Raw genomic sequence first — 72,089 nt, 5'->3', positions numbered from 1 at the left:
TCAAAGTGTTTGTAATGCGTGATGCACACTGTAATGTTTGCAATACATTTCATACCAGCAATCGTCTGCTTGGCCTTTATAAACAGAACTGCTGTTAAACCATGACCTGTTTCACACTGGCTTTGTCTACAACCGTGAATTAAAAAGTGTCAGGAAATGTTGTTGGAGGCTGGAACTTGATTTTCTTTTTAACCCATTGGATTTCTAGAATCCTCCTCAGCCAACTAGCTCACTTAACAAGCACGAGCTGGGACTCACCTTGGGCCAAGGACCAAACCCAATCACAGTTTGAAAGTGGCCACCTTGTTTTAAATGGTAGGAGAGTAATAGTATAGACATGGCTTGTTCTATGCCTGGCAATCTCAGTGCCAGAAAATGTGCCCTAACAGAAAAATGCAGATGTAGCCACTGACTGTGAAGATATAGATGGAAGGAGATCGGGATAATAAATAAAAGACCTGGATTAGAATGAGTGGTGTGGCTGAGATGTCAAATGTCCTGTTGTTTCAACAGTGACCCCTGCTTAACCACCAATCAGGCATTTTTCATGAGCTATGTGATTTCCTATCTTTTCATGTTGAGCACCCTCACCAGGAGGTGTCAGCCGCCCACAATACTGCTGTTGACTATACGCGACATCTCCTCATCCTCTTACTTCTGCTCTTCTCACAGGGATTCCTAGGGCTTTGAGATTTTGAACAGGAAATATCTCCAGCTGAGAATCACTGTAGCTCCTAGGGCAAAGAGCAGAGGGCCTTGTTTACTATTTTTCATGTTTTTGAGCCATAGAGTGACAAGGCCAGACAGGGAACTTTAAGAAAAGAAATGAAAGAGAAAGTCATGAGTCCCTTGAAAAAGCCTGTCAATGAAAATCTAGCTCTAACATATATTCTCTCCTCCCTTGTCTTTCTGCATTTCCTTGTGTCCCATGGAGACAACTTACCTATGTGTCCTGTGCAGTGTTGGGTGGTACTTCAGGGAGATGAAATTACTGATTTAATGTCACTAGTTTGCAAAACAATGAGAGATTTGCACTTACTGAGATTGGAAAGCTACCATTGGGGTTTGCATTTCCCATTTTTCTCCTGGTTAATGTGTATTCAGACACTTCAATCCCTCAAAGACTACTGAGATTCTTCTTCTGGTATTTTGTATGTCTCAGCAGTGTGCGTGAGGCCTCCAAAATGCACAGTAAATCAGCACCATCCCTGAAGCACTTGCAACTACTGAAGGAGACGCTGCAAGGCTGCAATGTATTTATTGGTCTAATTTAAATCTCGCTAGACTATAGACAATCAGTTTTACCCTTCACACACCATCAGTTTGCTACTATCTCTTTACACAAACCTTTGCAGCATCTCCAGGATTATAGAAGACAATTGGAGATGTGCTGAAGGTTCTATGTACTCCCTCATGCCCAGCACACTGTCCATCCTTCGTATTTGGATAATAGTTTAACAGGTGAAGCTGTTCAGAATCTTTGAACCTTCAGATCAAACACCATGTATGTAAAACCGGGCCTTAATGCAGGGTTTCAGATCTCAAATCATAGCACTTGCAGTGCATCACTGAAATGAGCATCTCTCCCTGTATTTCTCAGCTGTTGGAATTGCATATAAATAAACAATGAAAAAGCATCTCATTATTATTAATAATAAGAATATGGAAAATGTGTCACTGAGTCTTCACTGAGAGAGCTGCATCTACCAAAATGTGACCCTTACTGTTATCAGATGTTGTCTTGCAGTGGATATATTTCTTCTGCACTCTCCTGGCTGCCAATTATCAATGTTGACCAAAGACCCTGCAAACTTGGATATTTCATCCCAAACTTTTTTGATACCTTACAAAAAATATTAATTGATTACAACCCAGTGTGCTGGCCAGACCTAGGAAATCTCTCTGTAAGAGCTTGGTCTCATTAAGAGCTATTGAATACTCTCAAATTACAAATAATGAATCATGCTCCATCCCAAAGGGCTACATTATACTGATGGATGATGTGATCCCATCCAATATTGGACCAAGCCCTAAAGCTTTTATCTGCTTTTACTCAGGCTCTCATTGAAGTAGTTCTGTCAAAATTTGAGGTTATTAGTGGTGAATTATTTTTTATATCAGTCTTATTTTGATTAAAGTAATAAAAGACAGGTAGGAACTGTATTAAACTTCACCGAATTTGGAAATTGAAGTTCAGGTGGTTGTGAAGTATGATTTGGTGTTTGCAAATCTATCTAGAGAGTCTTGAGGCTCATTATGAGTGTGCCTGAAGTTCCCAAGGCCATTAATGCTTTTTTTTTTTTATCTCACAAGTCAGTTTGGTGTTGGAACAGCCCACCCAGCTCACAGAGCCTAAGTTGAAAGAAGAAACCCACTGAGGATCAAAAATGGTCTGGTAACAAAAACACTTTCCCTGACATCCCAGTCAACAACCACTTTTGGTAGGGCATGAAGACTGATGGCCTATTGGTTACGATCCGGGAGATGTGGCGTTTGGGGAGGCAGTGGCAATAGGACCTGGGGCTTTCCCAAGGGGAAGATGTGACCGATGAACTGATGGCTGGTGTCTTACCACTGTGCAAGCAAATCTCATGCTTCTATTTATCAATTAGTCACCAAGAAATTGTCTTTTTGAGAGACAGTTTCTCCTGCTGATTCTCTGCTTACATTTGTTTGTTTGTTTTGTCCCTCAAAAGCTGCTGAGATTCGAGAACTTAATTTGAGCTCCGGGTCAAGCAGGAGCACAGCCCATGAGAGTGTGGAGAAGATGCTGGGGGAGTGGAAAGGACAGATTAGAGAAAAGAAATTCTCTTCTTTGCTGAAACAGGCAATCATTAAGTTCCCAAAGAAATTTTTGGCCTGAAGGATGCACTGTTTCCCACTGAAAAGAAGGTGTTGGAAGACAGTGATGGATTCTACCCAAAGATAATCAATATGCAGATGGAGACATCTATTCACATGCACTCTGTTTATCCTTCTATCTGCTCAGGCACTTTCTAAAGTTCATTCAAGTCAGCAAAGAAATTCTGCAGCTTTCTAAACACAAACAAGGTCCTCTGTTCCACCCCTGCTGTGTCTGGCAAATTCTCTGTGCTAATCTCAGTGCTGAAGTGGTTAGCCAGGAATAATAGCCTTGATACCACCTCTTAATGCTGTGAATACATTGCTGGGTTCCTATCAGCTTGGGGAAGGAAACAAAAGCTGGTTGGAGTTTTCCTTCGGCCTCCCCATGATGTTGAGTATCCCTGGGTTGCTACAGCAATAAATTTGTTACATGTTTCTCTAATGATGTTGGCTAAATATTTCAATGTACTTTTGTTTAATCACTGTTTTGTACCTCGAAGAAACCCTCTGCAGCTGCTCTTGTGGACTGTAACTGCTTGGTGAACCATGCTGTGCGATAATTTCCCTTCTGTTGATGAAGGAAACCTGTCTCTCAAGAAGAAAAATGCTTCACACAGGACACTGCAAGGCTTCTGCGTGCTGATGCTGTTGTGCTCTGCATGGGAACGTGTAAATACTCACTGAAGTGGGGATAGCAAAGAACAGGCTTTATAGCCTGCTGGGTGGCCCACACAGCTACAAAATATGTTCTCCATCTATACTTGGTATAAACATACCATGCAAAAAAGAACAATGTCAGTGTTAAGATAGGGAAGGACTACTCCAGCACGGGATAGGCACTCTACCACTATTTAGAAGACCTGAGTGAAGATCCAGTCTCTGCTTTAATGCTGATCCTGGAGTTTGAACAAAGACAGTTTACTGAAGAAACTCAGTAAGCGTGGTCTTTCCTTTCCTTTCCTTTCCTTTCCTTTCCTTTCCTTTCCTTTCCTTTCCTTTCCTTTCCTTTCCTTTCCTTTCCTTTCCTTTCCTTTCCTTTCCTTTCCTTTCCTTTCCTTTCCTTTCCTTTCCTTTCCTTTCCTTTCCTTTCCTTTCCTTTCCTTTCCTTTCCTTTCCTTTCTTTTCCTTTCCTTTCCTTTCCTTTCCTTTCCTTTCCTTTCCTTTCCTTTCCTTTCCTTTCCTTTCCTTTCCTTTCCTTTCCTTTCCTTTCCTTTCCTTTCCTTTCCTTTCCTTTCCTTTCCTTTCCTTTCCTTTCCTTTCCTTTCCTTTCCTTTCCTTTCCTTTCCTTTCCTTTCCTTTCCTTTCCTTTCCTTTCCTTTCCTTTCCTTTTTATAGATTGTTTTAAGCAAGCATTCTACAGAAAAGTGTATTGCTTGGTATCAAACCAAACTGCAAACTTTATAAGTATTTTTGTTTAAAGAAAACAACACCACCTAACTTTGATTTTATCTGAGCTAAGACCTATTGGATGGGGGGAAAGGAAAAGTTCCTTCAGCCTTGCTTGTTATTGAAGCAAAATGGCTTTCTGAGAGTTAGAGAGGCTTCAAAGTTCACTGAAAGCACAGAAGGGGTTTGAAGGCAAATTTTCCAACCCCAGCATGACTGTTCTCCTTTCTGCACAAGACTGGCGTAGAGTACCTAGGGATCACAGTACATCAGTGAGTAATACACAGTACTTATTTCTGAAAAATACAGATCTTTCCAGTTCCAAGGTTCCCGTGCATCATACCTGCAAGTGTGAATGAATTCTTCTGAGATCTGTCACCTGGAAGTGGCTCTGACTAATCCTCCCACAGCACAGTCACTGTTTGCGTAAGGGAGCTCGCCAAGATACACTTCTCCCCTCCCTGCGTGTACCTTCATTTTTGGGGTGAGCTCTTCATGAGGTTTTACACCTCTAGATACCAGTGGCTGGGTCCTTTCAGGCTCCAAGAGATGCTGGACAAAAAATGTGCATGGGTACCGATTAGTCCTCAATCCACTGTAAGGATGTTCTTTTTTTCTCCCTCTGGTTTTCAAAGGCACTTTTGGGAGTGACAACAACAAATCAGTTGGGGCGATGGAAGTGATACCTGTAAGGGGGAGAAAGAACAGCAGCTTCCAGCTGCACAGGTATTAAAATCAAGGAAGTCTCCAAAACCAAACAGAAAAACATACCCCACCAGCTTCAGCTTGCTGCCTGATTTTGCTGCAGAAGAAATTGCTGCCTGACATTTCTAATTAACACACAACAGTGAGGGGTGGGGGGCTTCTGCTGACTGTGGCATGGATGGGTGCCCGTGAGAAAGATGAGCAAGCAGAATTTTGCAGGCTCCTTCTGTCTTGCTTGGTCTCTGATGAAAGCTTGGCATCATCATAGCGTCCCTGTCTTTACATGGTGGGGGTAGCTTATGTTTATTTATAGTCCATATACATATACATATCTGTACATATGTAAATACCTCCTGAAAGAAGGCAAAAGGAAATAGCATTGGATGTAAAGAAGGCATAGATACAATGATCAGTGGGGGCACTGAATTTCCATGTTACCTATAGTGTAACTTCTCTTTACGTTGCCTTTCTTTCACTTCGTTTCTGTCATATAACGTGAGAGATTCCAGTTTCTAAGGATATCCCAATGAGTATCTTTATAAAAATATCAGGCCTTTTAGAGGAGTGCTGCACTGACTACATGGGACACTCATCATCCAGCAGAGCAACAGCTGCATTGCTGAGCTGAATGTGCACAAAAATGGGTCTGGAGTGGGATGCAGCAGACTTGGAACAGGGCTTGGTTCCCAGGTGTAGTGGCATGTGGAGGCTAAAGCCACATTTTCGTGGCCATATTGTGCTGCAGGGATGTCCCAGTCAGACCAGTTGGCTTTGCCACCACAGCACTGGCAACTGAGATGAAGACCAGACTGCTCTCTGAACCAGTTCTGCTGGATCGTGGTATTTTAAACAAACATATGAGCAAGCTTGGCTAAAATCCACTGAAGTCATTGAGAACAATTGTTTTCCAGTGACTACCAGGGCCATGGGACTAGACCAGTGTAAATACACAAATTATGCAAGTATTCATATTGTATGGGTAGAGTGTGCCAGTTCACATTGCTTCACTGGAACTCTGGTTCATTTATTTCCTTAAAATGGGATGCTGAAAAGTAGAAAAGAATATAAACAAAAAAATAACACAGCTACTATAAAGGGAACTTTCAGTACTTTAAAATGTGAAATCCTATCTGTTTTTATGCACGGGTATAAGTAAGTGAGCTTGATTTATGCTTCATGTTTGGATTTTTCTCTTCTCTTTGAACTTTATCCTGTGGTCAGTGTTAATTACTGAGTCTTTGGGCCTGACTGTCAAATTCACGTACATTTTCTATAGAAAACTAGAAGCACACTTCAGAAAGCTCCTGCTTCGGAGCTGCCTCCTTCTCAATTCAATGTTAATCCTGCTGTAAGATTCCATTAAGCTTCAGAAAATACCTTCTTTCACTCTGTTTCTCTTCAGCTCCCAATTGGCTGTGAAAGAGCAAAAGAAATGATCACAAGCTTTTTGTTAGTCATGAGAAAAGTTATTTTATAAATTCAACCCAAACTGATGAATTTGATGCACAAGGGAAATTATTTCTCCTTTGAATATTGTTGCAGTCATTCTTTTCTTATTTCCATCTGATTTCTCAGTTGTAAAGGTTGAGTTCTGCTCTTTCAGCTGAACCTTATGAGGGATAAAATAATATGCAAGGACAGCTCAGATGCTAAGATATTCAAACTACAAAGTTATTCAGGCAGAAAAATACATAACCAATACAGACTAGTTCAATTGATTAAAAAGTCCAAGTTAGCAGCATTGCACATGCACACACGCACACATAAAAGAACATCAGAAAATCAATGCTGTATTTATTGACTTTTCCTTCTGTTATTACTGTTGCTTGCTAATTCCACCATGATTTTTCTGTCTTCCCTTATCATTCTATAGCTTCTTCTAATAACTCTTCTAGAGCATCTACTCTTTTGCTGCTTGTTTCTCGCTGTCTGGTCATCATGCCCCATCAACGGCTGGCCTCTGGAAAGCAGAAGGTCAGAGGAAGAAGCACCCAGGCACAGCTGGGCCTTCTTGACAACAAACTGCATTTTAAGATTAAGCTCTATGAAAAGCATCAAATCCAATTCTTTAATCTCAATTTCACTTCCTAAAAGTCCTTTATTTGCCTTAAACATGCAACGTATGCCCCCCCCCCCGCTTTTTTTTTCATAATGGTGATTTATAATTCAAGCAACTTTTTCAGTTCCAAGAATGAAGCACGTACATCTGATTTCCTTTCTCTAACACAAGTGCTCAGAAATAGATACATTAAAGAATATCCAACTAAATCAGCAGCCCAATTTATGTACTTTTTCTCAGAGGAGAAGATAAGGGAGAAAAGCACTGTGAGAAACACTGCGTTTTTAATGCAAAAGAGTGTATTCAGGGCACTAAATACCATGGTACCTAGCATGTTCTATTATCTATATACACATAGGTAGAAGGCAGATAACCCAAAGCAATACATTCTCCTGGAATACTGATAGATGTTATTATTCTGACTTTCCAGCTGGAGAAAATATTAGGCAGCTACATATGGAAGCTGTAATAAGTACAGGACTTGAATAATTTTGCCTGAGCAATAACATATTGATTTTAGCTCTCAGTCCTTTCTAACCAGTGACTAATCTTGCTTTTTCTGTGAGTGAATTTATAGCCATCGGTGAAAAAATCAGATGCTGATAATTCTGTTTTCTTAAATTGCAGTATTAAAAACATGATTATTAAATAATATAATTTGTTTTGAAAACTACCTACCCACTACTTTTCTTTGGTGGTCTGTCATATGAACCCCTGAGCATAAGCAGTGTTAATCCTGAGGTTCTATCACAGATAATCCCTTAAGAAGTTTTCTGCATTGTGCTATTTAATTAACAGTAACATCTAATATATTATTATCGTACTTGCTGGTATTTTGTTGAGAATTAAAAACTTGTAAAACAAGGACAGGCCCGCATGGACAGCCAATGACAGGAAGAAGTACAGATTCTCAAAGCCTTGCAAAACACATATCTTTGGGTGATTCTAGACTCTCTTTCTCCAGTCTCTTTTCACCTTTCTGCACATCTCAGATTCTGCAGCTGCATGGCCTCCTTGAAAATCAATCAGCCCCAAAGGTTACATGGTTTGTTTTCAAAAGCCTAGAAATAAAAGTAAAAAGGAAAGTATGTTGCTAGAAATTCACCACCATAAGGAACCAAACAATTAAGACAACACAAACAACAGGAAAATAGACATATGGAGAAGGGTGGAAAATTAACAAAGGTTAGCGAGCCTTCTAAGACAGCCTGGAGATGAGGTTTCCTGAGCTTTGGATTCATTAGCGTGACCTTTTAGTCTGTGCCGTGCCTGCCTTTTTCCAGTCCCTGGTCCTGATGCTTGGAGAAGGGCAGCAGCAGGTTCAAGCGCTCTTCTTTTTAGCACCAGTGATTGCCACTGGATAATCACAATCCGCTGCATCACTGGGGGAAGGGAAGGTCAAGCCACCAAGGACCTGAAATCCACAGTGACCTGTGACAATGTGGAGAGGGTATGGTTCTTTGCACAGCAAGTGAAATATGGATGAAGCATGTGGAAGACATGCACTTTCTGTCTCTCTTAAACTCCTTCTTTTTTTTTTTTTTTTTTTTTCCCCCCCCAAGATATCCACATATTCATTTTACATCCCCACTTTGCAAGGGAAGCTCATGTTGTGTGGAAGCGCAAGACTCTTTTTATCACCTCATCTCAGCCTAAAATCAATAGCAAAACAAGGTCAAATGAAATGTACCACGAAAGTGCTGCTTTTCCTCTCTTAACCATAGAACAGATCTGAGATGATGCAGTGAGATGCAGGTATGTGTCCTCTGGGTAGCTGGAATGAATCCTGCCCTAAATGTCTGAGTGCTTCTAGCCACAGTGAATCCCTTATCCTGGTTAGGGCATTCAGTACTACCACATTTCAGTAACTGACTTGATCTGGGGTCTGCTCTCTCTTAGGTCCAGGTTGAATGAGTGAGGATACAATTAGGTAGCACAACTGTGCAGGCCAAGTAGAGGATTCAGGCCAATGAGATATTATTTAAGTAGAATTTAGATAACTTAATCCAAATTTGGATATCCAAATTATCCTATTTGGATAATAATCCAAAATTATCTGACAGGTGGTAACACCATAGACACCTCACTTCTTATCTCTTAGCTGTGTCCCGTAGCTTAGATCTTGCATCTCTCTGCATGTTCTGAATCGGCCTGGGACAGAAGAAAATAGGGACCATGTCTTCATGAGCAAATTCACTACTCACATAATCGGGAAGCCCATGGCTTTGTCTTGTGATGGCTCCAATTCACCCTGAAGTTAAATAGCCTAGGCAACAGCAAAACACCAACACATCCAGAGGGACCATCTTCATAGAAATGAGAAAAGTCATCAAGAGCTTTTTATACCTGTATTAGCGAATTAACCCTTACCTGACAATATTCCTGAGCACTGAAGTTACGTTTTTGACACAGCTAAATTGTAGAAAAGTTGCTTGGCACTGAGTTTCGGTCTGAATCAGCACTCTCTCCAACAAATCTTAGACTTGGTTAGGGAGTTAAAATGGGACAAGGACCATCTCAGTAAGCAGCATGGATGCCAGTCTGCTTAGTAGCATTAATAGTATGGAATAAGGCCTGCCCATGCGAGTTGGATTCAGTGCCATTTTTTTCATTTATTAGCATATGCATACACTTGGATTTTGCACAACAAATTCCTCCTTCCCCATGTAAAGTTTTCATGATACAACGAAGATCTAACTTTTCTTTTTCTTCCCCAACTCGTTAGTGAGACAGGCTTGAGTCTGCCAGCGTCTGTTTGGAGAGGTGGTTCTGGTATGAGGCAGACCAAGAGCTTGCCTCATTAGTCTTTCAGCACGCATGCACCCTAATGTATTAACCCCATTAAAGAGCTATGCTTAGCTCAACTCCTGGCTTGTTAAGCGCTCTGACTGAGTCACATTTTAGAGGAACAAGATCCTGTAAATTGACACTGTTGTCATCAGCCGAATGGCTTTTCTGAAGGTCTGCAGATCTTCTTGCTGTAGGATCAGGAGTGCAGGAATAGCTGGACTGGACTACATCTAACAAATTTCTGTCCAGGAATGGGTTTGGGCCTATTTTACAGTAGCAAGCTCTGTCTTTTCCCATATTTCAGCCTTATGCTTTTCCAATGTCTGTTTAAAATCTTAACTGTCTTCAGCACTGACTTCCTTAGCTGTTATAAAAAGCTTAACTCATGCCTACTGGACAATATGGATATTCTGATGCTAAAATCAAAGTTCCATGAATTTCTAACAAATATTAAGAAGTCAAAATGGAAAGAGATGGAAATAAAGGATTTTAAGAACAAAGGTCTTTATAGTCCCAAGATACTGGGTTTATATATTACTGAAAGAAGCTCAGAAGTTTTAGATATTTATTTCTTCGAGCCTAGGGGGGCAAAGAGAAGGAAGATGTCCTCATCTTTGTCCACAGGGAGGAAGAGAAGGAAAAAAAAGAACTTTTCTGAATTTCTGGTGTTAGAAAGAGCTCAGGTGCCAGTGTCTCAAACTTTGCCAAGGCGGAGGGCTGATGCAGAGAATGAGCAAAGACACAAAGCACTCCAGAGATGCTTAAGGCAAAAGAGGCCTGCTTGTAGACTGACAGAGAACAACTGCACATATTATGCTTTTACAGAAATCTCTTCTAATTCTAGGATGTAGAAATGCGAGGCATTTTATACTTTAAGAGTCTTGGCTTTCCATACAGCTTCCCCGGCACATACTGGTTCAGGAGTGATGTTTTTCTGAGCTGGTAAATGCTCATGGCACCTCTGTCTCCCTGTGGTCTTTTCCTCTAATGTTTGTTTGTCTGTTTATGTGAAATGTATCTTCCCTAGATGCACCACTTCTCAGAATTTATTAATCACCACCAAGGAACACGAGAAGCAGGATTTCATCGAGTAACGTACTAGACTAAAAGAAATCTTTCTCGTGTATGTTCTTCAAAACATCTCACTTTTTGAGAACCAGTGTTGCATAGTTTAAAATAAAAGAAAGGAAAAATATTGATCTAAAATTTCTCAATTGGCCCATGGAGGACACAGAAACCTCTATCAAAGCTATAATATATGATGGTGTCCCCAGGGAAAACCATTCCCGCTGTACTCCTGTGAGACTGTTTATCTCCATTATTTACAGAGTGACTGAGCTGCATGAAGGCCTTTAACAACCTGATTTACCTTTCAAAACAGCCCTGCTTTGAGAATGGGATTGGACCAGAGGCCTTCTCTTAGCCACCCTGTGCCTACATACATTGGCCATACCAAAAATGCCTTCACTTATATTGATTTGAGATCTAGATCCAATCAGGGTGCTTTAGCCCTGAATCCAATCCCATCTTCCAATGCTTTTTTTTAGCTGTGTGTCTCCTCTCCCCTGGTTCATCTTCACAAGTGCTGGGAACCAATTCCAGTATGTAGGGGAGGATGGTTCAGCTGTTCTGCACACGCTGTGTTGCCCATCCCCTTGGTGCGAGATTGAGTTTTCCTGCTGTTCTCAACTAAAGATCAGCTGGGCAGAGCAGCAGTGGGAAAAATAATAGATTTCTATTCCTACTACAGCACTTTATGAGACAAAACTCAGCAGAAAGCAAACTCTGTTTTGTCCATTTCAAAGGGAGCTGGCTGTATTTGGGGTGATATGTCCATCAGTAACTTCTTTTTATGTTTTTCCTTCTGCTTATATCAATGGGGAATGCTAAATTCCCTTTATATATATATATATATATATTATTTTTTTAATGACTCATCCTCTGTAGGTGTGAAAAGGAGCGTTATGCATTGCCGGGAGATATAATTTGTGACTCACGTAACCGTGGGCTCTGTGCTTTGGAGCGATAATTAAAAGGAGGGGGTTGGAGCAGCCTGGGGGCTAGGTAACTATGAGGTTGGAATAAAGAGCCTTATCCTTCCGTTCAGCAGCTGACTGATAGAGTGAAACAAGCCTGATATATGTAAGGAGGCTGGCTGAATTAAAGGTAAGCTTTGAATTTTTAAGCTTAGCCTGCTTCTCACTGGGTTTGCTGCATTCTACCAGGATGCCCAATTACACACACACTAATTAACTCGGCAAGTTCAGAAATCACTAGAGCTACTGGAAGAGTCTGAAGTGGGAGAAAGGGAGCAGGTTTCCAGGAAAATTCTTTCAGCCATTCTCCAGACCTGAAATCAAGCCAGGGGCTGACTTGAACAGAGGATTCCCATTCAAAAACAAACAAACAAACAAACAAACAAATAAATAAAAATCCCACACCAAAAAACACAGTTGATGGAGAGAATATCAATTATTTTACTTTTCTTTATGCATCAGGTGTTCAAGCTCTCTCCTGAAACAGGATCCTGGCAATACAGGGAATCTTTTCTCTTTTCTGAGTGATCCTTTTCTTAGTAAAATAAAGATCTGATAAAATCATAGTAAATATTCACAGAGACTGAGTTTCAGATCATGCAGAAAGTGCAGAAATGCCTCCAAGCCTCATTGGCTCTTGTTAATTGCCTTTTCTATGGAAGAATGACAAAAGTAAAAGGAAGAATCTCAGTCTCTTGCAGCTGGGTTCAATATTGTCTTTTACATCATCCACCTCTTTGCCAAGTCTGCTTTTCAATGGTATGTGCTGAGGATTTTCACTAATTACTCACCTACAGTGAAATTACCATTAGTAAGGGAAACATCACCCAGTTTGGATGCTTACTTGGCACCTGAAAAAGCTGGGATATTTCCTTGCTCTGGAAACTGATGTCCTGGCAATCCTAAACACTACTAAATGTGAAAGTCAAGTTACCTAATCTAAGGATTAGTTGGGATTATGTCTACAGATAATGATTCTCATCCCACCTATTTTTCTAGGCTTTCTCTGTAGATAGATCATGGAAAAGGTTAGGCCCTTCTAGGACACGATTCTTCTGGTATAAAACGTAACCTTGTTAAGCATAATGTGGTGATGTTACTGTATTGCTTCAGGTCCACAATCCGAGTTCTCATGCAGTGGATGCACACTCATCCTCAACCTCATCTCTTCACTTGTAATGAAAGTCCACCACAACGGAAATAAAGGCATCCTACCACAAACCAATGTCATATGTCAAAGTTATATCAGAGAGTACATAAAGCCTGCTGGGCAGTTCGACATGGATGCTACATGGAAATTGCTGATATGCATTGAGATCCAGTCTTCATTGTTGAAAGCTCTAGGCTAGGGAGAAAAAATATTTCCTGCTTTAGAGCACTCTACAGGGTGAAAAGGGCCTAAAGAAAGAATGTAAACGCAGTCAGACTTCTGTTTTCCAGTTTCACCCTTCCATTTCTTGTTACAAACATTTGGATCATCTAAATATTATTTCTCTTCCTTTCATCACTGCATACCTCAGCAATGACAACTCAAGTGGAAAACTTCCATTTCAAAACCACAAACATTCCCCTCCTGCATGTTAAATATTGCCTTACCAGAAGAGAGTTTTTGCTACATGAGAAAAACATACTTCTAAAGCAGATTTTAATTTCAAACCAGAACAGTTTTGGTCTCCCACTGTGCATTATAGTGGCGACGGACTCTCAAGGTACAGTGTAGTTTGGGAGCTTTCAGTTTTTCGTTAAAAGTCTTACAGCTTTTATGGAATTTGGGGGTTTCTGGAGTTCAAAGAATGTAACCTTTAGTGGAAGAAAATCTGTTAATCCCCTTTGCCTGCAGTCTAGATTGGGATTACTCTTGGTAATTCACGTTCCCTTCTCGTTCTTTGTTCATACAGTGTTGGACAGAGCTCTTCTCTCACCTTTTATGGAGCAAGCGTTAAGTAAATCTATAAAACAGAAGAACTAAAACCAGCCAAATGAGTTGTTTCCTTTAATCAGATACGAATTTTCCTGGCTCTCTAGTGATTCTGTTTAAAAAATAGCATAAAATACAATGACTTTCAGCCCAAGCAAATGCACTCTCAGTCAGTAAGTATATCCCAAAGGAGAGTAAATACTTATCTGATCAGAGCACTCAACAATTGCTTCAGCTCAGAAAAATGTTTCAAGCTCATTTTACTATTGTGGTGTACTGAAAAATGTATTAAAGCTTCAAATTAATGCTTGGCTTGGTCTTTAAACAAGCCTGAGATGCTCAGATCATATACCATGATGACAAGCATGGTTTAAAAAACCTAGAAAGATATGAGATAGGTGGGTAGAACCTTCTAATGTTGCTTGAATGTGGCTCCTCATCACCTTCTCTGTAAAATGCTCAAGAGGGAAGAGTGGATTTCTGTTCAGTTTAATAGATCCTGCTCCAGCAAGACTTTCTGATGCTGCTCAGGTTATTACATAGATACTCAGGATATGAACGGTACGTGTTGGTATACCCACATCAAGGTATGCTGGTCCTTTCGTCTATGATATGCCTGATGGCATGTGTGTGTGCACATGTACACATACAATTTAACAAATAATTTACATTCCATCAGTTCATCCAGCTACAAAACTCTTCAGCAGATTTCAGTGTTGGTGAAAGGGAACCGTACAATGTAATTTTTTCTCTGTATGTTCAGGGCGTTGGGGAGGGCATCCAAGAATAGTCATTCATTATGGATTAATAACTTTGGTTGCCTGAAATGCAGGCTTCTGTCCCCAAGCAAGTCATCCCATCTGGAGTTCCTGCTGCCTTTGTAGTCAATGGAGTTTAGGGCAGGAAAATTCTTACAATAAAATCTATGAAAGAATTTTCACTAAAGGCAAGAGAAAACTCAGGCACATCATGGAGCAAAAAGTGCACAGTGGGGAAATCTGAGGAATTTGGTTTAATTTTTAGCCAGGTGCAGGAGGGTGAGGGCACTAGGACTGGGAGACCCAGGATGTGTTAGGAAATTAAACTTGTTTAAGGAGCATTCACTGGGATGCATGCTACCTGGCACACAGAGGCATTATTTCCTATTGTTCTGCTCCCCTATTTTCCCCAAAAAAGGTCTTATTAATACAACTCACTGGGACTGATCTTTGACCTGTACTATATCCTGGCCCACTACTGAGACGTTCAGAGGAGAATAAGCTTTTGGCATGGGTTACTGAAGCTGTTGAACAGCGAAACAAAACTGAAACATTTGCTTCTGCCTCTGTATCAAAGATTCAGCTTTAATGCAAGAGCAAAAAAAGTCCACTCTCCCACAGTGACTACAATTATATTTTCATTTGTCCTGACTTGGATGTGACCTGCTCTTGCTTAATGTGAAGTTAGTGTGGTGAAAAATCGATAAAGCTGTATGGGAGCAGGTTTTGCTTTTTTTATTTTTATTTTTTATTATTATTATTTTTTTTAACCAGGGAATTCATTAACTCCTACTCCTAACACTGCTGCCTTCCACCTGAAATACCTCTAATCCACCATCCCTCCTGATAGCTTTTCTCATAATAACTGTGTGCTGTTTGCTCTGTGGCTCTTTGATCAGCAGCTGTTTTTGAGGGGTCCTTTAATTCTATGATCCTTTTCATTTCAAGCCATTTTTAATGGTGATTCTTTCTGGCACACAATCTCTCTCGTCCAGCATCCTCTGTCTAACACAGTGCTTCAGAGGAAGGTGGAAGGAGTCCATCTTAGGGGATAAACTGTCTTGAGATGAAGTTTTTTCTATATACCTGTATTTACAATCTGCATTAATATCACAAACCTGAAACTCCTTACGAGTTGTATAGATACTCTTTAAGGCTGTCTGCAGTATTCCTGGCTGAACTAGTGAATTGATTTAATGTCCAGATGTGGTTTTGTTTAAGTTTCTGATGCCAAGCAAGCCTGCTGCACTGATTTCCACAGCAATTTTTTTTGGTCACAACCATTAATGGAGAGAGAGACTAGCATCTTGTTAGAAACCACAGGAGAAGATAGTCTAGGAGGAAAAACAGGTAACAAATTTCAATCAAAAATGAATAGATGTTTTGGAAGAGGAGAGGAGAATTTCCTGAGAAATTCTCACTAAGTTCTTAGTTACCTTTTTTTAAATCTGTGCCTCATTTTCCCTGTCCATAAAAGACAATGAACTGCACAAGATTTTTAAAAGTTTTGAGATGTGGATATAAAAAAATCTCATTAAAAATATGGACAGCACACTAACTAGTGCTGCCATGAAATAAAACCATACCATGTACTGTTAATAAGCAGAACTGAAAATGGAAGTCTCAGAATTCTGAGAAAATTTGCCAAAAGAGAGACTGCTTTAGAAATCCAATTTTGTAAAATTGTATTTTAATATCTATTTCTGTTTTAATCTGTAGCAAAACCTGATTTTAAAACATTGACATTTTTAGCTAAACAGAATTTTGATGTTTCAAACAAGCCTAATAATAACAGTCATCTTACTCTGAGTGGGGACACGAGGATAAATACTCAAATAAATAGAAAGCTCTGTGTCATTCCAGTGAAAGGGGCCAGAAATAAATAATATTTAAAACAAACAGACTTTTATAACAGTGTGATGTGGCTGAATTTAGCTCTTCTCATGCTCCCAATGCACAGAGGCCCAGATTCAACCCACCTGATTTTAAGCAGTGAAATGAAGTAGCTACATTATGGCCTTATTCAGCTTCTATCAATGAATGATGAGTGTCTTCCAGGGACAATTCAACTCATTGGTGGCCTGACTTGCCATCTGGAGGGCCCTGTTTCTCATTACTTATTTCAGCAGGACTAGGGAAAATGCTGGTGATAAAAGCCTACATTTAGCCAGGATGGGTGTAAATTTCTGTGTGGTTAAAAACATCAGACAGACAAGAATCTACTGCTTTCTAACTTAGAAATGATACAGGTCTTTTGTCGGTAGCCACACAGATTTCTTATGGGATGAAGTTGGTCTTGGTAATAGTTTGCCTTGGCTTCCTAGCAGATGGGTCATTAATGTGATTGATACTGATATCTCATCATCAGAGCTAACTTAGCTGGGCTGTTAAAATAATTGCTGGTCAGGATGAGCCAGAAACAATTAGCAAGAGACACTGATTGTGTCAGAGGGGATTTATCCTTCTGTTGGCTCAAAAGATGTCATGGCTTTCAACTCTTCTGGCACCTTGGCTGAATGGCAGCCAAGCTGAAGCTGGGCAAAGAACTTAAAGGCAATTCAGCATAATAATAAAGTCAAATGAGCAAGCTGGTTAAATCTGTCTATATTTGTTTTGTTAATATTACCCATCACTAAACAGGGCTGGGGAATTCTTAAGAAACCACTGGTAAACAGAGCAGTGAGATGAAGAGGGAATTGTTTGGGAATATTTAGGTAATGTCTGGGAAGAGTGGCATGTTGACACTGCCTCCTCAAAGTGTAATCCGATAAGTTTATGGGCAGCAAGTGGAATAAAAATTGCAATTTGTTCTTCCATAAAACCTAGGGTGCTACCAGAAAAAGAGGGATTTCTTTGAGGATCTTTTCTAAGACAGTGCTAGGTCTGACACTGCAGTATTGTTGTTTTTGGTAATGAAAGGATTTATTTATTTATTTATTTATTTATTTATTTTTTCCCAGCTGGATACAATTTTGGAACCCTGACCAACATCAGGTATTACAGGACCACGTTATACTTCCTCCACTACATTAGGTGTTTTAGTCCTGAGACAGCTGTTAAACTCAGTGTGGGGCTATTACTCTTTGCCTGTATTTGAATTCTGCTGCACTTTGCAGTAAAGCCAGGAAGAATTGTTACTCTGACCTCTGGAGCAAGTTCATCTGCCACTAGAGGTGGATGGTCTTTCCTGCACAAAGGCTGTCCCATAAGGAGATTTGAGTACCTGGTCCTGAACTTCTTGGTGCGCTGCATCTGGTGCCCTGCTGGCAAGGCCCACTATGCCTCCACATCACTTTTCAAATAAGCTTTAACATAAACAGTGTTTGCTCCTGTTTCTCCAAATGGAAAGCTGTTCTAATCAGCTGCAGTCTCCTTAAAATTTCTCTCCTGCATTTATGCATAGCTAATTTAGATCCATTTGTTCTTTTGCCAGTAACGTCCTTTAGTTCAAATAGTTCTTTTCATCCCTTGGCACTCCACTCCCCTGTGTATTTATAGGCAGTGGTCAATTCATGCCCAGCCATTGCTTTGTTCAGCTGCATGAACTCGGCTCACCTAGTCACCTCATTAAATCGGGGAGGTTCTGCTTTCCCTGCAAATCCCCAGAGTCTTTGTTGTACAAGACTGTGGTGGAATTTGTTCTTTGTGAATGTGGGTGATGGGAAATGAACATGATGGTCCACTTTAGGTTGCACTTAAGACTTGGATAAGTCTTATAGCTGCCTTTCAGTACCTAAAGGGGGCTACAGGAAAGCTGGGGAGGGGCTCTGTCAGGGAGTGTAGTGATAGGACAAGGGGGAATGGATTTAAACTTAAAGAAGGTAAGTTTAGATTAGATATAAGGAGTAAATTCTTTACTCTGAGGGTGGTGAGGCACTGGCACAGGCTGCCCAGAGAAGCTGTGGGTGCCCCATCCCTGGAGGTGTTCAAGGCCAGGCTGGATGGGGCTTTGGGCAGCCTGGTCTGGTGGGAGGTGTCCCTGCCCATGGCAGGGGGATGGGACTGGATGATCTTGAAGATCCTTTCCAACCCAAACCATTTGATGATTCTACACCCCGATCTGATTCCTTTGCTCTCACAAGGCTTAATGTAGCAGACAAGCAATGTCTTTCACATTCATCACATGCAAACCCTGGGGAGGGGTTGGAGAAGGATTTTGAAGACCAAGCAGTGGGTGGGAAGGAGGGGGTTGCAATAAAGACAATGCTGTTTAAGATGCTATTTATTCTTTTCACCTAGAAGAAGATACCAGCATTTGGTTAGATGATTCATGTTATTGACTCTATCAATACATGAAGTCAGTTTTTGTTGACTGAAAAGGGATTTGGGGGCGATTAGCTCTGGTGTGATCTGGTGTTGCAGATACCAACTGCTAAATGAGAGAGATCTCACCCCACTGAGTTTGATTAACATCCTCAGAAATGTCTTCTTCATCACTTCCATCTGATTAGCTTCTCTCCCTAGAGCACATGTTCTTGCTACTGGTCCTTGCAGTTGATGTTGCTAAATTTTGTCTGATTTTGAATACCGTTATCCTCAAGGTCATTTGTTTCTCTCTCTGTGATGGCTTGATCCTTATTGGTAGGGAAAATGCCTTCTAAATTTGTGCATTGAACTGAAGACTATCCTGATTTTTGCGTCATTGTGATTAATGAAAAAAAGAAAAAAAAAATAAAGAAAAAGTAAATTCAATCCCAGGACTGATCTTTGGGTGAATTCACTAATGACTCTTTTCCAGCCTGATGCTTCCCTGACAGTTCTATTTTTCTTTCATTCTTCCTTCCCCCCCCACCTTACTCTACTTGTATTAGTCTTGATCTTCTAGATAAAAATGGGTAAGAGCAACAAAGTGGAACATTTCCCTTTCTTAGTGGCAATACTTGTTCACACCATTTTAAATTGCTTGGGGAGTTACACTGAAAAACTCAGACAAAGTTTACACTGCAGTTGTGACATCCCAGAGCAGGTTTTGCTCTCCGTGTCTCTGTTCCCTTTCCTCCCTTTTTAAAAATTTATTTATATATATATACGTATATGTATATATATAATTCATTTTTTAATTCACTTCCTCACTGTCGCAATGAAATCCAGAAGGGACAGTGCAAGGTCCTGGCATGGACCACTTTGACCTGTCACAGTCTGGAGAACAGATGAAGTGAGAATGATCACAGAATAACAGATTATCAGAGGCTGGAAGAGAACTCAGGAGGTCTGCTTCAACCACCTGCTCAAAACAAAGCTGATCTTGAAATTAATTTTAGCTTCAAAGTCACATCAGGTTGCTCAAATGACCTGTCAAGTTTTAGTTATCTCCAGGAATGGGGATCTCATGGCTACTCTGGGCAATTTCTTCAATGTTTGCCCATACTTAATTTTATTCCCCTTAATATCAGAGCAGAATTTTCCTTGTTTGTCCCTTTGCGCTGTACTACCAAGAAGACAGCTATAGTCAGTGAACGATATTTTCTTCTAAGCTCATGATGTATTAATACACTTTATGTATTAGTCTGGAATGGTAGGGACGGATCCTTATAGAGGGAGAGCTTTTATAGAACTGCAGGCCAAGCACATAGTTTGAACATTATTCATGAGCTTCTTGGTCTGAATAAAAGCTTCATGTTCCTCATAAGGTCCTGGTGTTGCTTGAATGCTTCAGTTGCATTGCTTTAGATCTGAAGCATCATAGTTCCCATCTGCAGCTTGCCCGATCCAATGTTGTCTGCAGTTGATAGGAGAATTTGTGCTGTGGTCAGCAAATAGGGCTTTAGCCTTGTTTATTCACACTCATCTTCTTAGGGAAAGATGAGGTAAGGCCAACTAAAAAAAGGATTATTTCTGAGAGACACACAGCTTAGAGATGAAGGTTCTAGAGAAGGTGTGTGTTAGAGCAGAAACTTTCCTGCAGAGTATAATTTAATAAGAATTATTAAAATCTCCTTTTAAAAATGCTGAAATAAAGCACATATATTTTTTCTACCTTCTGCTTTTTCTTTCTTTCTTTCTTTCTTTCTTTCTTTCTTTCTTTCTTTCTTTCTTTTTCTTTTTCTTTCTTTCTTTCTTTTTCTTTCTTTCTTTCTTTCTTTCTTTCTTTCTTTCTTTCTTTCTTTCTTTTTTCCTTTCTTTTTTCCTTTCTTTTTGTTTTCTTTCTTTTATTCCTAGTTAAAAGAATGCCAAGGGAAAATTGGGAAGTGGGGGGGAAAGCACTGTTTTGTGCTTGTGTTTTCTTGATCTTATGGAGCACCTTTACTCTTCCAGCTCGAGGCCAAAGTCCAAACTAGGCAATTGGGAAAAAAATGAAAAAGGAGAGGAGATGCTTCAAAAGGAGTGGACACAGGCTTTCATCTAATATATGGGAAAAAGTCTTTCTTTTCTTTTTTTGTTTTGTTTATTTCTGTGCTGCTTTTTTAATTAAAATACCAATTGATTTTCCATTGTCAAGAATAACTAGGTTCCAATCAGCTGAGTCTGGAATATTAAGTAGACTTATTTTTTGTTATATGGAACCCATAACAATGTTAATATTAAAAAGTCATCAGTCTCACTGAGAGGCATAATGAGCATGAAATGAACACTTTTTTTTAGCCACCTCCTTTTGTAGATCCAATTTAAATTACAAACGTTCTCGATAAAAATTGCGTAGACTAATTCAGATATCACAGGCAATTATTTCCAGTTTGGTCAGGAAAAAAATAATCCAAAAGGCAAAAAAAATAAAAAAATCTGGAGGACAGTTTCAAACCAAGTACAATGGGTCTGAACCATTTCCCATTCTCATGGGTCCATCCTGAGGGGCAATTTCAAAAAGCTAAGTACTCCTCCCTTTGAAATGGCTTCTTTCAATGCTAAGCAGGTCCAGACTGGATCATCTTTATCATTTCCTTCTGTATATATGTATTTTCTGGAACAAGACAGCCTTGTTTCAAGTGAATTAAATCCATTTCAGAGACTCATTTGTCATATGACTTGTTTTCTCTAGAACAATAGCATCCACAAAATGTGTTAATTAAAAATGGCTTTCTGTTTTAAATTAACATCCCGACTCTTATCTAAATGAACTGTGATGTGTAGATTCTATGAGTTGTAAATGAACTTTGCTGTTTGTTTGCTAGTGTAAACAGATGCATTTCATACGAGAGAGATGGGTTTTCAAAAACCCATAGCAACAGGGTTACTTGAGGTCTGGTACACTGCACGTCGTATTGTCTCCACGCAGAGATGAAATAGTACTACTTGTCATGTGGATATGGTTATACATCTAGAAAAGTACTTATATCCATACAGATAATGCCTGAAAAGCGGGGGGAAAATTGGAACAAGTGGCTAATAAACCAGTCTGAATGTTTTCCTAGATGCTCTCTGTAGTATGCATTTTGCATTAGAGAATGCCAAAATGTAGTAATTATACCTATAATTAAAGTAGGTCTTAGACGTTCATTTCTTCATGGCAGGGTCTATCTTTTTATTAGCTGATCATATAAGCTCATTTATATATGCTTGTTATGTAGAGCCCAGAAAATTAGGAACACTGATTCATAGTTAACTACTACGATAAATAAAAACTATTAAAAAATAAAAAAAGCGGTTATATTTCCAAATCATCCAAAGGATGCATCAATTAATGGTAAATTGGAAGAGCTGGGGTAATTTCTGTTGTTTCCTGTCTTCCTGTCTTTTTTGTGTTCATCTTCCCTTGTAGGCTTCAGTTGGCTTTTAAAGGTAGACTAGGTGTTTGGCTCAGGGACACCTAAGATGGAATTTGTCCCATATAAATTTAGTTAATGACAGGGTGGGAGTTTCTGCCTGAGATGCCTTTTTCTTGTCAGCAAAGAGTGGTTTTGGAAAACTAGTGGAGATCAGGACATGCCTCAGCCAGCTGATGGCAGCCACCCACCCGAAATGGCCTCCGCTCTCGGCGTTTGGTGTGGCTCTGTCTGGGAGGCCAGGCTATATGGAGGTTCTCCAGAGCAAAAGGAACAAGCATTTCCCATTGACTTTTCCCATGACACGTTGGTCAGTACAGGATTCTGTGTTTTGAACCCAGAAAAGAGCAGGAATAGCCATAAATATGTGATCCATTACTGCTCTAAGGATGTCACCAAATTTCTCTTACTCCAGTGTGTCCCAGCTCTTGGGGAACTGGAGTGATAGTGACAGAGAAAAGGGAGCAGAAAAAGACATCAGGATCTGGCCAGACAAAGAGGTAAGGCTAATAGACATCCCTTGAAAGCATCTGCCATGTAGTGACAGCTCACTCTTGTCATTCACTGAGTAGGCTTCCGTCTTCAACCCACACTACTGTATCATTAAGTCTTCTTGTTGGAGGATGACGTCTTTTTGTAGTTGCAGTTCTCATTTAAATGTGTTGCATCTCTCTGGATTTGAGGGGAAAGCACAGTCCTCCTCTCCTTATTTTACCTTGGAGCTTCTCAGCAGAAAATAGATTTGGAATTGTCTTCCACTATAGATCAAGAAATGGGAAATCCTCTCTGCAACTGCTCTTCTATAAGATAATGCCAGCTTTGTCAATCCAGCCCTGAGCAATTATTTACAATAGCCTTCTGCAAAGATCAGTTTTTGTCTCTTCACTATCAAACATATTCTCCTGGTTAGGGGCCGGGTATAAACCATAGCTATCAAATTTTGTAGATGTCACCAAGCTGGGGGGAATCTAAGTAAAAAAGATGGCATTGTTGGTATGGTGACACTTGGATCATTTTGTAAACTGCATTCAGACAAGTAGTGTGTATTTCAATAAAGTCAAACTTTTACATATACCTAAGAGCAAATAAAACAGATGATTCACCCATCAGGGACTGACTCCATCTTAAAAATTAACATATAGAGTGGATTGATTCTTTATAGGGTTTATACAGAGCAGTAACTCTGAGAAAGACTCATGGCAGATAATCAGGCAAATATGAGCTCCTACTTCAATGCAAGAGCCAAAAAGGGCTAATGTGATTCCTTGAGGCATAAACATGGATGCTCAATTTGACAAGGTTGTGCTCATTCTGCATTTGTCACTAGTGAGATTATGGCCTGGGTTACAGTGGAAAGAAGTTGATAAATTAGAAAGGGTTCAGAGAAAGGCTATAAGAGTCATTAAAGGATGGAGTTTGGTTTAAAATTGAAAGAACAGAGCCTACTTATCACAAAGAAGGTCAATAAATTGTTCGATCACAGCTTACAAGGAATATACGTCAGGAACAAGCTATTTAGCCCATGCAACAAAGGTATGGCAGCATCTATCCAGAAACTGAAACTAGACAAATTCAAACAAGAAATCTGATGTAAGTTTCATTTTAATTTGAAAGATAATCAGCTACTTTTTTTTTTTTTTTTTTTTTTTTTTTTTTAAGACATATTGAGCATAATTCATCATTGGCAATTTCTAAATTGGGACAGGAAGCATCTTAGAATTGTATGAGAATATAAACACTGACCTCAGGAAATCTTCTAGAGATTGGACTGGCAGAAAAAATATGCACTGGAACACACTCATACACACACACAGAACCACCACCACCACAAAAAAAACACCACCACCACCAACAAAAAAAAACACCACACATGCATACACACACAAACCTTTAGCTATTCTTGCTGGGAGAATACTCTGTTTTCTTGAAATGTAGAACTTGATATGTGTCATAAATTTTTCACTCCACAATGGACTGTTATGACCTGTCCTGTCTGATCCCCAGCATAACACCAGACAGAGAATCGTAGAATCATAGAATGGTTTGGGTTGAAAGGGACATTAAACATCATGTAATTCCAACCACCTTACCATGGGCAGGGACACCAAACCATGACTTGTCTGCAACAGTAGTGAAGATTCAAGGAAAATTCCAAAGCATCTCTATTATTGACCCGTCACTAAATAACATCCTCAAATTTATTTATTCACTTGTGAAAGAGACAGAAGGAATGCAGTGTCACACATTAGTGCAAAAATGATAAATACCAAACCTGGGATGTAGCTGATGAATTTCTTATACTACTACAATGTAAAGAAGGTGATGGGTGTTAACCATCTGGCTTGTATTGATAAGTTGTTGTGGTTTAACCTGGCAGGCAGCTATGTACCACACAGCCATTCCCTCTGCCCCACAGTGGGATGGGGGAGAAAATCAGTGAAAAAAAATGTTTAAAAGGTTGAGATTATGGTGGTTTAATCGGACAGAAAAAGAAGGAAAAATAATAATAATAACAATAATAATAATGACAATAATAATGACAATAATAATAACAACATAAAAAAGAATATACAAGGCAAATGATGCACAATCCAATTGCTCACCACCTGCTGACCACTGCCCATCCCATCCCCAAGCAGGGGCCACCCACTCTCCCCCCAGTTTTATTACTCAGCTTGACTTCCCATGCTGTGGGATATCCCCCTGGCAAGTTGGATTCTGTCCCCTCCCAGCTCCCTGTGCACTCCCAGCCTCCTCATTGGCAGGGCAGAATGAGACACTGAAAAGTCCTTGGGTTGATGTAAGCACTGCTCTGCAACAACTAAAACAGGCGTGTTCTCACCCTAAATCCAAAACACAGCACCATACCAGCTCCTAGGAAGAAAATTAACTCTGTCCCAGAGAAACCAGGACATAAGCATGTTTAACTAAGAGGACACATGGGGCTGTTGGAGGCACTCTTAAGGGTGTCAGCTGGGCACAGTGACTTCTGTTCAGAATGCTGAAAGGAAACCTGCCTTGCCAAAGACCATGGTCTGTATGCCAGAGTGACAGGTCTATCCACTGATAAAGTCTGTATTTATTAAAACTCAAAATTACATGAATCTCTGTCATGTGAGAACTCAGATTTATTTTACACTCAGACTTTTATTCTTTAACTCTTTCTAATATCATTCCAGACCTCTTTCATTGCAATGTCCAATTGTTTCTTCTTAAATCTCTAATTAAATCAAGGTTTCTCACTAATTGTTTTCCTTTGTGTTCAGTTTCAGGGTGAAAAGGTAGCTAGAGCATCTCCAAATTTTCAAGCATGGTTCATTTCCAGTAGCTCATTCAAAATATTTTGGGCTCTCAAATGTCAGCTTAAATGGAGGACATTTCATCCAGTGAAGGAGAGAAGAAAGAACTGGAAATCATTCTGCAGGCTTCCTGCCAGGGACCTCCCAACCCTGCCATGTTTGGCAGCTCAGAAGGAAAAACAGGCCATCACTTCTGTTATTTTAAAGTGACACAGTAAAATGGAAAGTGATTCAAAATGCTGAAGTGCCTCCAGCAGCATTAGAAATGCACTATTTATGGAGTGATCAGTCAACACATTGCCAGCATCGTGGCCACCGATACAGTGAGCTGATTAAAAATATATGTATTCAAATGAAGTCAGAAATTAAAATAGAAAAATTGTAAATGTATATGGAAAAGCAAGGCAGAATGAGGGCCAACTAGAAAAGAAAATAAAATCAGAAGGCAAAAAGCCACCAAGCTATTTGTGAGCAGTAGTACTGGTTAAACTGAGATGCCTTACTGGTGTCCCTTGTGGACTTTTCTGATGGGTAACAGGGACTGTGCTTAATAGCCTTTGCTTCTGTTGGGATTAAAATGTGGGTCTCCTTTTTCTGTTGTGAGATGCCCAGGGACCTGTCAGCTGAAGATCTCTGGTGCTGTCAAATTTATTTGAAACTGCCCACTGTCTTTCAAGGAGTTTAGGAATCTACAGATTCTGCTTCTGAGGACCCACATGGAGCTGCAACATCAACATTCCGGGAAGCCCAGTGAGGGTCATCCTTGAAAATCAGCAAAAATTAAGGGATAAGAAAAGGAGGTAATGGTGAAAGAGACCCTTTAGGGTAAGTATGAGAGATCTCCCCACTTCTGAGGGAACTGAAACACAAACCTCAATCTGCAGCTAACTGGTCTTCCAGTCAATACTTTCCCCTCCTGCAGCAGAGCTCACTGCCTGGAGCCCCCATTGTCTGTCCCAGCACCAGTAGCAGTGTGGTGCCCACATATTAACCATCATGCCACCATGGACAGAAATGGTCCAGGTCAGGTGCCTGTGTTAAAGACTCCCTGACAACGAGATGGTCCATTGTGGATGGATGTGAATAAGAAAAGGAGAATTCACATTTTTATCATTTTGGTGTTTTTCAGTTACCGTCTCCTCTTCTTGGGATAAGAAGATAACAGACATGCTGGCCAACAGAGGGTTTCCATTCCAGGTTCATGCCAGGTGTCTGCAGCATGGGAGCATACAGAGCACCAGGAGCAGCTTGGCAGCTTGGCTGAGCTGCTCACCTTCACGCATTTGAGAGGCAAGGTGTTTACTGCACGTGAGTCCTGAGGCAACCTTTCTGCTGAACACCTGAGCACTCCCCATGGCAGAGGACATAACAAATATTGTTATTCTGCAGAACCATTGCTAGCAGTCAGTGGACTTCATCTTTCTCTTCCATTAACAGGATGAATCGTAACTGGTCTAAATGGAGCCTAACCAGGCTGAAATGGAGATGGCCTTTCCCATTGCCAGCAGTGCACTGACACAGTCAGAAGTTTATCATGAAGGGCTCAAAATTCAGAAGGAAGGAGAAATCATGGAGAAGATAAAGCATGCAGGAGATGTAGAGGAATAAAAAGGGCTTTTGTACAGTTATAGAGTTCTCATAGTTAGAAAATGACCCTGTCATTCAGGGTCTCAGCATCTCCTGCTCTGGTACAGGGGGTACACTGGTATGGCTGGTGACGTGGAACCAGTTCAATAGCCAAGAAAAAATGTTTAGGCCATAACAACCATCTAGGAAAGCCTCTGACTTACTTGACCCTGGTACAGATGGGTCCTTGAGCTTTATGTTTGGACTGATGTTTTCTCTGCTCACATTCTTCAGTTTTCTTTCTCTTCTTCTTCATCCCTCTTCTCCTTTGTCACATAATCTATGTGCAGCTTTAGTTTTCTCTCTCACTCATAAAAAACATAAATCAGCCATTCTTCATCAGATAAAGACCCATCTATCTCTCCTTCACTGAATGACCAAAAACATGAGAAAAGTATAAATAGAGCATGAGAACACCTATTTATTTATTTATTTATTTATTCCCTGTAGTATCTCAGCATTCAGCTCTTTTTATCTATGAGACTTCCAAAGCCAGATGTGGTTGCTGTGTCTCAGGAGCCTATGATGGATTTCTCTTTCAGGAACTACCCATTTATTCCATGAACTCACCTAAGCTTTCAGCATCCGTCATATCCTAAGACAGCGTTAACAACACTTCAAATGAAGAACCATCTGATTTTGTTTCTTCTGATTATACCTTCTGATGACTTATCATCATCACAATGGAGGAAACAGCATAATTGACCCTTACCCATTGTCTCCAAGCCACTGATGATATACTCCATCAAATCCACTAACTTCCAAATTCGTAGATCAGTTGCTTAGTGAACCCAGCAAGTGCATTTGAGCTTTCTATGTGAAACCTTTTCCTATAGCTCTCAGAAAACCTTGCTATCAAGAATTGGTAATGTAGAGATGTTAGCAGAAGCTTGCAAGGAAAAACAGAGTTTGGGAAAATGCGATCCAGACTGCCATTAAAAAGTAATATATCTGTGTTTAAATTGTATGATGGTGACAATCAGCTGCCTATTTACCTGCCAGAATAAGTTTTTTGGGGATCTCTGATGTAAAGGATTGGCATTTGGAAAGCTGCAGTTGTTAAAAAATAACATACCTGTCAGCAGCTGTGAGTCATCCTGATGGAGCTTATCAAATAACTTACCAGAAAAACATGCAAACTCAGATGAAAACCTCAGGAAAATAAATTATGGAGATGATGCCAAGTTTCAAAGGCCATGATGTGTCAAAGAGCTGTAGCCCTTTAGGGACATTTTGGGTTCTACCATGAACAGAAACCATGAGCTGATATGATAGCACAGCTCAGGGGATAAGTCCCCCATTGAGCTATAAGTGTCCCAAACACATACTTTCAAAAACTTGGCCTCTCTTTAAACACAACTGTAATGCTATTGTATTTTGCCTTTGTTTTAAAATCTGAGTGTCAGAGCACTCAAAGAAATGGGTTTGCAGCCTGAGGGGGAAAAAAAATGTTTAAATCTCCTGTTTTGATGTGGGGGAGAGATTAATGCCTTCTTCTCGTCTCAGGGTGAGAGTTGCAGGGTCTTGTGGAAGCTGTAGATGTTTCTGGATTTATATTCAGATAGTTGGAGAGGTGCTGGCAAAAAGTGGGGTGCAGAATGCATCCCTTATTGATCACACAAACATGCCTGCCCCTGGTAAGACATAACTGGATGATTGGTTTCCAAGCAAGACTCGAAATAAAAACACAACTGCCTCCCTGAGCTGGGACAGAGCAACTGAGCCTTCTTGAGGATCAGCATTAAGGGAACGCAGCAGGACACCGTCAACTATGTTGATTTACCCACCCTCCTGGAGGGCTTGGAGCAGAGCGCTGAAACAAAATCCATATCTCAAATGAATGAGGACGACTGGTTTGGGCAAACGGTGAGTAAGGGGGGGGTGACATCCTCCTCCAGAACAACCATTTGGGCTGCTAAACAGCAATTACAGGGAAAAGAGCTTTGGCCAAATGAACTCTGTCAGAAGCCAGCAGCCCAGAGGACTGGCATCAAAGCAGCCCTCCAGTTTTCTTGTTGCTAACTGGAAAAATGATCATTTGCAAAAACACATGTCCCTCATGCATGCACACAAACACAAACAAACACGTTGCGCTTCAAATATTTCATCATCAAAATCATTTTGTTTTAAAACTCTCCCTCGTGAGGTTCCCCGTGTCCTAGCACCCACACGGATCACTTAATGACCATTGCTTGAAGAGAAATTTGCAGTCTCCTGTCTTTGTGAATAGAGTGTTTTTTTCCAGGCCTTCCAGATGATTGCACTGATTGACAGGGCTGTTTTTGCCACTCTTGCGTATCCCAGCTTCTTACAGGGTAGCTGAAACACAGAAACAGAAAATACAGCCTGCAAAAGTGACAAACACAGATTAAGTAACAAAGGAGTTTGAAAGAGCAGCCAAGGCAAGAAGCGGGTAAGAAAATTGTTCCCCCATTCCGCATCCCACAACAATGGAGATAGTTTGTAGCCCTTTGCCATCATTATTTTAAAGGCTTCCAGCTCTGGTATTGATCCTGTTGATCTGAAGTTTTCAATGGAAGAGTCCCAGTCGATTATTTTGCTTGATAGTTCCTTCCTGCAGTTGGGACTGTATTTGTCTCAAGTGTGGGGCAGTGAAGACTAGCTGCAGGTGTTGTTGGTGTGCCTGACCTGGTGTCCACCTGCTTCCTGCATGCAACCTGCACCCCTGGAAATGATCCATCTCCTTCTGGGCTGTGAGGAGGTGCTAACCCCAAACACAGGCATGACGCCCCACTTGGCACATATATGTGTGCAATACTCCATGAACCAAACCCTAAGACACTGGAGATGAAGAACATGAAGGTGGCCCAGTCACTAAGACCATAATTGCATGGAGGGACAGAAGGAAAGGGGGGCATGGAGGTGCCATAGCAGGAGGTGTGCAAAATCTGGAGATATCAGGGGCAAAATCAAGTGAATTAAGGCAGAAAAAAAATGTTTTAGGAAAAGAAAAATCATTTGGCTTAGAAAGATTTTTTTTTTTAATTTTTATTATTTTTTTATTTCTCTCTCTCTCTCTCTCTCTCTCTATATATATATATATATACTTTTTTTTTTTTTCCTATGGGAAGCTCCAACATACAGTCTGGTGACTGTGAGAGGCAAGAATTCACAGACATGGCAGAACACTGTTTACCTAACACTGAAGATGTGGACTAGTGACTCGCTACAATTTTTATGATGCCTGGCACCATTACAGGGCGTCAGACACCTCAGCTGGATGTCACCTCATCCACCTGGGAAATTTCTAGACAAAGCAGAGGCTGGGATATACACAATATTTCTATGCATATCTTAGACTTGAGGAGAAAACAGTTCCGTCTGTTGGTCTGTCTGTCCATCTATCCATCCATCCATAAGTAACACACAATGGCTACCCAAAGGGCTCACATCTCAAACGTTGATGGATTGGCCTTTTTAATGTTGTCTTTCATCTGTCTGTCCTCCTTCCCCTTCCATATATACACAATAAGCTTTTAACACTGCTATTTTCTATTTCAGAAGCAGAAATCTTCAGAAAGCAAAGCCAGTAGCTGGGGACCCCTGCCACGTTTCAGACTGGTCTCCCTGGCATGTCCCATTGAGTTAGCGCTGATTCGCTCCAGCACAACTCTTCCCAGACACAAACCCCCTGGAGGAGCCCATGCCATGGGAATAGAAAAGAGTTTTCCAATTCAAAACTAACTGAAGGCAAATGATTGATGGCGAGTGAGGGCTTTGCTGGGAATTGCTGGGGCCTGCTGAGTGAACCTCCAGCTCAAATCTAGTAATAAAAAAAGAGAAAGTGTGTGAGAATAATTAAGAAGAAAGATTTAGGGAGGGAGAGATCTAATAGACAGCCTTGGAGTGATAAAAGAATTATCCAGCTGTAACAAGCAGACTAAGCCCCCTGAGGAACACAATGAAACGTAATAATAAGATAGTTACTGGAGGGAGAGAAGGGAAAGGTGAGGGTTATTATAGCTGAAATATTTAGACTATCCTATTAGATGTCAGTTCCCTTATAATCTTCAGAATATATATCTGAGACCTCCATCTTCTCTTAATGTGTCCAGACAACTAGAGATAGACTTAAAACAAGATTATGGCCCTTCTGGCTCCTCTTTCATGTACCTGCACACCAAGGAGCCAGGCAGAACAAAGAAATGGGGCAGTGTTTCAGGTGCCAGCAGTGTCTGCCTAACCCTTCCTGAGCTCTTCTGTCTGGGGATTCATCTGGTAGAAAGCAGATGATGTATGAGGACAGGAAGGAGGAGAGAGGCAGGATTCCATGGGGGCAGGGCCATAGGTATCGCTTAGCTTGGGACAAACTGTTTGCCTTCAGGGCTGCTGATGGAACATCAGAATTGAATGATTTTACTCGCGTTATGAACATGGATTTCAAAGCCTGAAACAAACCTTGTCGAGTCTTTTTAGGATCTTGTGACCAGCTTCCACCCTTGTTTGACAAAGTCCAAGGTAGAGGAAATAAAGTGCAATACTTAAGAATAAAGGAAACTTAACGATTACTTGCTAGTGATTTTTTTTTATTTATTTTTTTTTTCCTTCACTGTTAAGGCAGTAACTTTGCCAGGGGATGCTTTAATGTACATATATCATACTTCCCAGCCAGAAGAGATCTGTGGTTCAGGAAGCTGCTTCCTCTCTGTTAACAAGAGTAGCTTGATTCCTTAGCTGGAATTTATCAATTCAATATAGCCCAGAAAGAAAGAAGGAAAGACCACTACCAAGGGAAAACACAAAAAAACAAAATAACAGAAAAGCCCATAAGCTAACACCATACTGGAAATGGGTTCACGTATAATATTTTTCTTTATTCCCGATTACAATGTATTTTTAGGGACTGCAACTTCCTCTAAAAATAGCTGCTAGAAACCTATCTCAACATTACCTGGACCATTTGGGAAGCCCCTATATTTATTTACTGTGCACTGGGAGCACAAAAAGCAAGTGGAAAAGTTCATGTCATCTGCAGCTGAACTTCATCAAACCCGGGAAGAATCCACCTTGTTTTGAAGTTACCATTCCTGTTTACTTCTGTTTATACAGAGTGCACTCCATCTGTTTACCCAAACAAAATAAGTTAGAGAGATTTGATTAGGCAAATAAAGCCCTTCACAAGGAGAAAAAGAAAAAAAAGAGAAAGTTTGCTAAGAGCTCTTTAATCCATCAGAGGGAAGTGTAACAGGAGCCAATGGTTGGAAGCAAGGTTAGAAAAACTCCCAAATGAAGCAAACATTTCAAGTATGTGTAGAGATGACTAATTACCAGGGAAGAAAAAAAAAAAAGACTATCAGGAGAAGGAATAAATTTTTATTTTCTTCATGCCTTTAAATCAAATAAGGTGCCTTTGTAGATCAGATTCAGTCAAAATCAGAATGTTGGACCAAGGATGGGCAAGTGAGAGGAAGATACCTGACCCAAAGGTACAGCTGTGTGGGAACGAAGATGCAGTTCTGAACTCCAAGAGCTGGGTCCCCGTTAATTAACTTACCATCGATAAATTACGTGACTCATTCTCGATAAGTGTCTATGCTCATTCTGTAGCTGATAGAAAGAAAAAGATACTTCTGGATGGTGATTTATCTTTTGTACTGACTTGGTGGCTAAGGTATCTAAAATGAATCTTCCCCGATGACCTTCATATCTCTCCTTAAACACCAAAACCTCACAAAGAAATTAAATAAATGCCTTAGAATAGAACAGAATGAAATAGAATGGGATGAAATTGAATAGCATAGAACATAGCATAGCATAGAATAGTTCAGTCGGAAGGGACCTGCAGAGATCATCTAGTCCAGCTGCCTGACCTCTTCAGGGCTAACCAAAAATTAAAACATATAATTTAGGGTGTTGTCCAAATGCTTCTTGAAGACTGGCAAGCATGGGACAACAACCACCTCTCTAGGAAGCCTGTTCCAGTGTTTGGCCACCCTCACAGTAAAGAATATTTTTCCTGTTGGAGAGGGTAAGGCTTCATGAGATGGATCTTCTAAAATAGACAAAAAATTTGCTGTGATCTTCTAATATGAGTATTTGTCTTCCTAGCCAAGTCTAATCATGGCTTCATTGTTCCTTAAGAGTAATGACAGGGAGACGAATAGGGGAAAACCCGATATTTTGGATGTCATTGTTCAGAATTCTAAAAAATACAGAGCACTTTGGGATCACTTTGGGAACAGGGAACTTCAAGAATATTAAATCACTGAAATTCATTATCTAGATGTCAGTCATAGCCCTCTAGTTAAAACTTCAAACAGGCTTTTAGTATAAACACTCATTAAACCGAGAGAAGAATAATGGATAATTGTGATCAGTGTTAGAGAGAGTTAGATCTTTTCTGTGTTTTTAATTACTTATGCAGTCAGCAAATGGTGTTACACTTTCACACAGTCCCTTTATGAAATGTTCAAAGATTATTTCAGCTGCTTCTGTTTTTCTACTTGGAAACATCGCAAGCAGTTTACTCTGTCTGTGCATTTGCCCATAAAGACCAATTCACAGGAGAACATAAAGTCAACACCAAACAGAGTTTGAAAGGTTTAACAACTTTTATGCTTAGTCAATAATTTGATGTTTCTCAGGGAAGGCTGGATTTAGGAGCTCTGCCAACATTTTTCAGATGAAATGTGGCTCAGCAAACAGCCTTAAAATTAGATAATCTAGTGGCTATATTGCAAACTTTCCAGCTCAGACAGGGCTCAGACAAAGCATGCCCCGCAGAGCAGGGGTGACGTGTGCTCAACAAATGTGCTATGTTAAAACACTGCCAAATGTTCTTGGCTCAGGTGTTAGTGAGGTATTGTGCAAACAGAGGATAAACATGGGGTGAAGTGCCTAGGTTATGGCTGTTACAAATATGACGGCAGAAGAGGGCTAGCAGGTTATTTTAAGGGCCACATACAAAAACTTGACAAGGACTTTTACTCCTGAGCACCTCTGCCAGGGTGGAAATTATTTTGCAAAGCATGTGCCCTAGCCCACCTTTGTTTTTTGTTGCTGATGTCTGTAGACATCAACAAGAGCAGATCCTGACCACCAGCAAAAGTTCTTCTGAGTGACATCCTTAACTCCATGCAGCAGATGGGACTATTTTGTCTGGCCACCACCTACACCCATGAAAGGTTTCTGGTGCTGTGGGTGTGACCTAAAGATTATTTTTTATCCTGTAGATGGTAGTGTAACTACATCGGCATGCGGTGACGGTTGTCATCAGGGAAACTTTGGTGGCATTGTTACCTGTGTTTTATCACCACTTTTTCCTGCGTTGTCAGGGCAAGATAGATGCTCAGCCCACATGAGATGGACATGGACAATGACAGTGTCTAAAAACCAGAGCTGGGTACCAGGTCCCTTTCTTTTTGATGGCAACCACATTTAATAATTCAAATAACACTGCTTAATTCTTGTGTGCCTCTGTTTGCTTCTGTAGACATACAAGGAATAAGAAAATTTGGTCAGTGAGAAAACAACACTTGTATATCACGAATATACGCAGCAGTGCAAATGTTTGGTTAGAAATCCAGCTGTATTTTGTCATGGTTTATAAGTTAAGTTGTGTAGCCTGATTGCAAAAATGGGGAAAAGATAAAATGAGACTGTTTTCCTTCCTCTGGAGAAGTCTTCTCCACCTGGATCTCCCAGAACAGTGCAGGGTTTGAGATGGGGGATGCCCATTTTGCCTTGCAGACTCTCCCAGTGGTTTCAAAGCAGCTTAGTAGCCCTTAGTGCAGGCTGCTGAAAACAGCTCATGGTGAGAGGCACTTGTTAGCCAGAGGTGGCAGCATCTCCTTACCCTGGATGGTAAAGTTATTGGGCTGAGACTTGATGCTCTCCTTGCCAAATCCCATCTCCCTTATCTTGCTAATTACAGATGGAAAATAGTGGAAACAGTCCAGGCTATTTTTCAATAAAAATAACTGTAATCTTTGATTAAACTTCTTTTTTTCTCTAAACTGCAAGGTCAGAAAAGCAATCGAAGCTCCACATATTAGCCTTTGAATCACAAAAACTACAATGTGATTCTTACTTGGAAAAGGGATTCTGCATCTGAGTCAAGCACTGAACCCCTGTGGGGAGATATTCCCTTCTGTCTTGGGTGCACACCAGAGTATCCTCTATGTGGGTACCCTGGGCACTCTAAAAGGTCAATGAATTCTGCAAATTATGAACTGGTTATGGACTTTTCAGTAAAATGGCACATGAGTTATAATTTAGCTTTGAGAGCATTCCATTTCTGGGACGTATTTTGACTCTGCATTATAACAGGACCATGATGGCTTTTGCACTTGCATAGTGAGGGCTGTGATTTTTGGTGACAGACCCTTTGCTGCATCGATGTCTTCCACACCAGATGAAGATATTTTGGGGGCTGGAAGAAGGACCGTTGTGACCAGCCTTCACTTGGTGTGCTGTAGGCCACGTAGCACAGGAGAATTGCATGGAAATAGCATATCCTACAAGCAAGGAAACCAGGGAGGTTATCAAGTGAACCCATACTGCATTTTTAAATTCTTGTCATTTTTAATCTTATCTCATGGTTTTTAAATGCTTGTGGCTGACCTGATTATAAATACCTGTCTTTGCAAATAGATGGATGAATCTTTTCCTGTGTGGCAATGCACATCTAGTTTTCACTAACATTTTAACATAAAGATCTTGGAAAGATGCATTCTGGTTATGATACTGAGCAGTTTTCTTACAAGCAGAAACATTCCACACTGTTCCCTTGTTATAAGATCTCTTCCCCTATCATTTATGACTGATTTCACCTTTCTGTACTTTTAAAGCTGTAAGATAGAGTAAATGATTCTAGCTGGATGTGGGCAGAGCAAATGATAGCAGATGACAAGGCAGCTTAGCTGATTACTAGTTACAGCTGATTAGTAGTCAAGAGGGAGGGTAAAATAGCTTGACTCCATTGCACAGGAGCCTGTTTTCTCAGGAGTCTGCTGCAGAAAATGACCTTTTAGTATAATGCATGGATGAGATCTTGCATTTCAGTTTTTCCTCTCTCTTCATGTCATTTTGTTTTCCTGGAACTTTTCCCAGTAGCCAGGCCCCCCAACAGAGCATGCTCTTTCCTGGTACTAAATGCTTTGAGGTATGTTCAATGAGGTATAGACGGGTCTTATGCTTGCTTATATTGCAAGCCTCAGGGTACTCATCTGCTTCTTTTGTAAACTCTAGTTGATGAAACCATGGGATTACTCAAAAATCTGAGTTGAAGTTTTTAAAGGATGTTTCTCACCCATGTGCCTGGAGAAAATAACTTGAAAATGTGAAATCATTGTGAGCAGAATCAAGTAATGAGACTGTCTGGTTTATTAGTCTCGGTAGCAGCAGCCATAGCATCCCCTAGGTTTCAAAGCAGACTCATGCCTGAGGTAGAAGCAGTTATGGTCAGGGAGTCCAGACCTGGAAAACTTGATGCAAGTGTCAGAACAAGAAAGATAAGGAATCTGTTAAAAAGAAAAAGAAAACAGAAAAAAAGACCTTCTACTTGTAGCAGCAGAAATTTGGTCATGACAGCAGACTTTCATTCCTGATTCTTCCTTCTTTTGAAGGCTTTTTTTTTTAACCTCCCCATACCTCAATTTTATCATTTACATATGGATATCCAAAAGTGGAGTATGAATAGCAATTTTCTAATGCATTGTAAGAATATGAGAAATGCCAAACAATGTTCACTGGACAATGAATAATGAACACACATCAGCTCTTCAATCTGCCATTCCTGCTGGTCCAGCTGGGTGTTCCTACATCATTGCTCACCTACCGTCACGAAAACAGTGTACATTAATACACACATATCATATTTTTCCTGGGGTGTGTAGGCAGCTCTAGCTCATAATTCCCAGCTTCCTCCTCCTGTCAATGGCAATGTATGTGACCGCTGGGACAACTCCAACCAGAACGGTTGCACTGCAGTGGAGGATGATCCTCAGCTTACTCTGAGTGTCATTTAAAAAGTGTTTTTGAAAACAATTTGGGAGATAACAGGGACTTGCCGACTGCAGAGAACAGCATGAGCATATAAATCAAAGAGATAAATAGTGGAGAATAAACAAGAATACAGAGTAACTGATAGCATTTGAGAGTTGGCAGGTGGATAATCCTCCAGTAAAAAGTGTTATTTAAAGCATGAATAGGATTATAGTGGAGTTGCTTAATACCAAGTGAATTTGTCCCCAACAGGTCAGATTGACTGAAATGAGACAGTGAGGTGCAAGCAGAAAGGTTTTGTTAGTTTCTGGTACACAAACAGGTGAACAGTTAGTTGGGTGGAGTTCAAGAGCTAATTGTATGGACTCCTTCTAATCACAAGGTGCTTTTCATGATATTCTCTGCATAGGGAGACATCACAAAACTAAATAGGGTTCGCATGGTATGTTCCAAGATGCTGTTAATGCTTCTGTACATTTTTAAGGCCGTGGAATTCCAACTGGACCATTTCTAGAGAAAACAGTCCGGGCAACCTCAGCTCTGCTAAACTGATCATTTCTGCTTAAAGAAGAGAAGTTCTATACACTACTGTGGGACAAACCAGATGTCTCTGAGATACTTGGTTAGGTTGCTATTATAGGCATGGGAGATCTAGACAAGACAGTAAATAAAGTGAATGGCACAAATCATCAGAAGAAACAAACAAATATTGTAGCATGTGGGAGTACAAAGGGTGACTTTCTCATGTATAGATGTTTACAGTAGAGAAATCCATATTCAGGCCAAAAAAAAAAATAAAATATCTTAGGATGTCTTCAATGATACAACTGTAAAGAGAAAAATAGTAGAAGTCAGCATCTACAATAAATGAGATGGACTGTCTCTCAGAACATGTTTTTCTCCTTTGGTTTACACAGAGGTGACAGGATGGATGGAGACATCCATCTGCATGAAGTGAGATGAAAGGTGTTTTCCTCCTTCCCCAGAAGATTAAAAGATTCCTGAACTCACAGTTCTCTTCAAAATGTTTTCCTTCATATTAATTTCTCTCATTGCTAAGAATTTGGATTGATGATATAAGCCACATATATTTGGCGTTATCTTGCAGCCACCATGTTTCTTTATTCCTTCATCTGCTTTTTTATTTTTTGAAGTTGGTGTGGGGATAGGGATAGAGGTTGTTAAAAGGGAGAAATAAGCTTATATCACAATGAAATCCAATAGACAAAGGATGACTCAATACTCAGAAGATGGGGAGTTGGTCCTCCATTGTTGCGTTATTTGATTTTGGGGAAGTCACTGAACCCTTCTACTCCATTTCCCCAGTCTGCCTAAATAATGATACTGAGCAGTACTGGAGGAATCTCACGTGCAGAGGGAAAAAAAAATAAAAGAGAGAGAGTTTAATTTTCTGCTTCTCATTTCTGTTTTTCTTTGAAATCAAACAAAAGACTCTGATGCTTATTGTTATTCTTCATAAAATCAATGAAAACAGCAAGAAAATCTTCTCCAGATCAGCCAGCTTTGGTCACATCTGTGAAAGCCACTCTATTTTGGAAAAGTATGTGGGTGATCTGTACCCCAGTGGGAGCTACTCTGGCTTTGTCTCCATCCAGCTAAGCTTTCTGGTGGGAAGGTTTTGGCTCAGGTGGTCCCTGGAACTCTGTCCAAGTACCAGCTGCAAAAGAGCTGGGTAGGCTGGACCCAAAGTTCTGCCTTGGAGCACTATGAACAGTTAAAATGAAAATTACGCTGGACTAGATGATCTCTACAGGTCCCTGCCATTCTGTGAATTTGTGAACGAAGTTCTCCAAACTCTGGTCTCTTTCATAATACCTTGTCTTGACGGTGCTGAAACACTCAAAGAATGCCTGGTTTTCAGCGAGGCCCTGAGATGAAGTGAAGAATGGCCTGAGTCAAGTAAATTCAAGAGCTACCAGTGAGCCCTGTGCAGTTCATAAGACTACAACGATGCAAACCCTACCATAACATCCAAGGACTGTGAAGGTGCATGGCCAAGAAGCCCCCCCAGCAAATTTGGTGAGTACCAAGCTAGAGAGCAATAACAAAGCAATAGGAAGGAAAAAGATCATTACCCAGATGCTGAGGGCTGTGCTAGGTGGTTATGGGTAGGACTGACTTCTGATGCACCCGGCAGCAGATCTCGAGAAGACACCACCTTAAGTTTGCCATTCTGCTGGCAGCTCAGGGCATTGAACAACTCCTCTGACGCTCATGCTCAGCCCTGCGGTTGCTGTTGGAGTGAAATGAGAAGGGCCAGTCTGTGCAGAGAACTCCTTGCAGAAGCCTCACTGCTCACTAATTTGCCTTGTTCCTTGACTGTATAAATTGTTCCTTGACTGTATAAATTACTCCATTGTTCCTTGACTGCATAAATTACTCTGTTTTGCCATACTTGGACCACTTTGATATCTGACTAACTCATTTCATGCAGATCATGTACACCTGTCTTGTGGTCAGAGGTACCCTGCTAGAGCATCCCTATTTAGTTGAACAAAGCTTCAGCCAGGTAGTGGTCATACTGCTTGAGGGTGCTTTCACAGGCTGGATTGACAAAGGAATGAGGGACTTCAGACTGCAGAAAGAAGCCTGACAGTTGGTTCGCAAGCTCCATGTCCTCTGGTTTCATTGTGACAAGCTCTCCTAGCATGCCATGGCACCCATGATTTTCACCTCTGGCTGCAGGCTACACCTAGGGACAGGTTCTCACAATACAGCACTTGCAAAATGGGCTGCATGGATGCCATTATTCCAGGAAGGCATCCTTAGCCGTCATACACAATTTCATCCAATAAATCTGTAGATTTATTGACTACGCCTAAAAGGTCCGAGTGTAGACCAAGTCTGCACTGTGCAAGTGCTGCACACGCATATTTAGTAAGGATAGCTTCTATCCCAGAGCAGATAACTGCATGAAGAGTAAAGGTGACATAATATTGCTAACAGACTTCTGTTATAAACTTTAAAATGCTATGCAGGAATATAATTTTCATGTTGTACACATGCTGGATTATAGGCTGCTGGGGGTACATTTTATGTGACATAAATTAAGGCTTTGAAACTAAGTCAGGCCAGAAGAAGTATCAAAAGTAGAACAGGCAAAGATAGGTGGGAAGCTTAAGATAATGGGAGATCCTTGATGACACAGATGTTACAGGATATGCTAGGTTGCCCATTGAAGAGATTCTCAAACCCATTCAGGACAAAGGCTGAGCAGCTGTCGTGGCACCAATATGTATTTGTTCCTCTGCCTGTGGGCCCTGATCTTACCTGCCAGGCTATGAGCATGGCTCTCCTGGATGACATTGGGCAGAAACACCCAGACATTAGGGCTAAAAAGGCTGTTCTGGGCAAGCTAAATGGGTCTGAAATTCTTTGCTGCTTCCTCGTTGGCATAAACTAATTTTTTTTGCCATGCCTCTTCTACCTGAGTCATATTGTGCAGTTCATGTGCATATGTGCAGTGGGCAGAGGTATCCTCCGAAAGCAAATGATTAATATCACTGTCCTCTTTATACACTTCAGAAAATGTCAGGGGGTTCAACACAGAGAAATGTAAAGGCAGAAACAGTGCAAAAGGCAAGGCTGGTGGAAGACAAATGTGGAAATGTTGCATGAATGCTTTTATGCTGTAAATGAGAAGGTGTTGGGTCATGCAGCAGCATTCCTTGGAGAATGGTCCCGCATACCTGGCCACTCCTGCCTGCAGGAAGGAAGGTGTTGGTCTCACTTACAGAGTCCGGAAATGACCAAAACTGTAGGATTTGAACTCTGGAGAACGCTTCCAGCTCCCTCATCTAGAAATAACTTTGCTGTTAGAGCTCTTTTTTCCATAGGTCTTCTGTTCTCCTGCTCATCAGCTCACTCCTGTTTGCCTACCTGTTTAATCATTGTTTTGCTATTTTGTTTTCTCACTAATTTGAGAGGTGAAATACTCTTTACAGATTCCCCCTGCTCCTTCAGAGATTACCTGACTCCTTCCCCAGAGCGATCCCTGCCTTCCAGCAGGCCTTTTTCCTTCTTTCTCCCACTGATTATTTGCTGCGGGAGTTTTTATCTCTTCAGCATACTTTTTTTTTTATTATTATTATTAAATCTTCTCCGAGCTTTAATGATTCTCCACAGACAATATGCCATCTGTATATCTTACATACGTGGCTTCTTCTCATTTAAATGAGGATAGATGCCACTAATGAGTTTTGAAAAGAAGCGACTCTGGATGAATGCGAAATGAGCTGGAGAAGGAGTCGCTGGAAATCTCAATTAGCAATCCACTGGGAAATCTGTGTCACGGGGACGAGAAAACAGGGACACCCCATTTGAATGGGGTATTGGATTGTTCTACTGTTGTCCCTGCTGCTACAGGACTGTGTGACCCTCAGCGACACCCATATATTTATATATACAGCCTGGAAGCATTTTGAAGATATTATTTTCAACATGCTGAAATTTCCATTTGCACAAATACTTTTGCACCCGAATACTGGACTGCAGTAAGTGCTTTCTCCAACTCCACTAGGCAAAGCAACTTGTGCCACCTCCATTAAGCCACACCAACTGGTGCTGAAGCAGATTGCAAGGTGCTGACGTGTCCTTTTCCACCAGTTCAGGTGCAGGGAGTTAACCAGGAGACATTAAGGTAAACCTACTGAATTTATTAGCCATATTTTTTTGTTTAAACATGTCAGTCATGGCAAGCTTAAGCCCTGAATCTTGTTCTTTTTGTACCATTTACAAAATTGTAACAAAATAGTAAGACAATTCCATATTAAGACTTCATGGTTTGGATAGAGCAATTTCAGAATTAGATCCAATAGTAGGGTCTGCCCCTGTGATGCACACTCACAATTCATGAAGTTAGCAGAAGTAACTACAGACTTTGTACTTACTATCTTACGTGCTGGAGGAGACATGCTAGTAATCTGAAATTTCATCACACGTGCCTCGTGGTCAAATCACTTCCCCAGACTTTTGCATGAAGAAGAGGAAACATTCAGTTTTCAGCACTACTTCCCTGCCCAGACACCAGTTCCTCACCTCAACCTCCCCAAACCTTCCTCAAAGGCAAGAAGTCACAACACATGCAATCATCCCATCGCCTTCACTCACTTGAAACACTGTCTGAATAGAAAATTCATGACATGTAGGATCCTACAGTTGTGGGGAATGATTTTTAGCCCACCCCAATGGCACTGGTGTTGGACCTCAGTGTTTTCTTGAGCAGGAAAGCCCAGTTACTCTTCACTCAGGGTTTGAACCACAGAGATGTTCCGCAGAATCACTTTCTGCTTTCCCTGGAGCCCATGCCAGGATTGAAATAATGCTTAAGCCAAAAGAGCAAAATTAGAGTGTTAATGAGTATTTAAGTAGGAACACCTGCACTGAGTGTCATTACAGATATTAACTGAGTGCCATCATAGCTATTACCCTGGAAAGTATCATAAATATGAATACCAGGAAAATATTTTGCAGCCTGCAGATTCTGCTTTCTGCAGCCCTGTGAAGATGATTTGGCCTCACGTGAATGAAGCCATTAGCTGGAAATGCTTTTCCTCTTATTTTGCACGACCACAAAATATAACAACAGCTCCTGCAGCCTTTAAACCCTTGATTCAGTGGGAGGATATTCCACAGACAGATGTTTCATTAATGCTGTTCAGGACTTCTGGGTGTTATTGAATCCAGGCTCACTTATTCTGTCCTCTGCAACAAAATGAGCTTCTCATTGCTGCACCAAAATAACCTCTGCTCAGCTCACAGAGGAGCCAGACCTCTCTACACCAGCTCCCTGATTTAAAGAACAGAATCATGCTCTCTTTGAAGATCAGGAGATTTTTGCTCCTGTTTTCTATGGGATACAGACCAGAGCTTTAAAAGGGGTTGTATCCTGCAGGGGTGTAGAGGTTATGTGGTTGTGTTTACAGCAGTCATGACATTGATTCAAGGAACTGGCATTGATCAAGGAAATCTGGGTGATTCTCAGGATTTCTTGTACAATAAAACAAATTTAAGAAGAGAAAAAATGAATGTATTTTGTAACTTTACAAGGATTATAAATAGGTGTTTGTATAATATGCATCAACCTACAACTAAAATGCATACCCACCAACATCTATATGTACATCTGTACCTACCAATGCCATTTCTGTACACATTCTTTTATGGATTAAAAATTCAAAGCCATACTCTTAATGTGATGAAAAAAATAGAATTTATGGCCTTACTGAAAATGTTGGGAGTTTTGCCACTTGCTTTAATCCAGCCAGGATTTCCCCTCTGAGGAATTAACCCCCTCCTTCATTATTAACTCATTCCTCTCCTCTTGGGACTTGGCTTTCAGCACTTGTGAGTTGAATTGGTGCCTCCAAGCCAACCATGCAAATCTCCCAGAGATACCCTACTGCAAACAGGGAATTCATAAAAATGAATTGGAAATCTTGCAACATATTTCAGAATTTGACCTGCCACAAGCTCGTGCTCTCCTAAAATAACCACGGAGAACTGGCACCAGTAGGCATTTTAGAGGGAAGAGCAGCCCAGAATAAAAAAGCATTTTCTTTTTTCTTCTTCCCCTGAAATTGATGTTTAATTGTTCCTAGGATCCATCAAAGGGAATCTTTCTAAACCCTAGTTACTGTGAGTCCTTGTTTCTCACTGGATAGCAGAGCTGGCATCACCCCATGTTATATACATAATAATAATAATAATAATAATAATCTGACATAATGACAGATTATTATTATTATTATTATTATCATTATTACTACTACTATTATTATTCAGTAACTCTTTTCCTGCTAAGGATAAGGGTGCCTTAAACTCCACCTAACTGATTTTATAAACTCAAAGTCCTTGAAATCTGAACATAACCTGCTGCCACATACAACCTGAAAAACACTCTTAAATCCCTGGTCAGGTTGGAAAATCATAGTGTAGAACAAATCAACAAAAGCTATGATAACAGAATACCCTTTAAGTGATTTTATCTGCCATGCAGCCTTGGAGGTCTTGTGTTTTCAGGTTTCTTTTCACAGCTAAAAATTTACTCAACTTGTATTCAAGAAATGTTAGACCCAAATTACATAGCTAGAACTTTAAGAAAAAAAAAATAAAAATGCAAGACTCATAATAAAATCATGAAATGTAATAAAAATTACAAGAGATAGAAATGTTCTTATGGCATTAGTATAAAAATGCAGACTGAATCACATTTTCTACTCAAAACAAGGAACTCTACTATGAAAAAAATAAATTTTGCTCTTGTCCTTAAGTGTACCTTAACCCTACCCTTGATGCAAAGTGTCTTCTTGAAAGATGGGTCCTGGGCTGTGGTCTGCGAGTGGTCCACAAAGCCATGGCAACTGATCCAAACCCCAGAACTCACTGGACCTGTATTCAGGAGGGCTCTGCTAGATGAACAGCTGCTTCCTGCAATATTCCCACAACCCATTCTCAGTTCACTACCAAGTGTCCCTTGAAATGTGTCAGGCTATGCTGCTAACCCTTAGAAGTGGTGTTAACCCATGAGAGAAATACCCAGTCAAGTAATGGCTTGATTCTTTCCCTTATCCCCTTCTTGACAGTCTTTCTGTTGTAAATTTCAGAAACAGTTCTCCTATCCTCAGACCCCTACTCTATTAGAAGCTCTTTGATTGAATGGGTCCTACACAAAACCCCGACCTTGGTGTAAGGGGGTCCAAGCATATAAATACAAATTCGTGGGCTATGAAACTTAATCTTAAAGCAAAACAGATAGTTATTGCCTGATTTTAAGTAGATAATGAATTTCACTGCAGCTCATATTGTCCATATGATGGAATGGGGAAGAAAATATTTTTTTGTGAGCTGCACAGGGCACAATGAATGACCAGGTTTAGACCTGTATAGCTGACATCCATATCTGAGCTAGTTATTTAGCATGCTGTTCATACTACCCAACATACAGGTACGTGCATTGCAGGTCTCTTCTCATAATTTGATTCCCAAAGCTTTCTTGGGAGTGAAATCATTCCAAGAGTTGGAACCTGGAGAGCTAAAGACCTCACTTAAAATAATTTCAATTTGGGAAACTCTTGCTTCACTGTATATGGGTTTTGAACTGAGTGATGTGGACTTTCACCTGTTATGAAATATTTGCAAGTGCAAAATGAATGAAAAGAGGCTTACGGGTCACTCATTAGATTTGTTTTTGCCAGCTGGGTTTCCACAGTGTCTTATGTTTCTGCTTATAGCAGTCAGCACACTTTTAACACTTTTTAAAACCTCTTATAGTGTAAATGGCAGCAACTTGCAGAAAAAGTTGCCCATCTCACATTTTAGATCTGTCCCAATTCCTTTCTTTTCCTATTTAAGGACTGCACAGCAGTCTCTTCATGATTTTTATTTTTTTATATTTTTATATTTTATGTTTTATTTAAAAAGAACTTTGTACATACATACATACATATGTATATATATATTTATCTACTAGGGAGTTAAATAGCGAGTTAAAATGGATCTGTGGTATTAAGAATTTAATCTGAACCAGTTCAAAATCTTAGTCCTGTGACCGGTCACAATTTTTGATCATCTGTATATAAGTCTCTGACCCATCAAAAGAGGCACATTTTCTTCACCACTGGGAATATCTAGACCTGTCAGGGAAAAATTAATTTGCGTTTTCTCTCCCCAGATTAGCTGCTGTAGCATTAATTGTGATGAGAAGCAGAGTCCCATCACCCTACCATAAATGGAGACCACAGTGACAAGGAGAACATCTGAAGTCCTCCTTTGTTGATCAGGGACAGCCCAGGAGAGAATAGGTTTCTGCTTTACAGACTAACATCAGCAGGAGTCCTTGGAAATGGGGAGCCTTGGTGACCCTTTTGCTTGGAAATGGCTAGGAAATGGAGGTGAGGTGGCCCTGAGCCATATATCTTCAGTTCCAAAAGAGCAGTGATAAGAGGCATTGTGCTCTGAGAGATTTTCAGTTTCTCTTTGAGCCCCTAAGCCTGACCCAACACAAAAATCTTCATGGTCTGGGAGGGAAGGCACAGAATACCAGCGAGCTTCTGGGGTGCAAAGTGCCCTTCAGACATTGTTTCTTGTTGGACACAGCAGTGTGCTTCTGTGATCCAGCATCTTGAAATGGAAGCCCAAAGCTCAGAGGAGACTCTTAGACTAGCCTGAGAACATGCTTTTTTTTTTTTTTTTTTTTTTTTTTTTAATCAAAGACTTCTATTAGTGACACTGGTCTGTGGAAGGGGATCCAAGGCAGGGAAGGTCAACAAGGAATGATTCATTAAGAGTGTTGAACATATCTGAAGAAATGACAACCCTGGGGCTTGTTGTCTCCCTGAATTTCAGAGGTTGATGTGCCAGGAGGTGAGAGAGCTGCACAGCCCACAAATCCTTCACTGGGTACCAAGCTGCATCAGGTCTTATTTTTTTCTGCTGCCTGCAAATGCAAGAGGGTATTAAGCCCACATAACTATTCTGTTCAGCTGCTGGGCGGCCTGCCACCTAAAGAAAGAGCACGGTCGATGTGCCTAACCTTATCTGACATGCTTGTCACCTTGTGGCTTTGCCAGAACTGTACTCTGCAGCCCTTCAGTGATGCAGCCTTGAAATAGAAGCAAACGATGGGTTATTTGCTTTAGCTTGGTGTCAGATGGGTCTCTTCCTTTATTTTAATTTGCTCATTGAAATGGAGCTCAGATTAGCCTGCTGGGAAACAGCTAATGGCAGAAAAGGCAGAAATGAATTTCTCTGCATCAGCAAAAGGATCAACAAAGACCAAAGGATTTGCTGGAAGCAGAGGGAGCCTCATGACCCATGTGCTTTCTATCTGTTGTGGGCTGCCAGACTGACTATGGCTTAGATACTAGTGATGAGACTCCTATTGAATTTTCATGCCCCATATAACCGAAGCAATACTTTGGTGCTTCTTTGGGTGTGATGTGGCAGGACAATGCAGCTGAGATTATCCCTGAAAGGACCAGTTTCTCTCCACTGACTGCAAAATAGCTGTTGGGAGCACTAACCCAGCTAGAGACCTCTATCCTGAATATCTTTAACATTAGAAAATAAAACCTCATCCTTTTGGTGTTTGCAAAGAAGGCAGACTCATATGACAGTGGTTCAGATGGGGGGAAAATTCCCCACATACTTTATTAACAAACACACCCTCCTCACATGCCTATTTTGGAGCCACCTTAGAGCAGCTGACATCCTCATCACCAGCTGCTTGTGTGGAGAGGGGAGACCTCCCATTCTATCTCATTCTCCAAGGAGAAAGAGAAGCAGATTTCCAGATTCCTGTGGCATAATGTCCCCCTTCACCTCCTGGCAGCAGGGAGCTGATGGTCCCATTCAGCAGGGCATGGACCTCCCATTCCTCATTGAACACACCTGTTTGATTAACCACAGCCTCCCTGCTCCCTCTGTCTCATGGCTAGTTCAAATCCAGTTTGCTATCCCCCCATTATTGCGTTCTGTAAGGTAGATATCCCCCCACGTTCCAAAGGGTCTTTTAAGCGAGGCAGCTCTCTCCCCTTGTCAAACAAAATGAAGTGATATTGCTCAATTTCTTCTCTAAATCCCCACTTCATCACTACGTGTGACTCCCTCTCCACCCAGGCCAGTACAGTGTTTATCCCTCTCACTCCTGGGAGTGATAAAAGCATTAATTTATGAGGAAAGGATTATGACTGAACTGCGGCCATGCGTGACTTGAGAATCAAGTCATCACTAGAATTGATTTTTCCTCCTTCCCTCCTGCCTGGTACCCAACTCTCAGCCTAGGACTTTTGATTTATAACATTATTATTAAAAACAAATAAGTTCCTGCAATTACAATTTCAATAACCTATTGATTTTCTCTACTCTTGCTCCATGTGTTGTTCATCCAGTGCTACACAGCTTGCTCTTCATTTTGAAATATGTATTCTCGAACTGATGCCTTCCTCTGGGATGAATCACCCTGACTGAGAAAGCCATTAATATACTACAAAACACGTAGGGAACACGGTGGTGGGGGATCAAGGAAAGGCAGGATCAGCGTAGAAATCACTTATGGGTTATTAGGGAGCCGCTGTCATTCTGCAATAGGTTCATTAAGTATCTGCATGGCAAACTATCCTGGGATGCCCATGTTCACAAGGACATTGCCAGACTCTGTTATCCTCCTTGAAGGCCCATTGTTTCCTTCCCAGGACACCTGCCAATTTTAGTGTCTCCAAATTGTTCTTTCTGGGGCAGTAGGATTACCTCCTTTGAGAGTCCAAGGAGGTGAGCCTTTGGCTGAACTTTTACATGACTGACATCATCCAGCAATGGGAGAAGTCTGCATTTGCTGCAAAGTTGGTTTAGAAAGAGGTGAGTATCGCCTGCAGAAGGAAATCTGTTTTAGACTACAAAACAACCACATCAACAAAATCAAGTTGGGAAAACCATAAATCTCTATCAATATCTCTGGCCGTCTTGAATTTTGCCTCTACTATTGGACGTAAGCCAGGAGAGATTTTTAATAAAATATGAGAGTTAAGCCTGTTACTTTTCTGGAACCAAAAAAAATAAAATAAAAAAAAAATAGGGGTACCTTACTGCAATGTAGCAGAAAATTTTATTGGCAACTGAAAATATGTCATCCATGCATGAAATACTCATTTAAAGTCCTGAATGTACTACTGAATGAAGACATATGTGCATAAGGGAATATGGCCAAAGCAAGAAACATCCAGAATATACAATCCACCAAGTTCTAGTGTCATTAAATCATCTTACAAATCTTGAGCTCAGGTTTTAGTTTTCTGGTTTAAGGAAGAGTCCTGGTCTACAGCATTTCTGGCAATAAATCAAAGTATTAATGAGAGAAGCATAGGAAACCTATTCTTTTCTAGAAACATATTTTTTAATCTTCTACATATCCTGCCCAGTAATAAAAGTCACATTTTGATTATGCCCAATTATAACTGCTATGATTCAGGGCTTGGATTAAGGCACGCTGAAGTCAACCAGAGTCATTTCACTCTTTACTGTTCTTTGTATGAGGCCATATATGAGCACTTTCCATCCTCAGATGGCATTGCAAACTTGAATTAACATTCCCTATTCATCAAATGAAAACATTCTGTTAAGGGAATGATAAGGTTGCCAAGAACATTGAAAAGGAGGGAAATGCTAACCTTTGAGTTGCCTGAACAACAGTAACAGACAGTCCTGGTGTGAATTCATTTTTATGAGAGGTTCAAAGAAAATCTTGCCCACAGGAAGTTCTTAGGAGAGGCTGGAGTGAAAGCCAATTATGGTTCCTGTGTCATGAGCACAAAACTACAGCTTTTTCACTTTTTATAAAAGTCTTAAACTTTTAGTAACTTGTACTGGGGTTTTTCAATATGTTGTAAAGTTCTGTAGTGAAGAGGGGAGCTGGAGATATTGGTTCTTAATTTCTGAAGGCTTTACATGGTCCCTTGAGGAGCTGGGAGCTCTGGGAAGCAGTGTGGAGGCTGGGGAACTTGTGAAGGTAGCCATCTGGTCTCATAAGCTGGCACACACGTTTAAAATATAGTTTTAAGCAGGACAACAGGCCTACAATCATGAACAATCGTGAAAACTTAGACCCAGACTCACCAAGACACTCTTTGTTCCAGGTCCCATTCACGTCTTGATTAATCTGAGAATTAGCAAAGGTTTGTGCTAGAGTCTGTCCTTGTAAAGTCAGCCCTGGCTGACTTCTTTTATTTGTTTGTTTCCTGAATTTGAAGATTTCTAGCAATACCTGCTTCTCTCATTAGAAAATAAAAAAATAATTTGACTCTCCTGCCATTCCTTCTCTATCTCTCTTGACCCACTTCTCATTTTCCATCCATTCATTTTGATAAACTTTAAAATTAAAATGATTTATCACAGAAGGGATGTAGTAGCTTGCTGAAGTGGTCTTAAGGTCTATGCAAGTAATGCTTGAATACAGTGGAGTTAAGTGGCAGCCTAATGGTTTCTCATTGCAGCTGTGTAAGAATGTTATTAACTCCTCTTTACAGTTTTTATTTCCAGGCCATTATTGTATACATTTCAGCTAAGCCAAGAAAATGATGAGCCCCTTCCTAACTTTTTCTTGGAAACCTGCCAGTGAATGTGAAACCTGTGATAAGGGCAGCATCATCCTTCACAAGAACATCTGCTTCTGAGAAGGGAGAAGTACAGATCCCAGACAGGGTGGTTCTAGGGAAAGGGAGATGAAAGCATGGGAAGTCCTCTACCTTGTTATCTGCATGATGGAAAACAAGGTTTTAAAGGGTGTCTGGAGGAAAGGCTTCAAGGAGAATAGAAAAGAAGGAAGAGATTGTTCCAGGATGAAAGGATCACAGGCTGCAGTTGGCATAGCCACTCAAGGTGATGAGTGGCTGTTAAGGGATGGCTTCACCTTCTTTTTTCCTGTTCCCTACTCTTGTAGATAAGGCAAAAAAATATGCTTTCACACTGCTACAGGGGGTGAGGACAGGAGGATTGCAGTTCCATCATCCTTGATCCATTCTGGCTATCATGAGTCCGAATATTACCTAACACATAGGCATGGGATTGCATGTGTCAGAAATAATTCATCCTTCAATTGCATTGCAGTTGGTCCATCAGGGACCCTTCTTCTATCCCGTATTTGTGATGCTTCCTCGTCCACAGAAACCTTCACAGATTCTGCTGTTGGTGGCAAAAATATCTGGAGATACAACAAGGCGCAGGATTTTCTTTTTCTGGATCCTGTCCCCCCACTAACACACACCTTCCCACCCACTAACACACAAGGGGATGAGATGAACAAGGCACCATGATGGGGAAACACGATTGCAGAACAGCAGAGGTGCAAAAACATTTGTTTAGTGACAGGGACAGAATGCATCAGTTCTAAGACCAGTTTCACCCTACAGGTCTTCATGCACCTATCTAGGTTGGCCAAATGAGATATGGCTATTTATAAAGGCAAAGAGGAGCTAAATATCTCAAGAGTGATAAGGACTGTAGGAGACAGAGTAGCCCCTTGGGTAGCCTTTTCCGCTGTGCAGAGTTTATGGTGAGCAGAGGTGCTGGGAGCTACACGCATAAATGAATGCTTTCATCCACTTCTGCTTTCCAAAATCATATATGTTATAATATAAATTAAATTATGTTATATTATGCATTAAATTATACAACTTTTGTCAGAAGTCTGATCTTCCTGTTGCATTATGGATCTCAGGCACTGTGAGGAGTTTCTGTGAAAGTTTTTATGGGCATTAATTTTCCCCACATCTCTTCCCCCACCCCTCCTACCACACCTCTCAATCGAACAGTATTCACTCCAATTAAGATATAAAGTTAAGGCTCAGTGGCAGAATTATTACCAGCACAGTTTGTGACTCATAAAATTGCAACAACTGCTCTGCTTCATGTCAAGGGGGGGTAATTAACCAAGATCATCTATAGCACCAGGTGGTGATTCATTCAAAGCAGGAGCTAATCTGAATGTGTAGCAGAGCTCAAGTCCCCACCGGACAGCGCTATATATTTCACAGGCCATGAAATATATCCAATGTTGTTTTTTTTTCGTTTTTTTTTTTCTTTTTTTTTTTCTCCCCAGCAAGCCAGTAAGTTGTTTTTAATAGGGCTTTAAATATTTTTTAATTGACATTTTATTTTTCTCTAGGAAATACGCAAAGAGGCTGTAGCAAAACGAGTCAGGACCACTCTTAAGACCATCATCCCTTTCACAGGTTTATAGGGAGAATACCAATCCCACCCTCATGTGCAGAAGGAGGAACTAGAGGGCAGAAAATCTGCTACATTTTAGGGAGCTGAGGTGCTGTGTACCAGATCAGATTAAAAATATCCTGTCAGCTACTAGATTTTTTGAAGCTTTAGTTCCAAACAGTTCAGAAACTTTCAGAAACATTTTTTTTTTTTTTTTTTTACCATGAAACAGGACCTCACAATGTTCAGATGCCACCCACGCTCCTGCCAGAAGTGCCATCTCCCGATCAGCCAGGACCGGTGTTGATAAACACAGCTTTGAACTGTGATTCATTTATTCATTTTCCACCCACTGTTCAGACCTTCACCTGCCCTGATTGTGCTTTTATACCGAAATCCAACACTCAGATTAATTGTCCATTATGAGATGCATTGTGGTAAATGCTATGGTTGACTGCAATAGATGGTACATGTTTAGGAAACTTTTTTTTCTTTTCTTTTCTTTTTTTTTTTCTGCTAAGATCACAAGAGAAAAAGGATGACCAGAAAGAATTTAGTATTGGGTAGAAGGAGTGTGAGACACACAGTAGTGTAACTTCCATGGCCTTCTCTTTCCTCTTATTTTCTGAGTGCAAAAGTCTTTCAAAAAGACTTCAGACAAACAAAAAAAACTTTGTAGGCATGCTTTAAAAAAAAAAAAAAGAGTTTGCTGAAAGTCCCTCCAGTATTTGTAGGATTATAGGATACATGGGTAGAACAAAATATCGTTGCTAGAATCCAGAGATTTTTTTCTGGGTAAAATCAAACCCCAGAAAACCCTGCTTCTGTAGAGATTCCCACATAATAGTTCAGCCAAAGGTGTGAAGTCCAGATGTACTTCGTAACACTTTGAATAACATGGAGTGATTTTTTGCAGGTCTTGTCACTGTAGGGGGCTGGATTCAGGTGCCTTGGCATAGGTACAAAGTTCCATCTCGAACACCTGAGGGTATCTGAGACACAGGTTAAGCTGATATGAGACAGGACCGTGCTCCTCTGGTTAGGTGTCTAGGAGATAGGGAATATCCCAAGGGCATCTCTTCTCCCTCTGGGTACCCATGTTGGGACAAGTGAACGATGCCATTATAATGATGTCATTAGACATTCTTAAAAACCAACACATCAGCAGCATCAGAGTACCTGGATGGTGCCAGTGGCCTTTTAATCATTTGTAATCCAAGTTAAACTAAAGTTAGAACACATTAAAGGTCCAAAATAAAAACCAGTTGCAAAATTTTATAAAGACACAGGTGTTCAGAAATGAAAAAAATACCCAGCATGTACTAGGTACTATCAAGCTGTATTCCAGAGGGGTACAGTGTTTCACCCTGAATGCAAGCAATGAACCAAGGGACCCCACATGTATTCTGGGGGGGTGTCAGCTCCTTTGCTATTCTCAGCATCTGGCACAAGTTATCCCCCTTTTTATTACTCTGTCCGGGGAGTATTATGGTTTAAAACTTCTTACCCTGGAGATTTTTAGATTACAAATATGTCAGGGAGTAGCACGAACATCCTGTGGCCAGTTCTCTGTTTTCACTTCCACTTTTAGAAATGCTCATGTCCCTTGGCAGTGGTGAAAGGCAGTTGGGGGATTGAACAGAAACTGGTCATGGATTTAGTGAAATCATTTGCAAAATCTTCCTCCAGACTGAAGGGAAACACCATTCCCCACCTAGCACAGCAATGTCCAAACCTCTGGGAAGCTTATCCATGCACTAAAGTTTCTGCTTTATGTGCACATGAATGCACTGGCATACCCTGTGGGAATGCGTACATGAAGTAATGCCTATAAATCATTGCTGCCCTTTCCTCCATTGCAAGATTTGCAACTTGTGCACTCAGCCCTAGGCTGTTGTCTAGCTTTAGTCCCAAGGCACCCCCATGGTTGGTTAGGAGAGGTGAAGAAATGGCAGCAGATCCACGATATTTGTCAGGAAAGGTGACTTCGCTTCTGAACTGAGCTGTGACTTCCATGCAGCCTTTTCACCCCTCCTGCGCTTTGACTTGCCTGTTCACTTACCATGCTTTGTTAATTGCTTTGAAAGCTGTGATGAAAGGAGCTACCTGGCTGCAGGCTGTCACTGATGATTCATGTTATGTGTTAAATGCATTGGCTTTTAACTCTGTGCAGCAACTTCACACCTCTACCCTTCATCCCTATTCAATAGCTTGGCAGAGTGGGAGAGAGGCTTTAAAAAGTACAGTTGGTTTTATAGCAATTTCATCAACACTCAGGGATAATAAACAGGTAATTGAGTTTTGGCTGCTCTCCCCTGCCCTCAAGCTGCCTCTGTGCTCCACTAACATTGGTATTTCTCTCTTAGAAGAGCATTGGCTGGGGATAGAGGTCACAGGCTTCTGAGGATGTCCACTTCCATGAGCACCACTGATCATGGCCATCACTTAGGGGATGCTGCTGTCTCACACACCATACTAATCCACCCCCTTGCTTTCTGGCAGGGTATATTTCTTAAACTACGCCAGAGCTCTCACTTGTTACATGACCCAGAATAGGCATGTCAAGGATCTGACGATCCTCTACCATCAGGAAATACAGCACATGTGATTTCATGTACTGGAAATCAAGCTGGTGAGGGATCTGGAGAACAAGTCTTACGAGGAGCGGCTGAGGGAGCTGGGCTTGTTCAGCCTGGAGAAGAGGAGGCTCAGGGGCGACCTTATCGCTCTCTACAGTTACCTTAAAGGAGGCTGTAGTGAGGTGGGGGTTGGTCTGTTCTCCCACGTGCCTGGTGACAGGACGAGGGGGAATGGGCTAAAGTTGCATCAGGGGAGTTTTAGGTTGGATGTTAGGAAGAACTTCTTTACCGAAAGGGTTATTAAGCATTGGAACGGGCTGCCCAGGGAGGTGGTGGAGTCACCATCCCTGGAGGTCTTTAAAAGATGTTTAGATGTAGAGCTTAGCGATATGGTTTAGTGGAGTACTTAGTGTTAGGTCGGAGGTTGGACTCGATGATCTTGAGGTCTCTTCCAACCTAGAAATCTGTGTCTGTGTCTGTGTCTGAAATAAAAAGTTAAGAGATCTGGAAGAGTCTAAATGAGCAGAACTCAGCAAGACCCCTGCAGGGGACTGATGGGCAAGAAATGACTTTGCTGGAGCATATTTCATCTCCCATTAATGGAAATGAGGCAGTGCGTAATCATTTGTATTTCCCCTGTACATCCCGTTTGATGGGTATCTCAGTGATCAGTTTAGCTAGTGGGCAATTAAAGATTAATTTACATCTTCACACGAGATTAAAATGTTGGATGGATTAATTTTTGAAAGTTGGTGCCTTTCATGGAAGACAACATTAACTGATTGGATGTACACACAACATTTCTCCTTACTGAGAGAGGAGCTGCCATGAAACTCACGAACATCCCTGCTTCACTCAGCACACTTCTCCCAGGTGATAAATGTTTTCATCAGCTCCTCTAGGTAAAGATAATGGCTGTTGCATGGCTTCATTCCAGTGAAACCCTAGCTACCGCAGAACATAGAGTTTATTATACACATAAGTCGCAGTGAAGCAATTTTCATGCTGACCTGTATTAAATATATTGATTCAGGTATACGTGGCAGAACAAGGAATAGAACTTCTCTTCATGCGTGCCTATGTTGTCTTAAAGAGCTGGGAAAATGCTACCCCCAACACTGGGACTGAGCTGGGTGGAGAATCCCCAGATGTTACTCATTTGCATAGGGAAAAGTGTCAACATGTCAACAGTGAAGTGGCAGGTGGAAAAGAAGCAGTTTTTTCCTTGCAAAAAATATTGGGCAGGATTATTTTTTAATATGCTGCAACACCCAGTGGAGCTCTGCCCAGAGAAAACATCAAAACTCCATTTACAGGGCTGAAAAGACTGCTTGTTTTGTCAACAGAGCAAGAAGAGGAAGAAGAGGGTGAAGAAGAAGAAGAGGGTGAAGAAGAAGAAGTAGTAGTAGTAGTAGAAGAAGAAGAAGAAGAAGAAAATATCAATATAATATATATATATATTTGGCAGCTGAGATGGAAAAAACAAGTTTCAAAATGATTTACATGCAGATTGATCTCACCTGCTTCTGAAACTCAGGAGGATTCGTAGTCCACAATCATTTTTATTATTTGATATTTTTGACCTAATTTGGGATAAGCAAAATGTAAAATACTAAAATTTCTTTTCTATCAGGGAACTGCTGGTTCCTAGCAGTAACTGGGATATGTATTTTTTTACATGTATATGCACACAACCACACAAAGCAGGGGCCCAGCACTCTCTCTCCCTCTCTTTCCCTCAGAAGCTCTTTTTATAGCCCAGTATATTAAATATACTGCATTTTAAACATATATTTTTCTGAGGCTGCCAACTTGTCACAACCTCCATTCCATCAAGAGAAGTTATATCATTTTTTTTGCTCTGCAGGCTAAGCAGTTTCAGACCATCTTGGTGCCTGGATGAATGATGTTCCCTCTGAGTCAGCAGCGTGCTGTTCCAGCATTTTGTAAGGGGTTTTCTCCTATTGGCAAAGCCAGGTAAAATGTGGTCCGGGCTGTCTGGGGCTGTCTGCCTGCTGAGTACATGCAGCTGTCTTTGTTTGATGGGTCTGGGAATGCTGCCTCTGAATATCAAGCTCAGGGTGTTTTAAACACTAACTCAGCATGTGGAATTGGAGGGACTTTTGGATGCACCTACTGTACTTGGGTTTGTCCCAAGCAAACCTGCTTGCCAACATGAACAAAACAGAGCATTGGTGAAATGTAGGCCCTCTTGGCTCATCATCACTGAACTTTGAATCTTAGGGGTCCCTATCACAGCTGAGCTCTGGAGACAGGACTATCACTCGGGTCCTTAGTGAGAAAGATGGACCATTGAACACCTCGAGGCTTGGGATTCAGAAGGTCTCAGTTCAGCCCTCAGTTCCAAGTGGCTGGGTAAACCATTTAATTGCAGCAATCAGTGAGATAACACACCCTTTATTTGTACAGATGGTTAGCTTAGAAGCAATAATACCCTCTATGAGGGGGGTGCAATATGTTGAAATCCTTACCACCATGATGTTGTAGGTGATAAAACATTTGCTTTTGGCGCTTGTATTAAGGGCAAGTTTCTTTCTGTTCACGTATGTGGGTGTTTGTGTGAAGAAGACTAGGAAAAGCCTGCATGACCCCCTGACAACAAAACTTGTCTCTAGCAGCTTGGACCCACAGAATCACAGAATCACAGAATCACAGAATCACAGAATCACAGAATCGTCTAGGTTGGAAGAGACCTCCAAGATCATCTAGTCCAACCTTTGCCCTAACACTAACAAAACCTCCACTAAACCATATCACTAAGGACTACATCTAAACGTCTTTTAAAGACCTCCAGGGATGGCGACTCAACCACTTCCCTGGGCAGCCCATTCCAATGCCTAACAACCCTTTCGGTAAAGAAGTTCTTCCTAATATCCAACCTAAACCCCCCCGGCGCAACTTTAGCCCATTCCCCCTCGTCCTGTCACCAGGCATGTGGGAGAATAGACCAACCCCCACCTCTCTACAGCCTCCTTTAAGGTACCTATAGAGAGTGATGAGGTCTCCCCTGAGCCTCCTCTTCTCCAGGCTGAACAACCCCAGCTCCCTCAGCCGCTCCTTGTAAGACTTGTTCTCCAGACCCCACACCAGCCTCGTCACCCTTCTCTGGACTCTCTCGAGAACCTCCATGTCCTTCTTGTAGCGAGGGGCCCAAAACTGAACACAGTACTCGAGGTGCGGCCTCACCAGAGCCGAGTACAGGGGGACAATCACTTCCCTAGACCTGCTGGCCACGCTGCTTCTTATACAAGCCAGGATGCTGTTGGCCTTCTTGGCCACCTGAGCACACTGCTGGCTCATATTCAGCTGCCTATCAACCAGTACTCCCAGGTCCTTCTCGGCCAGGCAGCTTTCCAGCCACTCATCTCCCAGCCTGTAGCGCTGCTTGGGGTTGTTGCGCCCCAGGTGCAGGACCCGGCACTTGGCCTTGTTGAACTTCATACAGTTGACCTCAGCCCATCGCTCCAGCCTATCCAGATCCTCCTGCAGAGCCTTCCTTCCCTCTTTCCTTCCAAGATTTTCATGAAGGGTAGAGAGCAAAAGGGAAGTGAGGACATACAACAGGCCAACAAACCAAATCTGAAATTCCCAATATGTTTTAATTATGAAATAGCAATGTTAATGACTCCTTAGCAATAGATTGGGAAATTAATTAGCATATCATTTGCAGAACAGAGCACCACTTTTCATTTTTCTGGTGTGGTTAGGGCGTGCGATGCTATCAATGCTCACGTCTAATCTAGTTAGAACTGTAATAACTCTTGAGAAGCAATGATTTAAAAAAAAAAATTACTTGTAGATTAAGAGAGGCCAACAGCTCTCAAGGTTGTGTGATTCTTTTGCTGGGTGTTTCTAATTTGCCTGTTAAGAATCTGCGTATGTGTGTATGAGACTTTCCTCATATGTTAAAAGTCTGTTTTTTTCTTTTTCAGATATGGTCATAAATAATCAAAGTTTTTAGAGGGGTGACACTTTGGTCCACAATGGAATTTTTTTCCAGACCACCTTGGTAAGTGCTGACATGGAAATCTGATATTCTTCCTGCTACATTTTGTGTTGCTCCTGTGTATTATTAGGAAAGGTCAGTTCCTGAGATCAGAGTGGGATGTATGGCTTGAAATAAATTCAGTATCCTGAATTCATGCCTATCTATGAAGCAAAAGTCATCTCAGACTCAGGTATGGTGTGGCAAACTCAGAGAAGTAAAATCAGGTAGTCGTAGACTACTCAGTTTCATATGGAACAGCAAATAATGAAAAACCTTATTTTTGGCAGGTGTAGAATAAAATGCATGAAAAACTTTAGGAATAGGATCCCAAACCCATATTCTCTCCAAGTAGCAGACACTTCATTGATGTATTACAGAGAGAGGGAAGAGAGAAAGTGATATAATTTGCTATTTTGCTTTTGAGATATATGGATTACAGTCAACATCTGCCTTTCTCAAACCGTTCTAAATACACATAAAGCACAATCATACCTCCACTTTTATTTTAATAACCAGGAAAGGAGAAAAATTATTCCAAATTGAGATTCCTCCCCAAAACAACCTGCAACCTAAATCTTCTGTCCTCCAGACAGCTATTCTCACTGCTTTCTTGCCCAAGCATCATAAGATACTACTTTTCATGTGGACCTGCAGAGAACCACTTACTCACTACAGCTGGTAGCAAAGCAGGGCATTTCTCTGTGCCGAGGAATTCATCTCTTTATTGGCACAGACTTTAAAGCAAATGCAAATCAGGTCCTCAAGGTTCAAGAGCGTGTGGCATCAAATCTGAGTCCCAGAGCTCATCTTGCAGCTCGTCTGCCCCCATCTTCTGCTCCATCCATGTTGCTCACAACCAGATTGGCAACCAGTGGTGCTTACACTTAGGCAGCTGGGCTGAGACTGAGATGTGTCTCTCAAGATGAATGATAACCATCTGGGAGGTGATACATCATATTGGAGACTCCCAAATCCTGGCCTCTGAAGGATGCTCTGATTTAAATCAGCTTCTTACAGCTGTTCATAGGTCACTGAGATGTGGAAGAGACAGAGTGCTCTTTCCCTTGCCTTTCCCCATCTTGTCTCTTTAAACCAAACGACAACCAAAGGTAACAATTCTAGCTCAAAAAGCCCTACAATGTCAGTTCTTCAGAGGTTATGTTGAGGAATTTTCACTTCCTGATTCCCTCTAGTGTAGGCATTTGCAGTGCTGCAGATAGGGTGCTGGGCTGGGCTGAACTTTCATCTGCTATGATCTTTCTTATCTTCTGACGTAAAGACTTTCTTACATATTCCCTCAAGCCTCCCAAATGTGCTGCACAGGGAGATTTGATAAAGGTAAATTTTGCTGCAGGAAAGTTTAGGGACAGCACACCTTGTCCCAGGCACATCCACTGTCTTGCAGACAAGGTTCAAGAAGTCATGGAAATGCCTCCAGGTGCATTTCTTTAGGAGAGAATGGGAGAAGTTGCAGCTCTACACCTGCAGTTATAAATACCAACTACATTTCAATTTCCATTTAATGGGGAAGGAAGCATCCTGCTGTCACTCAACTTTGCCTTTGATTAGCTTTTTCTTTAGAAGAAAAATAGTAAGTGGAACTACTAGATAGCCAATATGAACAAAATGATAAAACATCCTGAAAAGTCAAACACATCAAAGTGTCACCCTTCACATTCCTTTCCATGGACCCCAATTCTGATCTCAGCTTTGCAGGAGTATTACGCTGCTGGCCTGGTGTAGTCAAGACACTTCTTTTTAATTGTCAAGTACCTGTATTCACATCAGTCAGATGTAGATGAAGACTTGGGAAAAAAGTGAGAAAAATTGGTTTTGTTACCTGAAGGATTAGGGTGATCACGGGGCCAGGTTTCTCTTGCAGCAGAAGGGGAAAAGCCATGGACAGAATTAGGAGCCATTGGAAGAGCCCATAAGAACAGGGGTGGGGAAGGACTTGAAGGATGCTATTGATCAAGGGGAAGCAGAGGGATGTGTGGGGGAGAATTTACAGTTTTTACACCTGAAGCACATCCCACTCTACTCTGAGTGCAACAGAAGCCAGCTTGTCTTGTCATCTCTTTAACATGGCAAAATTCTGTAATGAGACCATATTTTGCTGCCCCAGAAAGCCATTCCCTCCACAGTGAGCTGCGACTGAACTAACTAACCCTACTGTGGAGGGATGTTTTTAGGCTTGCTGCACTGCTCTTTGGTCCCAGAGTGGGATCTCCATGTCACATAGCCCTGTGCTCTTCGGGTCTCTCTTTGCATGTCCAGTCTTTTCCATCTTTCTTTGAGCATCCAACATGGGTCACTGTCAGAGGCAGGATGTGGAGCCAGGTGGACCTTTGATCTGGCCAACCTTTCTGTCCCACTCTCCATTGTGCAGTGCAAATATATGCACTGAGACAGAACAATTTACAGTCAGCCCATGCTTTACAGCCTTGTAGCTTGACCTGGATGTCATTGCTGCAGCTGTGTTGGAGAAAGCCCTTTGCAGTTCCATTGGAGTCCCTCTGCCACAGAAAGAGCGGAGTAAAGGCCCCTTGTGGCTCTCAGGGATCTGAAGTGTATAGACTGGTGTCACAAGAATTTTCCTGGCATTTGCAACAAGAGCCAAGAGATGCAGTTTTGGAAGACAGAAATTCCTGGGAGAGCATCCAGCAGAGTGCATGCGAATTTTAAAAAATGCTTGACAAAATCTCCTAAATTAAATTTGTTATTTAAAACCTTGTGGAAATAAATTAAACTGATAATCCATGCATTAAAACCAAAGTAAATCAGACTCCTTGAGAAGCGCTTTCTAAAGAAGGAATCACAGTATCACATCTCTAATCCGTGAGTTATCGACTTGCTTGTGCAACAGACCTGCAAGAGCATCGGACCATGGAGCAATTCTGTCTTCTCCAGCCCCCCCAGTAATAAAGGTTTCATCCCCAGCTTGTCCAGTGTTCTGCGTGTCTTCTCCAGACCAAAGTTTCTTTTCTATTAAGTCCTCTGGAATTGTGTTGACTGTAGAAAACTTGACTTATTGTACAAAGACCCACTCACCAGAGTCTCTGAATGTCCCCAGGGCGGCAGCTAGTATTTTCTTCAGATTAAATTAGTTCTGATTGAGGCAACAATGGGTTTCAATAGACTGCGGGGATGATACGGGCTCTGTTGTAGTTCCAAGTGATTTTGCTTGAAAGTTGAGTAGAGCAGAGAAAGATCAATCTGTTCAAAGCTGATTTGGCAGTTTTAATATTCATTTGAGTTCAGATTTGAAACACAAAAACTCTAATGTTGGTGTAACTCTGCCAGAAGTTATAGGGACCCTGACAAGTTGCCCACAATCTCTGGACTGTAAAAACTTGGAAAAAAACCCACACATTGTGTAATTTCTGGAGATGGCTGTCCAAAAACCATGTGACATGGAAGAACTAGCACACAGTATGATTGCAAGGGCAGTGAGTGGCCATGCCAGTCTGTGCTAATGAAATGTTATAGTCTGCTTTATCTTGCCTGGGACTTTGCCCATACCAAAGATACGGGCATGTCCCTCCCACATTCCCACCGAGAGACCAGCACAACTCAGTCCAAACTGCAAGTAAATCTGAATTAGTAATTAAGGGTGGCCATGTGTCCTGGAGTGACCAGTCTCGGACTGGTGGTATCACATTACACTTTTTGCTTCTGATATTGTTTTATTTTGACTGTTCAGCCAGGACACGGTATTTTCTCTGTCCCCTTCAAGCTCTGGAAACTTTCACACTCCCTCTTGTGTGGTGGGAATATAGGTATGGGCATATGTGGTGGGAATATGACGTGTCTGCCTTTGCTAATTTCTGAATTTGTAATACTATGTGCTTCCAAAGATAACTTTTACTCTCTCAGGAACTATGCTTTCCCCTCTAACCTTCCCAGGACTGCTGTCTCCCCAAAACTAAAGTGCTTCATGTGTTTCTCCATCTCAGAATTTCCTGGCGATGGATGGCAGAGAAATGGACTTGCTATTTGAGCGGCTGTATTTGGTCACATTATGCTTCACGTTGCTCACTAAATATGGTTCATTGGCCTGTTAAAATTAATTTCATATTAATTGTTTTAAGACCTACAGCATCCTGCACTGCCGTGGGTGAGCGATTGCCTTTCTCTGCTGGGAAATAATTTTGGCATTTCATTTGGAAAAAAGTAATTAACTGCCTGGGTATGCTTAGTTGAGTAAGTCATTACAATCTCTGACTTATGCAAATGAGATTGTTGAAGTATAATTCTGACTGAGATAACTCCACACATACATAAACTTTTAATTTGCACAGTCCGGCACAATATTTGTATGCAAATAAAAGCTGTTCATGGGTTAATTTATTAATCTCAATTGCATAATCAATTCTTAATGAGCAGAAAGCTTGTGATGCAACTGAACAGCTTGGTGAGTTCCCAAGGATCTTTCTTGGCACGTCAGCTGATGGTTAACATGATGTATCCACTGGTTCAGACATCCCTGTGCTCATTTCACAGCCGCTGTAGCATGAAACATGCTTTCAGGGTCATCCTCCTCATATTCTGACTGCCTTGGTTATGATGTTTATTGTATGTGCTATGAAGATACAGGTGGCCATGCCCATGGATTTCAGTAGTTCATTACTGGGCTCTTAGTAACCATCCAGGACTTCTTTGCTCCAACAAGTTTAAAGTTTTAATTATCAATTATTCATTTATTTTCCCCTTTTTAATCATATCCCTTCAGCATGTGGCTGTTTTGCTCCTGAAGTGCAGCATTATTATTTAAATTTCTTGACCAGTTTAAAGTAAAGAGATGGATGCCAAGACTAAACATGTACAAAGAATGAGCTAGGAAATGATTTTACCTTGCTAATTAATTGCTTTCCCCAAATACTCTTTCATTTACCCTGAAAATACTTGGGAACTTGGAGAAAATAATATTATGGGGGCAAATTCCTAAAACAAGGGAACAGATGTTCCTGCTTTGTTCTCCACAAATGATGCTATATGGACATTGGCATTAGGTCAGATGGCTCCCTCTCCCTTTCCAATTTGAAAGAATTCTATATTCTAACAGGGGCCTGAGTTAAACCAAGGGTCTGATGTCTCTGGAGAGATTTCTGGGTTTGGAAAAACCTATGCTAGTAGGGCAAAAGATTTCTGTAGGATGTGATATATCATTCTCTGGGGCAGTGATTTGTTGGGACTTAATCTTTTTCTGCCTACAGTGTAATAAGGAATTTGCATCCATCTTATCCTCTTGATTGATGGACAGAAGTCTGAATACGAGAAGCGATGAGCCCTTGGATGGCGAAGGTGGAGAGATGGGGAGTGAGGGAATTGTGGATGGCAGTGACTGAAGCTCGGATATCTCCCTGGGAGAGCCAAACTCCCCTGACAAGCCTTATTAAAGAAGAAATGGTTTTGGAAGCATGAGGTCAGTGACTCTGACCAAGCTGCTACTTCATTTAGAGAGCCAGCTCATCTGTGCATTGCACTGAGGCTCTCGTAACAGCAGAGAGCTGTTAACAAGAGATGCTTAATCGTCTCTGGCTGACAGGGAGCTGCCAAGACACTTGGCAGCTCAGAAAGCCTTTCTGCACTCCCAGAAAGACAGGTCTTTGCAGATGCTGAGGTTTCAAAAGGAGCAGTTGTTTCCAGCAGTCAACAGACTTGATTTTCAATTTGTGATTCTTTTGAACGCAGCAGACCATCTGCCTTGCATATAGACCAGGTCCACAAATGACTGGTTCAGAATTAATACTTGGGGTCATTCAAATCTCTGACAGCTCTGAATTGTTTAGGCTTAGGTAAATGAAAGAGGGAAAAATAAACATTAGCAGTAAAGACGTTCTTTGGCACTGACCGCAACTTCTGAGTTGAGGGGGATCCACCTTCAGCAGAAGAACCTACTTTGCCTGTATGCAAAGATGAGTGCAAGGCTTTCTCTGCAGTCGAGCACTGTACCCTAAATACTGAAATGCCATTTTATTTTATTTTATTTTATTGTATTTTATTTTATTATTTTATTTATTATTTTATTTTGTTTTGTTTTGTTTTGTTTTGTTTTATTTTGTTTTATTTTATTTTTATTTGGGGGGTAAAGATTCACCTAAAGAAAGAGATATCTGAAGTGTGGGTCTCTGCTTTGAGGACCATTGTGTGCTTCTCTTGGTAATCCCTTCATCCCAGCTTAATTAACACTTTTTTAACATAAAAGAGTCAACCATGTCTTAATAATAAAATAATAATAAACCATGTCTTAATAGTAGTTGCAAGTGATCTAGCAAAGAAGGATAAACACACTGGGAAGGTCCTTTTCCTGACTCTGCATTTCAATGTATCTTTTTTTCTCCTTGCCTATCTCTCTATGGGTGTGAGGACTGGGGAGTGAACCTGGCACAAGAAGGTGCTGACTCAGCTCGGGCAGGGCCTGGGCAGGTGACTCTTGCAAAACAGTTGTTTTCTTCTCTTAAAGAAAGAAAGAGAGAGAGATGAAGTCAAGAGTCTATTAAGCAGAATTTTTCATTGGCAATTCCTTGAAATGCAGCAGCCGGTTTTGCCTTTGTTACTTCCCTAATGAAAATTTTCAACACCATGTCAGGGGAAAGAGAAAAAAAAAAAAAAAGAGAAAAAAAAGAAAGAAAGAAGTTTCCTAGAGAAAGAAATCTTGTTGCAAGGTCAAGCTGAGACTGTTGCTGCTTTAATAAACACCTCAAATTGTCTCTGATTAATTCTAAATAAATTTGAGGACAGACTTGCACATGTGATAAGTGATTTTGAGCAAGTGCTGTTGACACATTGAGATGATTGAGATTAAAGGGAGAAAGAGATGAACAATGGGGTGAGATTAGAAACTCTTTGTCACAGAGATTAGGACCTAGGAGTGGAAGGATGACACAATCATTTGTCATGTGCCCGAGGTGAGAGGAATGAATGAGGCTTTACAAGAAGACAGCCAGAGGCTGGAGCGTAGCCAAGCTTCTCAGTAAGCAAAGCCAGTGCAAGCTATGCAAAAGCATACAGTGGGGGAGCATGAAGCTTATTCCCACGGAAATAGGAAAGCAGTGGAAACTAGTTGTTCAAGGGAGACATGAAATGTGTGCAATTTTATTGCAGGAAGGGAGGATCAACTTCAGGTGTGGGGACTGGCACAAGTTCTCCTTAGTGTAGTTCTTGGAGAGCAGAGTTTCGCATTTAGATGAATTTATTGACTCCAGGGCCTGGGAATACAAACTAAGCTACAGCTATATCCAGCAGAAGATCAAGCCTGTGGTTTTCTTTCCTGGCACACAATACCAGGATTGCCACCAGACCAACCATGGCAATGCACAGTAAGAAACAAGAGGCCCCTTAACACCCGTGATCGTACTGGCACAGACCATGGGGGGGTTCTCTCTCACCATCATACAATGTTAATAGTCATGACTTCAGTACAGCACAGATCTCTCCTTTGAGCTAAAAAGCTGTAGTTCTTACCTGGCAGAATAAACAGACTGTAATGGAGACCCTTATGGTCAAAACCCACTGATACCCTTTACATATACTTTTTAGAGCCAAAGATATTATACAGGGTGATGGAACTGGGGAGCAGCTATGAAATGGCATAAAAAGAAATGGAGTTGGAGTGGAAATGCCTACAAAGCTGAGGGAAGGGAAGGGAAGGGAAGGGAAGGGAAGGGAAGGGAAGGGAAGGGAAGGGAAGGGAAGGGAAGGGAAGGGAAGGGAAGGGAAGGGAAGGGAAGGGAAGGGAAGGGAAGGGAAGGGAAGGGAAGGGAAGGGAAGGGAAGGGAAGGGAAGGGAAGGGAAGGGAAGGGAAGGGAAGAGGTGCTGTTGCTTGGAATATTTCAAATAGTCCAGATATATACTGTAAAATGGCTGCAGGGAATGAGTCTTTGCTGCCTTTCTGTTCTCAGTGTCCTAGAATTTCTTTCCAGCTCAGATAGCAAGGTTTTTTGCATATTCTGTCAAAATATGGAAAGAGGGCTTTTCTTCAAAGTCTATAAATCTATTTTAGTCTAGTAAAATTATGTAACAATGTATTCCCATCCCCCATTAAAGAAAATTAATTACAACAGCTTATTTTTTTATGAATGTCTTAATCAGGCCTTTACTTATTAGCAGAAACACTACAGAAATTCAAATGATACCCATTAACAGGTGAGAGATGTTTACTAATGACCTCAACACTGGGTCTTAAATTAAAGTCTTATGAAAATTTATTACTCTCTATAAAAGCAATGACTTATTCAAAAGCAGGAGATGATATTGTGTGCAGGCTGGGAGGGGGCCTGTATGAAGTTGCTGGGCCTGGTACATTTGCAAATCGGCTCTTGAGGGCAACATAAATAAATATAGCAGAACTCTGAAGAAAATAAAATAGCATGAATCATAAATCAAAGCAATGTAGTGGAGCTGCAGAGGACACTGCAAATAGATAGGATAACAGAAGGAAATATTGGCTCAGGCATAAATAGCTCTTAATAAATCATCAGCCAACAGGAGCAGAGCAGCAGCATCCTAACTGAGAAAATGACAGCTAGAAACACCTTGCTGATGCTTGTGCATTCACTGCAAGCCCAGTGTGTAGATCCAAGAACATGCTGGAAAGGTCTCTGAGCCTGTTCTGCATTCAATAGGAATGACACTGGCCTGAGAGAAAGTCAGGCTCCAGCTGAACCGAAGTCCGTCTCTGGAATGACTGCTGCACACTTGGGCTTGCGAAGATATTTAAGTTGACATGCTCCTGCCAGCTACGTTAACTCCCTAAGATTATGCACCAGCTTTGGTGTTTTAGGGCTGTTTCTCATGCCAGGACCTTTTACCATACTCCTTGCTATGAGCTGTTTTGGTGGCCAGAAGTTTTCACCCCAACTCCGTACCTTCTGGAGCTAATGAGGCCTTAAACCCTGAAGCAGATTTCTGCTTTTTCTTGATTCTGCCTAAGGTGATTTGATTACATGACACAGCCACAGGCTAGATTCAATGAAACCACAAAAACAACATGTAACTCACAGTGCTGCTCTCAAAAACACAGGCTGAAGTGTTTCTTTTTTTGACAATGAATCAGCTATATAGAGAATTCATACCAAAGAAGTAGGTGGGAACTTCCAGCAGATCCACCATTGGGAAACACTACCCTGCTCTAGGAGTAAAATCAGTCCAAACCCTAAGGAGAAATTCCCCAAAAATACCATAAACCAGGTAGCTTTCACAAAGCTAGCTTAGTGATCCTTGTTTTTCCCCTGTGGGTATTTCTTCAGAGCTAGGAAACAATTCATGATGATACAGTCCATGTTATCTTGGAGCAAGTTGAGAGGAGGAGAATGTATATTTAGACCTAGACTGTGTTTATTGCTAACCTTAACAAGACTGGGAATAGCTGAAGATCTCAGACTTCAGTTCCAGTTTCCTCAGAGAAATCCAGCCATGAAATATCCAAAGTAGGTAACGGGAGCAAGAAGAAACTTGACACCTGGAATACGGCATAAATTCTGCACTGTGGTTCTCTCTTACAGGAAGTTGCCAATGGAAATCTATGTCCAGGACAAGGCAGGTAGCCAGAGTGGGTGAGCAAAACCGGGTCCTTTGCTCCAAAGTCAATGAGGTGGTGTTGTTATTGGGAGTGTAAAATGCATTTGAGATGGAAGGAAGAGAAGAAAAGAAAAAGATGTATATCATTTTGCAATCAGTTTAGTAGAAAAAAAGAAATAGAGATTAAAACTCCTATACTCTGAATTTTATTTGCTCTGATAGAGCTGTCAGGTTTAACATAGCTTTTTTGTTTAACACAAATGATAAGGTAGGCCATGAATTTTAATAAAACAAACAACAACACTAGGACTGATTGGATTGCTTCGATGTTTCATTTTGTCCAGTAACCTTGAGAAAACCAGCATTGGGATTAATATGTAAATGCATTTTCCACCCTGGCTGTGAATATAGTGACATTGTAATTGAAAGCAATGCAGAAGTTAGCGCTGATGGATAGCTCAACTGTTCAGCTGGTTAGCCTATTTAGAAAAACATTAGCCTGTGAACAGGCTGCTTACTACCATGTTCTCCATGTTTTATGACCCCAAACGTACACGCACTCTTAAATGTCTATAAGCCATTCATCACTCAAAGCAAATCCCAGTGTTTTGCTTGAGAGAAAAAAACAAAGTTGCTGAAGAGAGCAAGTAGAGCAGGGCAGTCAAGGTAGTATGTGATTTGGTCTGACAGTGTTAAAAAGGGTGTTAGGTCACTGCTGGTCTGCCTGGGAGATGTATTTATAGGCTGAATAGCACTAACTAACATTGATAGGAGTCCCTTGAAGTTTGCAGACTCCAAATTGGAGCAACTGGAGGAGAGTCAGTGCCTTTTCCTAAGGACATTCCTGAACATCCAACTCAAAGTTTTATAGGGACCATAGAGATACAGCCATGTGAGTGGGGTGGCACAGTCTTTGGGACAGAGAAATATCCATGGTGATATGTTCTGATGGTGTTGGTTCCTAGGGAAGACCTGATAACCACTCTGAGGGAAGGAGCAGGAAGGACTTTCCCCCGTGAAACCCTCCACTGCCCTGGAAGTGCAAAGAACTCATATCCATGCCTTTGCAACACGTTATACTGGATTTCTGTAATGGCACATCTGCTCTCCTGGCCTGTGAGGTTAGAAGTGATTTTGGTTTGAGGCACACAGCTGTCTATCCACATGACTGGCCTTTAAAGGTACTGGTTTTGTCTATGAACAAAGACCCTGGCTGATCTTGCATTCCCTGGAGGTGGTAGGTCAACTTCTGGTGGCTGATTTCTGGATGTCCTCAATAGTGAGGGAACCAGCTGGATCAGGATGACCTGGCAGGGCATGCTAACTGTGTGTACAAGTCATGCCATAACCTCACGCAGTAACTACTGCAGCTATAGCAGTGGTACCTTGCTACATCTTTACAGGGCTGTCCACATTTTTGATTTATAGATCCCAAACAGTGGCACATTTGTCATTTCTTAGGGTCCAGGTGTTGTGCAGTGACAGGTTGCTCTTACCTCAAAAAGTACATGCTTCCTGGTGGGAACATTCCATTAGAATTCTGGTATCTTAAATTCTCCTTGGCAATGGTCGTCACATCTTGTCCTCGACTTGTTCTAGTGAAATAATTGCTGGGATCCACCTCAGGTGTGTTTGGAAAGAGCCTTGCTATATAAAGAATAAGCCTGGTAGACGGGAGGAATTGCACACACCTAGGTAATTCTCATCATTATCATAATGGGAATCAGCATTAGAAAAAAAGTGTCAAAATGTTACTGTGAAAACAGAAGATCACTGCCAGGCGGGGAGAGATGCTGCACCCCAGAACTGTGTTAGGTAATAGTAGCTGAGGGATGTGACAGGCTTACAGCAGGCATGTGGGAGACTCCAACACATCCAGAGGTTGGGGCAGGCTGTATGCCAGCTTGTGGCACTAAGCCACAGAGCAAATGTCTCCTGAGCAAAATGCCATTGCTAGGATGCTGTAATGATAGCACGGTCCTGCAGCAAGCTGGGCAGCTGGACAGGTTGGCCATCCTGACAGCAACAGGCTGTCTTTTAAAAGACTAAAATTAGTCTTTTAAAGACCATGAAATGGCTTGATTGCATTGTTTTTTCTCTTTGGGGCAGTGGTTGGGATTGCCTTGCTACTCCTGATTTTCTAGGAAGAATTTATACTTTTCAGAATTGTCATTCTTTTCAGGATATGGTTAGGCTGATAAAACACCTTGTCAAGGTGATGAGATAGGGACTCTGAGATAAGAACAGGTCAGAGATCAGACTCATCTGAGTTAACATACAGTTAGTAAGGTCTGATAAAGGTACAACTGAGAGGGACACCATTGAAAAGAGCTGGTGAAAGGAAGAAACAGGTCATCACCCAGGTTTGATCTAAGATGAGCAGGTGGCCATTCTGTAGTGATTAATGTTCAAAAGTTGATATAAATGGCTCAGCCTCGAGGCTATACACTGCTTGTGGAAAAGGTCATGACAGGAACTAGCAGACACTTGCATTAAAAGTGCACGTAGGCACCTTCTAGGTAGCCTGCGAACCCTTCGTTCACTTGATCACAGTTTACAGATGCACAGCAGGACAAGAGAAAGTATTATACCAACTGCTGTCTTATTTATTTATTTATTTACTTGCTTTATTAGAGACCACGAAGTTATTGAAATGGCTCCAGTGCCTCATATCATGCAAGACCATAGTCAGGCTGAGAGTACAAATTTCCTGAGTTCCCATGCAACTCCTGTTATCATTAAGCGCAGCATCTCTCAGGCTGAGAGAAGGCTGTGTGAAAGGTGAATGCAGAAAGCCTCTCTCCAGAGTCCAAACAATCTCTTTCCCCTTGTTAAAATTAGCAGCAAGACATTGTTTTGTGCTGCCAGGGGAAAAGTTTTGTGCACTGAAAGAAAGCAGCAGACAAATAACTCACTGCACCAGGAACCCATCTTATTATAGCTAGTTTATTATACTGAGCAGCTGCCGTGGTGGAAGCCTTGGTGGAAAGCGGGGTCCCATTTCAGACCACCTTAGCTTTTCTGTGAGAAATGTATGTCTGTCCTGGTTTCAGCCAGTTCACTAGCACCTACTAGTGAGAAAACCAAGAGATTGACATGTGTTTCACTTGCCAGTTTTAACAGAAGAGAACAGACAGAAATATGAAATTTTTCATTTCTTCAAATTTGCTTTTTTTGCCTACCACCATATTTTAAAGAATTTAATTAAAAAGCTGTCTATATTATCTACCATTACAGACCTTGGCAAAAGAAAAAGTGAACACCTTCTTGCCAACAGAGGTAATGGACAAACGGTCTCTTTTCAGCACACCCCATGGTATAAGGGTCTTCAGTTCAAAAGCCTTCAGAGTGGAAAAGAGACAGTTAAGACATATGAACGAAGTCTATAAAGTTGTTTAGAGAAAACAGATGGGGAAAAACTGTCCATAGAATTTCTCAGTGCTAAAACTGAGAGCTTGAAGGTGGCAAATTCAGAGCAAAGAAAACAGATCGGTCCTTCACAAGGCCTTATCAAGCCGTGGAGGTCTTTGCTGCAGATGGCTGTGGATGTTGCATGTTTACAGGAGTCCACAAAGCTATGGGGCAAACCCACAGGAGAAAAAATAATTTAGGTCTCTATAACTGAAAGATAAGATATCTGGTTCAGAATCTGGGAGAATAGCCTAGGAAGGAGGAGACAATGGACTACATGGACCTGTGGGCCAACTTGGTGTGACCAGTCTTAATTTCTGTTTTGTTTCATCATGCCACAATGCTGAATCAAAGACCACTCCTCACATAGCTTTGGTGGACCTGGCACTAGGTGGTTAGGTGGTAAAAGCAAGTCCAAAACAACATTCTTTTTCTCTACATTTATTCACTACAGATAATGATTTTTCCCAGGCCCATACCTGAAAGCAGTCTAGTTTGTTTTGCTCTAGGTTGTAGATTTTAATTCTGAGTGTTAGTTTCACTTTAGATGTCTCATTAGTGGGGTGACATTTTCCTATTAGATGAAAATGTTCAACACAGATTTCCTTGTTGCCATGTTGCTGTCAGCTTGTCTTTTGTCATCATGGCTGATGGATCAACATGTTCTGATCTGCTACCCTTTTTTTGTGATGCCATTATTATTGTGTTTTCTCTCTCTTCCTTTTTCTTTTTTTTTTTTTAGATAGTAATAAAAAAAATA

This window comes from Cygnus atratus, chromosome 2 (assembly GCF_013377495.2).
Source record: "Cygnus atratus isolate AKBS03 ecotype Queensland, Australia chromosome 2, CAtr_DNAZoo_HiC_assembly, whole genome shotgun sequence".
NCBI lineage: Eukaryota > Metazoa > Chordata > Aves > Anseriformes > Anatidae > Cygnus > Cygnus atratus.
The sequence above is the reverse complement of the archived record's forward strand: the minus strand, read 5'-3'. Positions refer to the sequence as shown.